General features: G+C 48.0%; 1 protein-coding gene and 1 pseudogene across 1 annotated transcript; one reads left to right on the top strand and one right to left on the bottom strand.

The window, feature by feature from the left end:
- The first annotated feature begins 48,177 nt into the window (after positions 1-48,177).
- Positions 48,178-48,938, top strand: LOC140596287 (proteasome subunit alpha type-2 pseudogene; annotated as a pseudogene).
- A 6,727-nt stretch (positions 48,939-55,665) lies between these two features.
- Positions 55,666-61,362, bottom strand: LOC140596068 (melanoma-associated antigen 1-like). The gene is made up of 3 exons (XM_072743377.1): positions 60,870-61,362; positions 57,380-57,473; positions 55,666-57,218 (listed from the first exon to the last, which is right to left on the bottom strand). The coding sequence occupies exon 3, from the start codon at positions 57,195-57,197 to the stop codon at positions 56,196-56,198; it is 1,002 nt and encodes a 333-aa protein (XP_072599478.1). The 5' UTR covers positions 57,198-57,218; positions 57,380-57,473; positions 60,870-61,362; the 3' UTR covers positions 55,666-56,195.
- Between the last annotated feature and the right edge of the window lie 10,727 nt (positions 61,363-72,089).

Below are 72,089 nucleotides of genomic sequence, written 5' to 3'. Positions count from 1 at the left end.
TCAGGCAACAAAAAGACATTAAAGGCATTCAAATTGGCAAAGAAGAAGTCAAACTCTCCCTCTTTGCCAATGACATAATACTCTATATAGAAAACCCAAAAGCCTCCACCCCAAGATTGCTAGAACTCATACAGCAATTTGGCAGTGTGGCAGGATCCAAAATCAATGCCCAGAAGTCAGTGGCATTTCTATACACTAACAATGAGACTGAAGAAAGAGAAATTAAGGAGTCAATCCCATTTAGAATTGCACCCAAAAGCATAAGATACCTAGGAATAAACCTAACCAAAGAGGTAAAGGACCTATACTCTAAAAACTATAGAATACTTCTGAAAGAAATTGAGGAAGACTCAAAGAGATGGAAAAATATTCCAGGAGGAGGGGCAAGATGGTGGAAGAGACGGGTCCCCAAGTCACCTGTCCCCACCAAATTAAGTAGATAACCTTCAAATCATCCTGAAAACCTTTGAATTCGGCTTGAGATTTGAAGAGAGAACAGCTGGAATGCTACAGTGAGAAGAGTTCAGGCTTCTATCAAGGTAGGAAGACGGGGGAAAAAGAAATAAAGAAACAAAAGGCCTCCAAGGGGGAGGGGACCCGCGAGGAGCGGGGCTGAGGCCTGGGCGAGTGTCCTCAGGACAGGAGAGCCCCGTCCCGGAGAAGCAGGAGCTGCACCAACCTTCCCAGGCGGAAAGGGGCTTGCAGGGAGTTGGAGCAGGACCCCAGGAGGGCGGGGATGTCCTCAGGCTCCTGGGGACACTCACAGGCACCTGCGCCCCAGGAGAGTGCACCGAGCTCCCTAAGGGCTGCAGTGCGCATGGCTGGACCTGGAGCAGCTGGGAGGGGCTCAGGTAGAGGAAGAAGCTTCGCGGAGGGGGCTGTGCCACCAGGAGTGCGAATCCAACAGTGCAGGCCTCGGAGCACAGGGTGCCGGGACACAGCCCAGGATCCGGCCTCCCCCAGGAAAGGCAGAGGCCGGGAGGGCCCAGGACAGCAAGGACACTCCTGCCCCGAGCTGAGCAGATCAGCGGCCTCGCCCCGGAGCCTCCAGGCCCTGCAGACAGAGGGCCCCGGAGTTACTGCGAGGGCTGACTCCAGGGCTGCTGAGCTGGCCCCGCCACTGCGGTTGTTCTTCCTGGGGCCCCATGGGGTAAAAAACCTGGCAGGGGGCAGAGCAGCTCCCCCAAGTGCTAATACTTGAAAATCAGCACAACAGGCCCCTCCCCCAGAAGACCAGCTAGAGGGACAAGTTCCAGGGGAAGTCAAGGGACTTAAAGTATACAGAATCAGAAGATACTCCTCCGTGTTTTTTTTTTTTTATTTTTGATTTCTGTTTGCTTCCCCCACCCTTTTTCTTTCCTTTCTTTCTTTTTCTTTCTTTTTTTCTTTTTCTTTCTTTTCTTTCTTTTTTTGGGGGGGCCTGCTTTGGAGATTGGGAACCAGGCAACTCTTGTCTTCTGATCCCTGGCCTGGGAACGGGGGGAGGTCCTGCTCTTCCACTGAGATGTGTTACCCAGGCCTGTTCCCCTCCCAGGGCACAAGTGAGCAACGTCTGCCCTGCCCAGGAATGCGGTCAGGGGGCGCTACTGCACCGTGTGCGGAGGGGCAAAGAGTCTGAGCGCTTGAGCTCCAAGGGGCCAGACAGGAGCCCCATTCAGGGCAGAAGCAGAGGCCACAGTCACCAGGTGCACAGCCTGTCCCACAGGCGCCCTGTGCCAACACACCCCAGGGTCTGACAGTGGAGGGAAGCAGAAGCAACGCGGGGAGACTTGCATGTATACAGGAGGTGCAGAAGACCCTGAAAGGGGAGCGGAATGTATACCCTGGTCACACAGGAACTTTTACGCAGGTGCTAGAAGCTTCTGTCAGAGTGGCCACAAGGCCCTTTAACAGGCACGGGCCCATGTAATTCCCTGTGGACTGCCACAAACCAAAGCTTTGTTTGAAATCTCCAATTTCTTGGGGGTGGTCGGAGGGGGGTGCGTCGGGAAAGCTGTAGCTCCCTGCTCTGAGCCTGCTCCATTCCCCTCAGCTCTGAACTGCAGGACCTTGGGCCCTATGAGGCTGGAGCCCTTCCAGCTCTGGGGAGAGTTTATTTGCTGGGTGGTTTTGCTAGGTGTGCACTTCCTTTCTCACTTTCTAGTGTCTTGTAACACACATGATGACCCTTTTCACTCCTCTCTTCACCACAGGAAAATATAAAAAAAAACCTATTGGCACTGGAGAAAAAAAAGAACCTCAGAAACTTAGCAAAGAACAGAGGAATAGGACGCTGAGGAGGCTCAGGGGTTAGGCGCCTGCTTTCAGCTCGGGGCGTGATCTCTGAGTCCTGGGATCCAGTCCCACATCAGGCTCCATCCAGGCAGCCTGCTTCCCCCTCTGCTGTGTCTCTGCCTCTCTCTGTGTGTGTCACTGATGAAAAAATAAATTTTTGAAAAAAAAATAACAGAGCAAACCTCGTATCTGCGACGCCTGCCATGCACAGTTTGCAGGGGCCTGTCGGGGACTCAGGCTCCCCAGCAGTGTCCTTCTGTGTTTTGAGGAGCCCCGGAATGTGTCTGAAATGGCATTCCTCAGAGTGACTTGGATTCTGTCGCCGTGACCTGGACCAGCCATATTGTAACCATAACTGTCATCATGCTTAGCTAGTGAATTGTTCGGTTGGATTTCATCCTTGGGAAGGGGAGACTGTCCTCCTCCCGGAGGCTCCTGTGCAAAATGAGGCCTCGGGAGCTTTGTGGTATCTAGTGGAAGCAGGAGGCGATCCATGGGGTGGGGGTGAGGAGCTGAGGCCTCCCAGCTGCTCGAGAAGAAACGTCCTAGAGGCTGGGAGCACCTGGCTTCAGCAGACAACGGCCCGGTCACTGTCCGGTTTATTGCCCCGCCCGAGGTGCTAGCCCACTACCTGCGGTAAGGAGTGCTGTAGGGGCAGTCTGGGTGCCAGCCATAGGTGGAAGGAATCCCAGGAAACAGTGGCAGGCCGGCCAGTAGGGGAACAGGCCCGCAGGAAGAGGAATGGCAGGCATGGGGTCGACGGACTCTGCAGCCATGACAGGCACTCACGAGTGGCACAGAGGCATCATCCTGGGGAACACAAGGGAGGAGGGTGCAGCAGCACAGGGCGTATGGCGGCCAGGTCCATGGGCAGCGGTGGATGAGGGTACATATGCAGGGGCTGCAGGGCGAGGCAAAGCACGGTCAAGGGCGGGGCACTGCCACGGGTACGGCCATGTCAGCCACGAGAGCCACGGGCGCACTGGTGTCCTAGGGCTGGTACTCGGCACCGCGATGGGTCGGGGGGCGCTCAGCTGCCTCCCTGAGGATGCCAGGAGGGGCGGACTCGCTCTCGACCGGGGCGGGAGGGGCAGACTTGCTCCTGTCCGGGGCAGCGGGACGGTGATACTCCTGGCCGCCCGCCAGCTCCTGTTGCTGCTCCTGCTGGTGCTCCGCAGGGGACAGGAGCTCCTCTGGTGGCCCGCTGGTGGACTCCGCCTCTGCGGGACTTCCCAGCCCTTCAGCCTTGTCCTCCTCCTGCCTTTGGGCCGCCTTCACGCCCACTCTCCTCTTCTTCAGCAGGTGGGGGCAGTCCTTCCTGAAGAGAGGGATGCTGTAGAACTGTAACTGAGGTTCCAAATGGAAAGGGGGACAGAAACTCCAGGTCACGACAGGGCCCGGGGCACTGGCAAGGCCACTCTGGGTGCCTCCGGGCTCTGAGCCAGGGGTCCAGGGCCTCCCTCTCTGGAGGTTGCAGCCCCAAAGGGAAGCTGTGCCCCTGCTCTGCCTGGGCCTCATTTGCTGACTTGAAAGCCCCAGCGCCCTTGGGGGATGACAAGAGCCACCTGCCCTGGGATGCGGACAAGCCCGCAGGGAGAGGGTCGGGGCTTCCTGAAAGAGCGTCAGGGCCACCCGACTATCCCCTGGCTGGGTGTCCCTGGCTCTCAGCCTCCGGGGGCCCCATCCTTCCACCCTCGGCTGGCTGCCCACAGTGCTCGGGGATGGCACTGCCCTGGCCAGGGGACCTGGCGCCCACAGAGCTCTGACTCGGATCAACAGGACTGGGAGGGGCGTGCACAGCCCCCAGGACTTTGCGTGGTGGACCCCTGCAGGAGGGCCGGAGGGCGGGGCTGCTGGGGGTGAGGGGTGGAAGAGCTGGGTGGCACTCGGGGTGGCCCTCCACCCCCAGGGGTTGCGAAGCTATGGGCATGGCCAGTTGATCCGGTGCCCCTCGTCTCACAGGGACACCCCACCTAATGAGAAACAAAGAAATGGGAAAGGTGGGGCAAGGGGGGACAGTGTCTCCTGGGGAAAACTCTGGGGGCCTCCTTCCTTGCCCACCCTCCTTCCCCCACATCCGCTCCAGGTCACATGTGTCTCTCATGGGGTATCTGAACACAGTGCCCCACCTGCTCGGCACTGTCCTGGGCCCTCACCAGGGCTCAATCCCCGGCACCACCTCTCGGTCCCTGGGGGACAAGGGGCCCTGATTCCCTGGTGGTGGTCCCAGGGTGTCCAGCCCCCCCGGCCCCAGCCCCAGCGCCCCAGTTCTAGTGGCTCTGCTCGGCAGGGCCCGAGGGGCGCCGTTACCTTGCTAAGGACACGGACCACGCCTGGTCCCACTCCCCCAGTGAAGCAGTTGGTGAGGCAGACGGACGTGTGCACGTCCTGGTGCAGTTTGCTGAATCCATAGAGGTTCAGCTGCCGGATGAAGCTCTTCGTGCAGTCGGTCTCAAACACCTTGTCGGGCCCGTCCCGCTCGAGAATCTTATTCTGAAACAGCTATTCGTTGAGGCCGATGCTCGTCCCGTCCTTCTCCCACCAGATGGACGTGAACTGGCTGCTGTTGACGAGCCTCCACAGCTTCTTAGGAAAGGGCAGACAGAGCAGGTTGCTGCCTCCCACTGATAGCGCATCCTCCACAGTGCGGGGCCTCTTGAGCAGAGGCTCTTGGGCCAAGGCTTGGAACGCGTTCTCCACCAGGAGCAGCCTGAAGCGGGGTCCTCGGCCATCAGATGCCTGGCTGGGGTGCCGGGTGGCTCTGCTGCAGGAGCACTGCTCTGCGAGGTGGTGGCGGGAACCTCGGCTTCCAGAGGAGGTGGCTCCCTGTGGTGACCCGGCCCCAGGCCCGTCGGATGGCCGTTCTCCTCGCGAGCCATCCTGAGCAGTGGCCCGTCCTTCCTTTCTATACACAGGAAAGTGTGGCATGGCCAGCAGTCCCCGCTGACCGCAGGGTCGCCTGGGACAGCACAAAGGGGCTCAGGACACTTGGGGGTGACATCACCAACAGCCAGCCAGTGACGTGATACAGGGGCGGCCACACGGGACTCCTGGTGGCTTGCCACCCTTTGAGGCCCACAGGGTGGTCAACTACTTTACAGAACGTGCCTGACAATTGAGCGGAACACACGCGGGCCCTCTGTCCCCAATCTGGGGGTGCGGCTGCCCCACGCCCACACATGCACGTGCTGACTGGGTGGCTCACAGCTCATTCGTTGTGCCCCTGGGCCCCTAGGCCTTCTGCGCCATCATCAAGTTTCAGGCTTTCCAGCAGGGAGCACATGCCCCGCCGGTTGACCGTGGTCAAGGCTGCAGCCACGTGCTCCTCTTAGCAGGGTCCCAACCAGGGCAGCGAGGTCCTCTACAGGGACCCTTCTGCACCACCCACTGTGGGTCCCCAGAAGGCAGGTGGCCAACTGCTCCTCAGGTGCGTGGCCTGGCTGGGTGCCCCACCAACACCCTGCAGACAAAGGAGGAGGATGCAGGCCGCCTTCTCCGTGACTCACTCCTCCTGCACAGGTCCTCCCTCCACTCCCCGCCACTGACTCCCAGGAAGGTCCTGGGCTCTCTGTGACAGGGGGGAGCCACTGGCCTCACACCGGGCTTACATCAATTGACTTACATAGCAGGGTCACCAGTCCTGGCTAGTGCCCGTGGCATGAGCTCCGAGATCATTCTCTGGGCTGTGCAGCTGGGAGGATCAGTAAGAGGTGGCCAGGCAGAGAAGCCTCTCTAGCACATTCTCTCCCTCGTGCACGGCCAACTCCTCCCCAACTCGATTCTCGCTTGGCACTCGATGACCTCTGGAGATTTCTGTGTCTCCAGACTTGAGAGCATTTTATCTTACAGCAAGTCCTAAATAGTTTGTGGCCATTGGCTTCCAGTAAGGCACATCCCGTAACCAGCGGGTGAAAACCCTGGGATGAAACGCCACCTGAGTTGGTGCAGAGCCAGCCAGGGGGAGCTAGCCAGAAATCACAGGGCATTTTATAACAACGTAAGCGGTCCTCAGCCCCTAGTGTCACCGGGCGATGCCTCGGGACCACCAAAGTGTCCATTTCAGGGTAGACTCTTTCAAGCCTCGAGAATCCTCTGAGCAGGCTCCTCAGCGGTAACAAATGGTTCTATGATCCCCAGCCAGAGGTCGAGTCTCCAGGGTGTCCGTGTTTCACTCTAAACTCTGTCCATTCAGGCTGTACCTGAGGATTCATTAGAGATGCTTGGTCGCTGTGGCTGCCCAAGGCAGTGTGCACGCTGGCTGGGAGTTCCCGTGTCTTGGACCACATCTAAAGTACCATAGATACAGTAGCATGTAAATGGAGGAATCGGTTTATTGAACAGCTGCAGGGAGCAAAAAGGGTGGACTGCCCCACCTTTGTCACACACCAAGCAGGGAAGGCTTTGCCACTCCAGATGATCCTCCTCTCTCCCGGAGACAGCAGGCTGCTGGGACCCAGGGCCCAGTGGTACTGGGGGTGCTGGACGTCAGTGGGGCCAGGCTGAGACACATCTGCCGCTCCCCGCATTAAACCCTCCCTCCTCTCCTGGGTGAGTCCGTCGGTGCCCCTGTCCCTCCTGTAACAAACGGCTGCTTGTTCTCAGGCAGGAGACTCCCAGCTTGGAGGATCTGCGTCCTTCTGTGCTCACTCGCAGCTCTCCCAGTAGCTCTCGGAGCCTGAGGTTTCTTTGGTGGGTCAGAAGAGACAGCTGCGGGAGGGAAGAGATGTTACAGCCTCCTGTGTCTATAGCATAAATGTAACTCCAAGCACATCCCCAAGTTCTGACTACATCCTGCAGTATAGGTAATGATGTTCCCTGCCCTAAAGCCATGAAAACTGTCCACCTGGATCCATAGTACCCTCCTGACCTTGACTCCATCTCACCAACGAGTCAGAGGCAGACCACGTTGAGGAACCTGCAGCTCCTTGCACAGGGCTTCAGTGAAAACAGAGCCTACCTAATTTCCCCTTTGCTGACTAGTGTCCTAGGGAGTAGACACCTTCCCAAGTCCCTTTGGTGGAGGGTCCTGCCACCCAGCTGTGATCCAAGTCCTTGGTGTCTCTTCAATCCTCCCATGTCACCATTTTCCCCCAACTTGATTTCATACCTTGAAACACTTGAGGTTGCCTACCAAATTCTAGAATCCAAACTGTCAATTTACTGTCGAACCTGTCACAAAATCTTTGTGAGCTAAGAATATATTTCTGCTTATGAAAATATAGGTAAAACCCCACCAGATCCTCAGAAGTACATTTATTGTCTGCTAAGAAAAGTTTGTTCCATGTCACAGAACAGTGTATGTCCATTCCTTGGAGTAATGAGCTTTCAAGGCTATGTTCAGTTCAATGCCTAAGATATAATACACATTTTGATATTGGTAAAAATTTGGTATTTCAAAGTCAAACAAATTCTATGGAATAACTTATGAAATGAATCAGATCATTCACTGGAAATCATTGCAATCAGTCTCCCAAGGAGAGTTACCTATGATGATTAGAGTGCTTTCCAAATGAATTTAACAGCCACATAAGGAACTACACAAGCAATGACATCAGCAAAATATTAAAGAAATAACCTCCTAGTATCCCTCTTCCATGAAAGTAATGAGAAAACAGCCAAAATGTTCACAATCAGGGATGAAAGAGAGACATTGCTAAAGACCTTACAAGAAATGAAGGATAAGAGAGACTACAAACAACATGCCAAGAAATTAGACAGGATGAAAAAATGGACGAAGTCCTAGAACAAATGTCCAAGATACAAAGTAGAAAAATTAGCTCAAAAAGAAGTAGAAAATCTGAATGGACCTACAACACAAGACATTGAATTAGTCACCAAACACTTCCACCAGAGAAGCTTCAAACCATACGGCTTCACTGGTGAATGCCACGAAGTGTTTACTGAAAGATGAAAAGAGAACACTTCCTAACTCATTCGATGATGCCAGAACGACTCTAATACCTAACACAGAAAAAGGTATCAGAGGAAAAGAAGGCATAGTTCAATATTTTTTATGAGTATAAATGCAAATATCCTCAACAAAATGCTGTCTAACTGAATCCGATAGCATATAAAAAGGATTCTACATTTAATGGAATTGGATTTATCCCTGTCTACCTGGAGCCTTGTTACCCTCCCTACCTTGGCTCTCTCAGGCCTGTGAGTCAGAGGCTGGACCACTTTAAGGAACCTGGAGCTTCTAGCTTGGGGCTTTAGTGAAAACTGAGCCCACCTAAATTTCCCCTTTGCTGACTACCAGCAGGATTGTTTCAACACATGAAAAGCAATCAAATAGGATATATCCATAGAATGAAGGAGGGAAGACACATGATCATCTTAAAAAAAAAAACTGAAGAAGTCCTTGAAAAAAATCCAACACCCTTCAGGATTGAAATATTCAACAATTGAGGAATAGAAATTAATTAACTGGAGGAGAAATCGACTGCATTTAATGTTGCAGCTTTGGTAGTTAGAAGGTTCTAATAGTTCATGGGCAGAAACCTGGACCGAAAGGTGGCCTATTATGAGTGGGTTGGAAATGGCAGGACTGCCTTGGTTTAATATAGAGGAAGGGACACAAAGCCTCAAGGGGATTCTCATCTAAGACCTATCCACACACTGTGAGGTCCAATAGACATGCCCTTCACCAAAGCTGTGAGAAATAAATTTATGGGGGGAACCACAGCAACTTTGAAGGGCTCTGTGATTGTTCTTTTCCACAGCCCAGACTTTAAGGTGGGAAGTGCAGTCACTGAATTGGGAAACCTAAATGCATAGGACTCCTCAGGTGGCAGGGGTCAAGGGGCAGCCCCCAAGTGCCGAAGGCCTGGTGAGTGTGGTTATGGTACTGGACAGAAGCGTCAAGGCAGCTATCAGAATAGTCTGACATGTGCAGATCTATGTGCTGGCTAGTTGATCATGCTGTTCTGACAAGTGAAATAGAAAGAAAGCCCAGTAAATTGTCACTTGATATACAAAACCAGAAAAGTTCTGGACTAAGTCAATGAAAGTGAATCGCGAAGTCATAGTCATTGTCCCTCAATTCCCAGACTTCAGCCATTAAGACTTTTAGAAAGAGTACAACTCCCGTACCACCCAGCAACTCCATTGTAGGGAATATATCCGAAGGAAATGAAAACGCTGTGTTGACAAGATATCTGCACACCCATCCCATGTTCGTAGAAGCATTTTTTCACAATAGCCAAGACACAGAAACAACCTAAGTGTCCATCAGTGGGTCAATGAATAAACAAAGTACAGGGGCACCTGGCTGGCTCAGTTGGTTAAGCATCTGCCTTCAGCTCAGATCATGATTCTAGGGTCCCGGGATTGAGCCCCACGTCAGGCTCCCTGCTCTCCCACCGCCCCTTCCATTCTTACTCATGAACTATCTCTCTCCCAAATAAAAATAAAATCTTTTTAAAAAAGAGTATAGAATGTGGTATATACAAATGAAATATTTTTTTAAACATTTTATTTCTGTATTCTTGAGAGGCACACACAGAGGGAGGCAGAGACACAGGCAGAGGGAGTAGCAGGCTTCTTGCAGGGAGCCCTGTGTGGGACTCGATCCCAGGACTCCAGGATCTGGCCCTGAGCTGAAGGCAGTTGCTCAACCACGGAGCCACCCAGGCATTCCTCCATCCACTCCTTCCCATCTGCCACCTGTTACCCACAAATGCCTCCTCTGCCAGGCACCGCATGGCCCCAGGATGTGGAGGGCAAGGAAAACCACAGGGAGTCCCATGTGGAGAATCATGGAAGGGGCATGCCAGTGTGGGAGATAAAGACTGGATGCCTTATCATTTCCACAATGATTACCAGCATTTAAAATTGGGAGATGCCACATCAAAGTCTGGAATGAGGGATCCCTGGGTGGCGCAGCAGTTTGGCGCCTGCCTTTGGCCCAGGGCGCGATCCTGGAGATCCGGGATCGAATCCCACATCAGGCTCCCAGTGCATGGAGCCTGCTTCTCCCTCTGCCTGTGTCTCTGCCTCTCTCTCTCTCTCTCACTGTGTTCCTATCATAAATAAATAAATAAATAAATAAATAAATAAATAAATAAATAAACAAAGTCTGGAATGACAGCTTGAGCTCTCTCAAACATTAGAAGCACTGACGACACTTGGCCCCCGCTGGCTCAATGTTTCTGCCAGAGTGGAACACCTTCCTTCATTTGCATAACCCACTCGGCCCCCTCCAGGACGGCACACTCGTGATCCTTTCGTCATGCACTGTCCCATGCACCCTAGTTCCTGGCCACCGAGGGCCCCATCACCACTTCCAAATAGGATGGCCCTTTGCACTTACATTTTCCTTGGACATTTTTTCCACCTGCGGCGACCTTCCCCCTCTGTCTCCGATGGCTACCTCTTCCATGGAGCCTTCCTCTGTTATGCCACAGAGATCCAATCTCACCCTTCCACCTCTCATCTGCACACCTCTTTGGGGTGCCTCTGCCCTAGGCATTCGCCTGCTTTTCTTTGGACTCCACTAGACTCGAATTCTACATTTTGTGTTAGCAATCGCCGCATTGCCTGCCATACCCTCTTGGTTCCCTGTACACAGTGGGCACTTAATACCTAACAATGTGGATTGTCCCTGGACTGGCCTGATGTGGAGGAAGGGCAGTGGATATCTAAATGGGAAAAGATCCAGTCCAGAAAATCAAGGTAAACTGACACAGGAAAGCAGCGAGGGATCCAGGAATATGACAGCAGAGACCAAGGAAAAATAACCCCTGCTTGAACTGAGCTCGCCCTGTTCAGAGACATCCACTCTCACAACAGCGAGATCGCATCCGACATCCTAAAAGCGACAATGGTCTTGGCCCTTCCGACGGCAATGCTCTCCCCACAGTCACTGCTACCTCTCAGGTTGGCAGCTATGGGAGGGACAGGGGATCTGGCTTGTGCAGCTCATATCCTCAAATCTGACGCTCCTGTTTCTGATGTTTCCATTTGTAAAATGCCACGTCCCCCACCTGCTACACTAGGCTAGATCGAGTGCACAGAGTACAGAAGTCACAGATTATTTATTTGCCTGTCTCCACCTGAGAAAGCACCTGGAGAGCAGGAAAAAAACAAGAACAGAGCTTTCAGGAAGGGGGTGGAAGGGGGAATAGAAAGGTTCATTCCCTTTTGGCTGTAAGCTGGTATTTGTTATTCAGCCCTGAAAAAGTTTCTCCTGAAGAGCAGAGGGAATCATGCTCAGAAGGGACGGAGAAACTCTGGCTTCTAGCATGGGCTCAGTAATGGGACTTTCTACAAAGTCTCCACGCCAGAAATCCTGCCTGATGACTCCTGACCATTGAAGATGAAGGCCCCTATATTCAGCCCGTCACAAGCTACAGAAGGCAGAGGACCAAAGCACCACCAAGCCACCGGAAGTGTGTGGTTAGGAACCCTGGAGTCCCCAGGGTCCCTTGCTGCTATGCAGAGTCTTGCTTCCAGGGGCTGAGCTGGGCCTGACATCCTGCTTCCAACTGGACCTCAAGTGAGGCACGTGCTACTTACTGGTCAGAACCACCAGAACCACGGGTGGACAACGGAGCAGAGGTAAGTGTTCAGACCTATGACATCTGACCCCAGAATATGCAACTTCATTTCATTCCAGAGAAGAGGGAGGTGTAGTCGAGATAAAGCAGCCTTATTCTTCCTCCAGGAGGATTCTGGATGCACCATGGTGGTCCCCCCACTCCCCAAGGCTTGGGATTTGACCAAGACCCCCCACCCCCTGCCCCCGCCACATTTGGCTCCTCCGTCCTGCTTAAGGATCCACCTGAGGGATGGTTACAAAGAGCAGGGAACAGCACAGGAATGCAGGAAGGATGTGTGTGCAAAGTGGGCAGGGTGTGGAGGTGGGGGTGGGGCTAGCTTGCGACCTCCCTGATAGGTTTGTTCCCAAAGTGCTGGAGAGGAGGGTGATCATCCTTTAGGGACACTCTGGGATAAACAGGGGACACCTACCCTTCTTCGCAGCCTCGGGTCCTCAAGGAGATGCCGAGCCCTCTCTGGAGGTGCCCCGCCAGTGCCTGCCAGTCCTCTTTCGGCCCTTATCTCTTTTAATTCGGACTGGCCCACCCCCAACAAAGGGTCATTGCCAGGGGCTCGGAGACTTCTGTGTGCGCTAGCCTGCACTGGCCAAGCCTTTGGCCCTGGGCCTTGGGGCGCTGTGCAGGCAATGTTGCTGCCAGGAACGCGGCTGGTCAAGTTTCCTCCCCGCCAGGGCTCCTTGCCTGTGCAGGTACAGGTGGTAGCTGGCGCGGCTGTGGTCCTGGTCCCCCCTTCAGGGCCACATGGCACCCCCTTGGCCGGACCATGCAAGACCTGGTCTCCTCCGTGACCAAGGCCATCATCCTGGCTCTGTTTCTCTTCGCTATCCTGCTCATCCTCTATGTGATCCTGTGGTACATTTGCCGGGAAGTGGACAAGGACTACATCTGAAGCAGGTGAAGTGCTGACTCAGTCCCCTAAGGTCCCACACCTGCGACTTTGTGCTTCTCAGGAATCTGAGTCCCTCCCCAGGACCCCGAGCTTCTACTCTGGACTCTGCTTCTTTCTTTCATGGGTCCTCAACCCCTGTCCCAATTCCACATCCCTCCCCTCGCTCTGTGTGTGCCCTGCTTGGATACGGTACTGCTTCCCTAGAGTCGAGTCCTTCCTTGGATCCGGTCAGTTTTCCCAATGCCAAACCCTATCTCACCCTGCGCTCCTGCCCCAAGCCCCAAGCCCCTCCCCAGGACCCCCTGCCCTTCTGCAGGCTGTTCCTGGATCACATCGCCCTCCCCACCTCCCTCCCAGGTCCTTTCCAAATCCCCAGGACCCTGTGCCCCTCCAAGACTCTCCTGCTCTCTCCTGGTCCTGTGCCCTTTACCCAGATCCCATTCCCCAACTTGGAACCCTCTCCCCTACCCCTCTCCCAGAAATCTGCTCAGTGCACTTTACCCTGCACCCCCCCACCCCACCTCCTCTTCTGACCTCAGACCCTGCAGCTTTCTCCAGACACAGGAGTGCCCCACTGCCCTACTCTATTCCCAGCCCCTCCTCAAACTGAGCACAATTCTCCCCAGACCCTGTGCCCCCTCAGGATCCTTGGCCTTCTCCCGAGCTCATATTCTTCTGCTGATCCTGTGCTCTTCCCCAAGACCCCAACCCAAGCCCTGTCCCTCAGTACCCCTCTCTAGCTCTTGGCAGGTGCCAATGGCCAGGCTCACTGCACTGCTCGTGTCCCCACTCGTGCATTGGGTTTTGTGTCTGAGCAATGGGTGACAGAAGGGCAGTGGAGGGATTTTCGATGGCCTCTGGTCTCCTGCAGCCCAGTGCCTGCTGAGTCCCTGCTGCCCTTACCTGTCCTGGCACAGGGGTGTTTTCCTCCCTCCCACAGGCAGGACACCTGGCTGGCTTGAGCCTACAAACCAGCAAGCAAATAATAATTTGACATGTCACTCCTGTTCCCTGAGTTTCCTGGAATGATGTTTGGGCCCACAAAAGGCAACTGGTGTTGGGGTGGGCACTGCCCTGGAGATGCGAGAGCACACCATAGCCCAGCTTATGGATGTGGAGGGAATACAGGCCAGGCCTTGCTAGGTGGACCCAACTGCTTCCGGTTTTCATTTAGATGGGGCTGGTCCATCTGGGGGCAAGTGGTTAGTCAGGACTTGACCAGGCAGACAACTGCAGCATTAGCCACCAAGGTTGCTTTGGGACAGGATGGTGGAAGTGTGGGCAGGGTGTGTAAGGTTACTGCCTTTGGACATGAAGATGACCCCTGAATACACAATTGTAATGAATTCACTGCAGATTCTCCCCAGAGGCCAAGGGCGTCAGCAGCAAACACAGCCCCGAGGGCTGGAGTGCACCATCTCACGTGGGCCATGTTGATGGGCATTTAGGGGGCGTTTCAGGGGCGGGATGTCACATGGTCGGGAACTCAAATCCCAGATCAGCTTCTTAGCAGTCACATGAGTGGGCAAATTCCATCTCTGAGCATCTGTTCTTTGATCTGTAAAATGGTATTGATGACACTATCAAGCTCACCATGAAATACTGTATGTAAGCTAATAAACAGGCTTATACTCCAGAAATCCTCAATTAGAAGTGGTAGTTGCTTGTGAACAATTAACCTTCTGGCGGTACTTATTGTTTTACTAATTTTTGGAGACGTAATTGAGAGACATAATTGACTATCACCATTTTTAATTGTACAGTTCTGACTTTTGACATTAAACCATGTAACTATCATCATAATCAGGATATAAGAACCTTTTATTGATAACATATCATTAAAAATATTTTCCTTTCAATATCTTTCAGTTTGAGATGCACATTATCTCAAACATGTTTTGGAGAAAGAAATATAATATTAATCTATATTATATTCGATGTAAATATTCAGCACTATCTCGGGGTTTTGAGTTTTTTTAAGGTTAAGAAATGCTGTTGACATGCAATGTTATATTATTTCAGGTGTACAATGTAGAGATTCAACATTTCTGTGAGTCACTCAGTGCTCTCACCATGATAAGTGTGGTCCCCGTCTGTGGCCATGCGTGGTTATTGGAGTATTATAGACTCTATTCCCTTTCTTGCACTTTTCATCTCTGTGACTCATTTGTTTCGTGACTAGAAAGCTGTACCTCTTCAACCCCTTCGCCCATTTCACCCGGCTCCCTCCCCCTTCCCCTTGGTGACCACCAGTTTGTCCTCTATTTTTGAGTCTATCTCGGATTTTTCTTGGTTTATTCATTGGTTTTGTTCTTTAGATTCCTCCAAAACGTGAAGCCATACAGTTCAGTGCTAGTATACTACCCGTCGAAATACTTCAGTACTCTTTTCACCAGTATTCATGATACTTGACGGTATTAAGAGATTGCTTTCTGATATTACCCAAGCCCTAAATAGCTATACCTTCTTGCAAAAAGATACACAACAAAAACCCGTGCAACCCGGAAGTGAATGGAGGGATCATTCTAGCCCCTGCCCACTCTCCCAGGGGAGGTAATAGCCATCGATCATTAGGTTCTTCTACGTTCTGCTTTTCTTTGCCACCCCACCCCCTTTCTCTCCCACATACAAGATGCTGTTTCCTTTCCTCTTATTAAATGGGGTTCTACCTGGGATTTCAGGGAGCCAGGTAGGAATTCAGAAGCAGCACCAAAACCTCCCAAGGAAGCTCCAGAACTGGGTCTCCTTCCTTCCTGTGCCCCTGGCTGCCCATTGCTCAGAGAGGGATGCAGCTCAAGAGTCTGTGAGGTGATGGTTTTGAGCTCCTTTTGTGAGATCCTCTGATGAAAGGTGCTATGTGAAGTGCAAAGACTATTTTTAAGAGTCGGAAAGCACTGAGCATTTGCATAGAGGACAGAGAAGGAAAGAGGCTCACATTTCTGGGTTTCCCACTTCGCTTCAGTGCACACATCTTGGCTTCCTACTCCCTCTCAGGATGGCAAACTGCAAGGTCCCTGTTGTCCTGACCCTTGGGGTCCTCCCGAGAGCAGCAGAGTCCCCGCACAGAAGCACGGTTCATGTGGGCTGGTGTTCAACTGTAGACATCTTCCCTTACTTATGGAATGTCGAAAGCCTATCTCAGTGGTCTTGTTACTACTTCTTGAGGTCCCCCAGCAGCAGTGTGGAGGAGGGATTACCAGAGCCTGACAGAGGAGACCAGTTAGAAGGCAAGAAATGATCAGGGCCTGAATGCAGACAGTGCCCAAGGGAGGAAGAGAGCTAGAGATGTTTCTGAGGTAGAATTGGTGGACCCTGATGACTGAGTGAGGTGGAGACACAGGGACTGAGGCAGGTAGGGAAGACGAGAGGGGACCAAAGCTAATACTGTACTGTCTAGCCTAGTAGTGTATGAGGCCTCTGGTGTCATTCAAACTCAGTGGGTGCCACTGGACAGACCTGGGCTCCCGGATGCCAGTGTTACCAGGCTGCTGGCATTGCCACCTTGGCTTCCCCTTCCTCCCATCCTGCACCTTGACATGGGCAGATCTATCCAACGGCTGGGCCCGTGGGCAAAGCTCATAAAGTGGTAGCCTCTTTGTATCTCCTGCACTTTCACCTGTAGGTTTGTTCTCCCTAGGGGCCACCTGGCTTCGTTCTCGTGTGTTGATGACGTCCGTGCTCGCCCGCCGACGGGGTCTGCATAACGTTTGTGGCATCCTGATTAGAACACGGGTGGAAGTCTGCTCACAGAGACAGAGCCCTGCCCAGCTCTCCAGGACATAGCTGCCTTCCCCCGCCCACCCCTCCTGCAGTTAACAGAGTGGCGCCCAAGCACAGCATGAGCCTGTGTCCCACCCTTGGGCTCTGAGGTGGACTATGAGCCTTCTCTTCCTTCCTACTCTGCCTCAAGGAAGAACTCATGCCTTGCAGTAGTCCACGGGGGGTCTGAGTCCCTGAAGCAGGTGGATCGAGGCAGAACCTCGGCTCACCCACCCTGGCACTCTTGGGCACAACGTGGTGATCCAAGACTGGCTCCATCCACTGTGCATCGGTGCACTTTCCAGGAAGGTCGCCAGCACGGTGGCTGATGGGTACCCCGCATGTTGGGGGGGTGTCAGCGCTCCAGACACCACACTGCCAAGCAATGGGCAGGTGTGCCGCAGAGACCTTTGGGAGACCCATGCTCTCCGTACCTGCCCTGAGCCGCGCGGCAGGCATTACCCGCATGGAGAAGCCGCGTGGCCGCCAATTCTGCTGCCCTGTCTCGGATCGGAATCCCAGGTGAGCTGCAACTGTCACACACAGAAGCAAACTCCTGAAGCAGAGGTGGGTGTAGGTTAAACATGAGGAGGTGTATTCTGAAAGGAGACTGTCACCTACGTGGTTGGAATCCTCCTGGTCTCTGTCAGTATCATGTTTCCCTTCCTCAGTAACTTGTGAGCCACTGGGGGAGGTAATGCTCAGAGTCAGGCACTGGGCCGCAGAAAAGAAGGAAGGCTGATCTCTCCTCCTGAGGACTCTAGGGGTTGGTTTAGTTTCCAAAAATATTATTCATTCCTGAAAGACAGGCAGATACACAGGCATAGGGAGATGGAGGCTTCTCGCAGAGGGCCTGATGCAGGACTCGACCCCAGGACACTGGGGTCACACTCTAAGACAAAGGCACACACTCCACCGCTGTGGCACCAGGTGCACCGGGACTTTATAGTGTTGTCAGTGTGGCAGGAGAGAAAGAAAGGGCAGGGGAGAAGAACGGAGGTCAGAGGCTTAGCACTCCCGTGGTCTGGCGGGTGTAACACGGTCTCTGGCAAGGGCAGCGGACACCCTGGTCTCCCTGGGACAGGACCCCCTTTGCGCTCCATTTGACCCAGCCTCACTGTTGACTCCATTCCCTTCACTCCCTCAAGTCTCTGCGAGGCTTTAGAAATGTGGTCAGTGTTCCTCTGCCTGGGCTGGAAACAGAAAGTTTGTTAGCCTGTCAGGCCCTGGGAGCCCTTAGGGGCCTTGATAGTTGTTTTCTGCATCTGTTATGATGCGGTGTAGCCGTGATTAGCGGGGGCTGCAGACAGCAGCTCACAGACCAGGAGAGGTCATTTCTCTCTCAGGTGGAAGCCACAGGTAGATAGCTCAGGGCTGGTTTGCTGGTTCTGTTCATCCTGCGAGTGCTTTGGAATCCTGAGTCCTTCTGGATTCTTGCCTTTTTTTATCTTGAAGATTTCATCCATCTATTCAAGAGAGAAACACACACAAACACAAACACACTCACAGAGGCGGAGGGAGAGAGAGAAGCAGAGACACAGGCAGAGGGAGAAGCAGGCTTCTTACAGGGAGCCCTGTGGGGAACTCGATCCCAAGACCCCAGGATCCGGCCCTGAGCCGAAGGCAGATGCTCAACCACCGAGCCACCCAGGTGTTCTTCCATCCACTCCTTCCCATCTACCACCTGTTACCCACAAATGCCACCTCTGCCGGGCACCGCATTGCCCCAGGATGCGGAGGGCAAGGAAAAGCAGAGGGAGTCCCATGTGGGGAAACAGGGAAGGGGCATGCCAGTGTGGGAGATAAAGACTGGATACCTTATCATTTCCACAATGATCACGAGCATTTAAAATTGGGAGATGCCACATCAAAGGCTGGAATGACAGCTTGAGCTCTCTCAAACTTTAGAAGCACTGACAACACTTGGCCCTCGCCTACTCAATGTTTCTGCCACAGTGGAACACCTTCCTTCATTTGCATAAACCACTAGGCCCCTTCCAGGACAGCACTGGAGTGATCCTTTCGCCATGCTCTGTCCCATGCACCCTGGGTCCTGGCCACAGAGGGCCCTATCACCACTCCAAATAGGATGCACTTTGTCTGCCGTAGCCTCTTGGTTCCCTGTACACAGTGGACACTTAATATCTAACAAAGTGGATTGTCCCAGGACTGGCCTGATGCAGAGGAAGGGCACTGGCCATCTAAGTCAGAAAAGATTCAGTCCAGAAAATCGAAGTAAACTGACTGAGGAATGCAGCAAGGAATCCAGGAATATGACAGCAGAGACCAAGGAAAAATAACCCCTGCTTGAACTGAGCTTCCCCTGTTTGGAGGTGAAGAGTCTCTCACAACAGCGAGATCACATCTGACATCCCAAAAGCGACAGTGGTCTTGGCCCTTCCGACGGCTCTCCCCACAGTCACTGCTACCTCTCAGGTTGGCAGCTACGGGAGCGACAGGGGATCTGGCCTGTGCAGCTCATATCCTCAAATCTGACGCTCCTGTTTCTGACGTTTCCATTTGTAAAATGCCACGTCCCCCACCTGCTACGCTAGGCTAGATCGAGTGTGCAGAGTACAGAAGTCAAAGATTATTTATTTGACTGTCTCCACCTGAGAAAGCACCTGGAGAGCAGGAGAAAACCAAAAACAGAGCTTTCAGGAAAGGGGTGGAAGGGGGAATAGAAAGGTTCATTCCCTTTTGGCTGTAAGCTGGTATTTGTTATTCAGCCCTGAAAAAGTTTCTCCTGAAGAGCGGAGGGAATCGTGCTCAGAAGGGACGGAGAATCTCTGGCTTGTAGCACGGGCTCAGTAATGGGACTTTCTACAAAGTCTCCACTCAAGAAATCCTGCCTGATGACTCCTGACCATTGAAGACGCAAGGCCCCTATATTCAGCACGTCACAAGCAACAGAAGGGAGAGTCCCAATGCACCATCAAGCTACCGGAAGTGTCTCGTAAGAAGCCCTGTAATCCCCAGGGTACCTTGCCACTATGCAGAGTCTTGCTTCCAGGGGATGAGCTGGGCCTGACATCCTGCTTCCAACTGGCCCCTAAGTGAGGCACGTGCTACTTACTGGTCAGAACCACGGGTGGACAACGTAGGGTGGAAAGAGTTCAGAACTATGACATCTGACCCCTGAATAAGCAACTTCATGCCCTTCCAGAGAAGGGGGAGGTGTAGTCTAGAAAAAGCAGCCTTGGGCTACCTCCAGTAGGATTCTGGATGTGCCATGGTGGTCCCCCAACGCCTCAAGGCTGGGGATTTGGTCAAGACCCTCACCCCCTACCCCAGCCACATTGGGCCACTACTTCCTGCTTATGGATCCACCTGAGGGATGGTTACAAAGAGCAGGAGTGCAAGAAAGGGTGCAGGAAAAGGAGTACAGGAAAGGGTGTGTGTGCAAAGTGGGCAGGGTGTGGAAGTGGGGTTGGGCTACCTTGCAACCTCCCTGATAGGTTTGTTCCCGAAGGGTTGGAGAGAGGAGGGGGATCATCCTTTCGGGCACTCTGGGGAAACAGGGGACACCCAACCCTTCTTCACAGCCTCGGGTCCTCAAGGAGATGCCAATCCCACTCTCGAGGTGCCCCGCCAGTGCCTGCCAGTTCTCTATTGGCCCTTAGCTCCCTTAATTCAGACAGGTCCACACCCAACAAAGTGTTGCTGCCAGGGGCACGGAGACTTCTATGTGTGCTAGCCTGCACTGGCCAAGCCTCTGGCCCAGGGCCTTGGGGCGCTGTGCAGGCGCTGTTGCTGCCAGGAACGCAGCTGGGCAAGTATACTCACCACGAGGGCTCCTTGCATGTACAGGTGCAGGTGGCACCTGGGATAGATATTTTCCGTGTCCGCTAAGAAGGGGTATAGCTGTGATTAGCGGGGGCCACAGACAGCGGCTCACAGACCAGAGGTCATTTCTCTTTCTTTTTTTTTAATTTTTTTAAATTTTTATTTATTTATGATAGTCACACACACACACAGAGAGAGAGAGAGAGAGACAGAGACAGAGAGAGGCAGAGACATAGGCAGAGGGAGAAGCAGGCTCCATGCACCAGGAGCCTGATGTGGGATTCGATCCGGATCTCCAGGATCGCATCCTGTGCCAAAGGCAGGCACCAAACCGCTGCACAACCCAGGGATCCCGTCATTTCTCTTTCAAGTGGAAGCCACAGGTAGATAGCTCAGGGCTGGTTTGCAGGTTTTGTTCGTCCACCGAGTGCTTCGGAATCCTGAGTGGCTTTGGCTTCGTCCTTTGTTTTTAAGATTTCATCCATCTATTCATGAGAGACAAATACACACACACACACACACACACACACGGAGAGAGAGAGAGAGAGAGAGAGAGAGAGAGAGGAGAGAGACAGAGGGAGAGGCAGAGACACAGGCAGAGGGAGAAGCAGGTTCAATGCAGGGAGCCTGATGTGGGACTTGATCCCCGCTCTCTGGGATCACAACCTGGCCTGAAGGTGGCCCTAAACTCCTGAGCCACCTGGACTGCCCGGCTTCTTTCCTCCACCATACATCGGCAGGGATCCCAAGGTTCCCTCAGGGTCCAAGCTGCTGTTCCAGCTCCAGCCGTTCTGTACGTGTCCCAGCCAAGAGGAGTGAGGAGCAAATGAAGAAGCAGGTTAAAGGTCACAGGCCACAGGCTCTTCCAGGAAGGCTGCTGCACGTTTTCCCGAGACACTTTCATGACACCAGTGTCTCCTTGGCCAGAGCTTAGTCCCATGGTGAAAATTAACTTACAGGAAGCTGAAAGGGAAGGCTTGTGATTATGAAGGAAGAGGAAAGTGGCTCTTAGGGGGCAGTGCAGAGTCTCTCCTTCATCTTAACACGCCCCCAAGCAATAATAATGTTCTCTATGATTCTGCTGCACTCCCTCTGTAAGACAAGGTTCTGGTGGCCATGTCCACAGGCAGAGGCCGGGAGGGGCCAGGACAGCAGGGATGGTCCTACCTGCTGGTGCCCTGAGCTGTGCTGGTCAGCGCCCGCAATCCCGGGAGCATCCAAGCCAGTGCGGACTGGGAGCTGTGATCGTTACTGCGGGAACTCTCACCAGGGCTGGAGAGCTGACCGCAGACAGTGTGGTTACTCCTCCTGGTGTCACTTGTTACTGGAAAGTTCGGGTAGGCCAGTGGACAGAGCCCTCATTGGGTCAACAGATCCCACTGAGCCATGCTACAGGCAGGGGGCACGGCAGCTCCCCCAGGTACACACACCTGATAATCAGCGCAGCAGGCTCCTCCTTAGAAGACCAGCTTGTTAAAAAAAAAAAAAAAAAAAAAAAAAAAGACCAGCTGGAGAGACAGGGGAAGAGCAGGTTTTTCACCCAGCAGCACTGGAAAGCTACATCGCAAGTTGAGGGATTTACAGTTTAAAGAACCACAGGATACCCTGCCTTGTTTTTTTGTATGTTTTGTTTCTTTGTTTTTTCTTTTTTTTCCTCTTTTTTTTCTTCCTTTTTCCAACACAACTCATTTTTACCCATTCTTCACTTAGCAAAATGACTAGAAGGAAGAACTCACCACAAAAGAAAGAATCAGAAACAGTACCCTCCCCCATAGAGCTACAGTATTTGGATTACAATTTGATGTCAGAAAGCCCATTCAGAATCACAATTATAAAGTTACTGGTGGCTCTGGAAAAAGCATGAAGAATTCAAGAGACTTCATGACTGCAGAATTTAGATCTAATGAGGCCGAAATTAAAAATCAATTGAATGGGATGTAATCAAACCTGGATGTCCTAATGACAAGGGTTAATGAGGTAGAAGAAAGAGTGAGTGACACAGAAGACAAGTTAATGACATGGAAAGAAACTGAGTAAAAAAGAGAAAAACAATTAAAATATCATGAAGATAGGTTAAGGGAAATAAAAGACAGCCTCAGAAGGAAAAATCTATGTTTAATTGGGGTTCCAGAGGACACTGAGAGGGACAGAGGACCAGAAAGCGTATTTGAACAAATCATAGCTGAGAACTTCCCTAACTTGGGGAGGGAAACAGGCATTCAAATCCAGGAGACAGAGACATCCCCCCTTAAAATCAATAAAACCTGTTCAACACCTCCATATTTAATAGTGAAACTTGCAAATTCCAAAGATAAAGCAAAAATCCTTAAAGCAACAAGAGACAAGATATTCCTAACATATATAGGGAGAAGTATGAGGTTAACATCAGAGCGCTCCACAGAGACCTGGCAGGCCAGAAGTGGTGGCAGGATATATTTAGGGTCCTAAATGAGAAGAACCAGCAGCCAAGAATACTTTATCCAGCAAGGCTCTCATTCAGAATAGAAGGAGAGATAAATAGCTTCCAAGATAGGCAGAAACTGAAATAATATGTGACCACCAAACGAGTTCTGCAAGAAATATTAAGGGGGACTATTTAAAAGAAAGAGGATGCCCAAAGAAACAGTCCACAAACCCTAGGACTGAATACATTTTATGATGACACTAAATTCAAATATTTCCATAGTGACTCTGAACGTGAATGGGCTTAATGATCCCATCAAATTTCTAAGGTTTCAGACGGGATAAAAAAGCAATATCCATCTCTTTGCTATCTACAGGAGACACATTTTAGACCTAAGTACACTTATAGCCTTAAAATGAAAGGTGGGAGGACCATTTACCATTCAAATCAAATGGTCCTCAAAAGAAATCAGGGGTAGCCATCCTCATATAGGATAAAGTTTATCTCAAAGACTGTAGTGAGAGATGAAGAGGGACACTATTTCATACTTAAAGGCTCTATCCAACAAGAGGACCTAACAATCCCAAATATTTATGCCCCTAATGTGGGAGCTGCCAAGAATACCAATCAATTAATAACCAAAGTTAAAACATAATTAGATATTAAGCAATTATCCTTGGAGACTTTAACCCGGTGCTTTCTGAAAATTCCAGGTCTTCCCAGCACAATATCTCCAAAGAAACAAGAGCTTTAAATGATACACTGGACCAGATAGACTTCACAGATATTTAGAAAACTTTACATCCAAATGCAACTGAATACACATTCTTCACAAGTGCACATGGAACTTTCTCCACAATAGACCACATGCGGGGTCACAAATCAGGTCTGAACCGATACCAAAAGATTGGGATCATCCCCTGAATATTTTCAGACCATAATGCTTTGAAACTAGAACTGAAACACAAGAAGAAGTTTGGAAGGATTTCAACACGTGGAGGTTAAAGACCATCTGGCTAAAATAAGAAAGGGTCAACCAGGAAATTAGAGAAGAATTAAAAAGTTTCATGGAAACTAATGAGAATGAAGATACAACCATTCAAAATCTTTGGAATACAGCAAAAGCAATCCTGAGAGGTAAATACATCACAATACAAGCATCCCTGAGAAAACTGGAAAGAACTCAAATACACAAGCTAACCTGGCACCTAAAGGAGTTGGAGAAGGAACAGCAAATGAAACCTTCATCCAGCAGAAGAGAGTTAATAAAGATTCTAGCAGAACTCAGTTAAATAGAGACCAGAAGAACTGTGGAACAGATCAACAAAATCAGCAGTTGGTTATGAAATAATTAATAAGACAGATAAACCATTAGCCAGCCTTATGAAAAAAAGACTCAAATTAGTAAAATCATGAATGAAAAATAAGAGACCGCAACCAATACCAAAGAAATAAAAATGAATTTAAAAACATATTATAAGCTCTATACACCAAAAATTTAGGCAATCTAGAAGAAAAGGAGGCATCTCTGGAAAACCACAAACTACCAAAACTCAAAAGGAGGAAATGGAAAACTGGATCAAGCCAATGACCAGGGAGGAATTTGAAGCATTCATCATAAGCCTCCAAAGACACAAAAGTCCACCGCCAGATGGCTTCTCAGGGGAATTCTATCAAATGTTTGAAGAAACAATGCCTATTCTACTAAAGCTGTTCTGAAAGATAAAAAGGGTTGGATTACTTCCAAACTCGTTCTATGAGGCCACCATCACCTTAACTACAAAACCAGACAAAGACCCCACCAAAAAGAAGAATTATACACCAATATCTTTGATGAACACAGAGGCAAAAATTGTCAACCAGATACTAGCCAATAGGATCCAGCAGTACTTTAAGATTATTCACCATGAGCAAGTGGATTTTTCCCGGGATGCAAGGCTGGTTCAACAGTCATAAAGCAATCATTGTGATAGATCATATCTACAAGAGAAAAAACAAGAACCATATGAACCTCTCAATAGATGCAGAGAAAACAGTTGACAAAATACAGCATCCATTCCTGATCAAAACTCTTCAGAGTGTAGGGATAGAGGGAACATTCCTCAGCATCTTAAAAGCCATCTACGAAAAGCCCACAGCAAATATTCTCAATGGGGAAACATGACATCCTTTCCCCTAAGATCAGAAACACGACAGGGATGTCCACTCTCACCAATGCCATTCAACATAGTACTAGAAGTCTTAGCCTCAACAATCAGGCAACAAAAAGAAATAAAAAGCAGTCAAATTGGCAAAGAAGAAACGAAACTCTCCGTCCTTGCAGATGACATGATATTGTACAGAGAGAACCCAAAGGTCCACCCGAAGTTTATTAGAATTCACGCAGCAATTCAGCAGTGTCCAGGATACAAAATCAATGCCCAGAAATCAGTGGCATTTCTCTACACTACAAATGAGACAAAGAAAGAGAAATAAGGAGTCAATCCCATTTACAGTTGCACCCAAAAGCATAAGATACCTAGGAATAAACCTAACCAAAGAAGTAAAGGATCTATACCCTAAAAATTACAGAACACTTCTGAAATAGATTGAGAAGGCACAAAGAGATGGAAAAATATTCTGTGCTCATGGATTGGAAGAATTAACATTGTGAAAATGTCAATGCTACCCAGGGCAATTTACATATTTAATGCAATCCCTATCAAAATACCATGGACTTTCTTCAGAGAGTTAGAACAAATCATTTAAAATTTGTGTGGAATAAGGAAAGACTCTGAATAGCCACGGGTATTAAACAGGAAAACGAGAGCTGGGGGCATCACAATGCCAGATATCAGGCCTTGACACAAAGGTCAATGGAACAGAATAGCGAACCCAGAAATGGGCCTTCAACTCTATGGTCAACTCATATTCAACAAAGCAGGAAAGGCTCTGCACTGGTCAAAGGACAGTCTCTTCGATAAATGGTGCTGGAAAAATTGGACAGCCACGTGCAGAAGAATGAAACGAGACCATTCTCTTACACCATACTCAAAGATAAAACTCAAAATGGATGAAAGATCTAAATGTGAGACAAGAATCCATCAAAATCCTAGAGGAGAACACAGGCAACTCCCTTTCTGTATTGGCTATAGAAACTTCTTGGACACTTGACGGGATGAGCACTGGGTGTTTTTCTGTATGTTGGTAAATTGAACACCAATAAAAATTAATAAAAAAAAAAAGAAACTTCTTGCAAGATACATCTATGAAGGCAAGGGAAAGAAAAGCAAAAATGAATTATTGGGACCTAATCGATAAAAGCTTCAGCACAGTGAAAGAAACAGTCGCCAAAACTTAAAGACAACCTACAGAATGGGAGAAGATATTTGCAAATGACCTATCAGATAAAGGGCTAGTTTCCAAGATCTATAAAGAACTTATTAAGCTCAACAGCAAAGAAGCCAACAATCCAATTATGAAATGGACAAAAGACATGAACAAAACTTTGACCAATGAAGATATAGACATGACCAAAAAACACATCCCTTCAATTCAGGGAAATACAAATAAAAACCCAATGAGATAACACCTCACCCCAGTGAGAATGGGGGAAATTAACAAGACAGGAAACAACACATGTTGGAGAGAATATGGAGAAAGTGGAACCCTCATGCCCTGTTGGTGGAATGTGAACTGGTACAGCCACTCTGGAAAACTGGGTGGAGGTTCCTCAAAGAGTAAAAATAACAATGCCCTACCACCCAGCAATTGCACTGCTGGGGATGTACCCCAAAGACACAGATTCAGTGAAACCCAATGTTTATAGCAGCAATGTCCAAAAGAGCCAAACTGTGGAAGGAGCCTCAGTTTCCATTAAAAGATGAATGGATAAAAAAGCTATGGCCTATGTATACAATGTATATTCCTCAGCCATCAGTAAGGACAAATACCCACCATTTGCTTCAATGTGGATGGAACCAGAGGGTATTATGCTGAGTGAAGTAAGTCAATTGGAGAAGGACAAACATTATATGCTCTCATTCATTTTGGGAATATATAAAATAGTGAAAGGGAATCAAGGGGAAAAGAGAAAATGAGTGATAAATATCAGTAAGGGTGACAGAGCATGAGAGACTCCTAACTCTGGGAAATGAACAAGGTGTCATGGAAAGGGAGGTGGCTGGGCGGTTGGGTTGACTGTGTGACAGGCACTGAAAGGGGCACTTGATGGGATGAGCACAGGGTGTTACACTTTATGTTGGCAAATTGAACTCCAATAACAAAAGATTGTTGTTGACCCTCAACTTTATGGTCAACTAATATTCGATAAAGGAGGGAAGACTATCCACTGGAAGAAAGACAGTCTCTTCAATAAATGGTGCTGGGAAAAATTGGACATCCACATGCAGAAGAATGAAACTAGACCACTTTTTGCACCATACACAAAGATAAACTCAAAATGGATGAATGATCTTAATGTGAGACAAGATTCCGTCAAAACCCTAGAGGGGAACACAGGCAACACCCTTTTTGAACTCGGCCACAGTAACTTCTTACAAAATACACCCACGAAGGCAAAAGAAACAAAAGCAAAAATGAACTATTTGTACTTCATCAAGATAAGAAGCTTTTGCACAGCAAAGGATACAGTCAACAAAACTAAAAGACAACCTACAGAATGGGAGAAGATATTTGCAAATGACCTATCAGATAAAGGGCTAGTTTCCAAAATCTATAAAGAACTTATTAAACTCAACACCAAAGAAACAAACAATCCAATCATGAAATGGGCAAAATACATGAACAGAAATCTCACAGAGGAAGACATAGGCATGGCCAACACACATATGAGAAAATGCTCTGCATCACCTGCCATCAGGGAAATACAAATCAAAACCACAATGAGATACCACCTCACACCAGTGAGAATGGGGAAAATTGACAAGGCAGGAAACCACAAATGTTGGAGAGGATGCGGAGAAAAGGGAACCCTCTTACACTGTTGGTGGGAGTGTGAACTGGTGCAGCCACTCTGGAAACCTGTGTGGAGGTTCCTCAAAGAGTTAAAAATAGACCTGCCCTACGACCCAGCAATTGCACTATTGGGAATTTACCCCAAACATACAGGTGCAATGAAACGCCGGGAAACTTCACCCCGATGTTTCTAACAGCAATGTCCACAATAGTCAAACTGTGGAAGGACCCTCTGTCTCCATCAAAAGATGAATGGATAAAGAAGCTGTGGTTTATGTATACAATGGAATATTACTCAGCCATTAGAAATGATGAATATCCACCTTTTGCTTCAACATGGTTGGGACTAGAGGATATTATGCTGAGTGAAATGAGCCAATCAGAGAAGGACAAACATTATGTTCTCATTCATTTGGGGAATATAAATAATAGTTAAAGGGAATAGAAGGGAAGGGAGAAGAAATGTGAGAGAAATATCAGAAAGGGAGACAGAATATAAAGACTCCTAACTCTGGGAAATGAACTAGGGGTGGTGGAAGGGGAGGAGGGTGGGGGGTGTGGGTGAATGTGTGACGGGCAGTGAGTGGGGCACTTGACGGGATGAGCACTGGCTGTTATTCTGTATGTTGGCAAATTGAACACCAATAAAAATAAATTTATTATGAGAAAAAAAAACACAGAGGCAAAAATTCTTAACAACATACTTACCAATAGGATCCAACAGTACTTGAAGATTATTCCCCATGAGCAAGTGAGATTTTTCCCCGGGATGCAAGGCTGGTTCAACAAAATCTGGATTACAATTAAATGTCAGAAAACCAAATCAGAAGCACTATTATAAAGCCACTGGTAGCTCCAGAAAAAACCATAAAGGACTCAAGAGACTTCATGACTGCAGAATTTAGATCCAATCAGACAGAAATTAAAATCAATTAAATTAAATGAGATGCAATCCAAGCTAGAAGTCCTAACGAAGAGGGTTAACGAGGTGGAAGAACGAGTGAGTGACATAGAAGACAAGTTGATGGCAAAGAGGGAAACTGAGGAAAAAAGAGACAGGCAATTAAAAGACCATGAGGATAGATTAAGGGAGATAAATGACAGCCTGAGGAAGAAAAATCTACATTTAATTGGGGTTCCCGAGGGCGCCGAAAAGGACAGAGGGCCAGAATATGTATTTGAACAAATCATAGCTGAAAACTTTCCTAATCTGGGAAGGGAAACAGGCATTCAGATCCAGGAAATAGAGAGATCCCCCCCTATATCAATAAAAACCGTTCAACACCTCGACATTTAATAGTAAAGCTTGCAAATTCCAAAGATAAAGAGAAGATCCTTAAAGCAGCAAGAGACAAGAAATCACTGACTTTTATGGGGAGGAGTATTAGGGTAACAGCAGAACTCTCCACAGAGACCTGGCAGGCCAGAAAGGGCTGGCAGGATATATTCAGGGTCCTAAATGAGAAGAACATGCAACCAAGAATACTTTATCCAACAAGGCTCTCATTCAAAATGGAAGGAGAGATAAAGAGCTTCCAGACAGGCAGGAACTGAAAGAATATGTGACCTCCAAACCAGCTCTGCAAGAAATTTTAAGGGGGACTTAAGAAGAAGAAGTTCAGTGGAACAATCCACAAAAACAAGGACTGAATAGATATGATGACACTAAACTCATATCTCTCAAAGGTAACTCTGAACGTGAACGGGCTTAATGACCCCAACAAAAGGCGCAGGGTTTCAGACTGGATAAAAAAGCAGGACCCATCTATTTGCTGTCTACAAGAGACTCATTTTAGACAGAAGGACACCTACAACCTGAAAATAAAAGGTTGGAGAACCATTTACCATTCAAATGGTCCTCAAAAGAAAGCAGGGGTAGCCATCCTTATATCAGATAAATTAAAATTTACCCCGAAGACTATAGTGAGAGATGAAGAGGGAAACTATCTCATACTCAAAGGATCTATCCAACAAGAGGACTTAACAATCCTCAATATATATGCCCCGAATGTGGAGCTGCCAAATATTAAAAACGAATTAATAACCAAACTCAAGAAATACCTTGATAATAATACACTTATACTTGGTGACTTCAATCTAGCTCTTTCTATACTAGATAGGTCTTCTAAGCACAACATCTCCAAAGAAACGAGCGCTTTAAATGATACACTGGACCAGATGGATTTCACAGATATCTACAGAACTTTACATCCAAACTCAACTGAATACACATTCTTCTCAAGTGCACATGGAACTTTCTCTAGAATAGACCACATACTGGGTCACAAATCGGGTCTGAACCGAAACCAAAAGATCGGGATAGTCCCCTGTATATTCTCAGAGCATAATGCCTTGAAATTAGAACTTAATCACAACAAGAAGTTTGGAAGGACCACAAACACGTGGAAGTTAAGGACCATCCTGCTAAAAGATGAAAAGGTCAACCAGGAAATTAAGGAAGAATTGAAAAGATTCATGGAAACTAATGAAGATACAAGCGTTCAAAATCTTTGGGATGCAGCAAAAGCAGTCCTGAGGGGAAAATACATCGCAATACAAGCATCCATTCAAAAACTGGAAAGAACTCAAATACAAAAGCTCACCTTACACATAAAGGAGCTAGAGAAAAAGCAGCAAATGGACCCCACCCCCAGCAGAAGAAGAGAGTTAATTAAAATTCGAGCAGAACTAAATGAAATCGAGACCAAAAGAACTGTGGAACAGATCAACAGAACCAGAAGTTGGTTCTTTGAAAGAATTAATAAGATAGATAAACCATTAGCCAACCTTATTAAAAAGAAAAGAGAGAACACTCAAATTAATAAAATCATAAATGAGAAAGGAGAGATCACTACCAACACCAAGGAAATACAAACGATCTTAAAAACATATTATGAACAGCTCTACGCCAATAAATTAGGCAATCTAGAAGAAATGGACGCATTCCTGGAAAGCCACAAACTACCAAAACTGGAGCAGGAAGCAATAGAAAACCTGAACAGGCCAATAACCAGGGAGGAAATTGAAGCAGTCATCAAAAACCTCCCAAGACACAAGAGTCCAGGGCCAGATGGCTTCCCAGGGGAATTCTATCAAACGTTTAAAGAAGAAATCATACCTATTCTACTAAAGCTGTTTGGAAAGATAGAAAGAGATGGAGTACTTCCAAATTCGTTCTATGAGGCCAGCATCACCTTAATTCCGAAATCAGACAAAGTCCCCACCAAAAAGGAGAATTACAGACCAATATCCCTGATGAACATGGATGCAAAAATTCTCAACAAGATACTAGCCAGTAGGATCCAACAACACATTAAGAAAATTATTCACCGTGACCAAGTAGGATTTATCCCCGGGACACAAGGCTGGTTCAACACTCGTAAAACAAACAATGTGATTCATCATATCAGCAAGAGAAAAACCAAGAACCATAGGATCCCCTCATTAGATGCAGAGAAAGCATTTGACAAAATACAGCATCCATTCCTGATCAAAACTCTTCAGAGTGTTGGGATAGAGGGAACTTTCCTCAACATCTTAAAAGCCATCTACGAAAAGCCCACAGCAAATATCATTCTCAATGGGGAAGCACTGGGAGCCTTTCCCCTAAGATGAGGAACAAGACAGGGATGTCCACTCTCACCACTGCTATTCAACATAGTACTGGAAGTCCTCTCCTCAGCAATCAGACAACAAAAAGACATTAAAGGCATTCAAATTGGCAAAGAAGAAGTCAAACTCTCCCTCTTCCCCAATGACATGATACTTTACATAGAAAACTCAAAAGCCTCCACCCCAAGATTGCTAGAACTCATACAGCAATTTGGTAGCGTGGCAGGATACAAAATCAATGCCCAGAAATCAATGGCATTTCTATACACTAACAATGAGACTGAAGAAAGAGAAATTAAGGCGTCAATCCCATTTAGAATTGCACCCAAAAGCATAAGATACCTAGGAATAAACCTAACCAAAGAGGTAAAGGATCTATACCCTAAAAACTATAGAATACTTCTGAAAGAAATTGAGGAAGACACAAAGAGATGGAAAAATATTCCATGCTCATGGATTGGCAGAATTAATATTGTGAAAATGTCAATGTTACCCAGGGCAATTTACACGTTTAATGCAATCCCTATCAAAATACCATGGACTTTCTTCAGAGAGTTAGAACAAATTATTTTAAGATTTGTGTGGAATCAGAAAAGACCCCGAATCGCCAGGGGAATTTTAAAAAAGAAAACCATAGCTGGGGGCATCACAATGCCCGATTTCAGGTTGTACTACAAAGCTGTGGTCATCAAGACAGTGTGGTACTGGCACAAAAACAGACACATAGATCAATGGAACAGAATAGAGAACCCAGGAGTGGACCCTGAACTGTATGGTCAACTAATATTCGATAAAGGAGGAAAGACTATTCATTGGAAGAAAGACGGTCTCTTCAATAAATAGTGTTGGGAAAATTGGACATCCACATGCAGAAGAATGAAACTGGACCACTCTCTTTCACCATACACAAAGATAAACTCAAAATGGATGAGAGATATAAATGTGAGACCAGATTCCATCAAAAACTTAGAGAGGAACACAGGCAACACCCTTTTTGAACTTGGCCACAGTAACTTCTTGCAAGATACATCCACAAAGGCAAAAGAAACAAAAGCAAAAATGAACTATTGGGACTTCACCAAGATAAGAAGCTTTTGCACAGCACAGGATACAGTCAACAAAACTAAAAGACAACCTACAGAATGGGAGAAGATATTTGCAAATGACATATCAGATAAAGGGCTAGTTTCCAAAATCTGTAAAGAACTTATTAAACTCAACACCAAAGAAACAAACAATCCAATCATGAAATGGGCAAAAGACATGAAGAGAAATCTCACAGAGGAAGACATGGACATGGCCAACATGCACATGAGAAAATGCTCTGCATCACTTGCCATCAGGGAAATACAAATCAAAACCACCATGAGATCCCACCTCACACCAGTGAGAATGGGAAAAATTAACAAGGCAGGAAACAACAAATGTTGGAGAGGATGCGGAGAAAAGGGAACCCTCTTACACTGTTGGTGGGAATGTGAACTGGTGCAGCCACTCTGGAAACCTGTGTGCAGGTTCCTCAAAGAGTTAAAAAGAGACCTGCCCTGCGACCCAGCAATTGCACTGTTGGGGATTTACCCCAAAGATTCAGATGCAATGAAATGCCGGGACACCTGCACCCCGATGTTTCTAGCAGCAATGTCCACAATAGCCAAACTGTGGAAGGAGCCTCGGTGTCCATCAAAAGATGGATGGATAAAGAAGATGTGGTTTATGTATACAATGGAATATTCCTCAGCCATTAGAAATGACAAATACCCACCATTTGCTTCAACGTGGATGGAACTGTAGGGTATTTTCCTGAGTGCAGTAAGTCAATCAGAGAAGGACAAACAGTGTATATTCTCATTCATTTGGGGAATATAAATAATAGTGAAAGGGAATATAAAGGAAGGGAGAAGAAATGTGTGGGAAATATCAGAAAGGGAGACAGAACATAAAGACTCCTAACTCTGGGAAACGAACTAGGGGTCGTGGAAGGGGAGGAGGGCGGGGCGTGGTGGGGAATGGGTGACGGGCACTGAGGGGGTCACTTGACGGGATGAGCACTGGGTGTTATTCTGTATGTTGGTAAATTGAACACAAATAAAAATTAGTTTATTAAAAAAAAAGAGATTGGAGGAAGGTTATAAAGGAGAATCTTTGGGAAAAACTATGTATGATCTGGACTCCCTAAGATTGGAATATATGAATTTTTAAAATATTCTGATATAAGATTGGAATTTGTTCTTTTCTCTGAAAATTAACTTAACTTTTTAAAAAGACAAAAGCTTCTTTTATATTTGGTCTGTTCTTGATAACAAATTATAAACAAGCTATTTTATCTTTGTCTGCCCAGAAAAACAAGATTTCTCTTGTTTGATTAGGTTTGATTACTAAATCTCTCAATATTTAAAGAAGCTGTTTTGCTAACAACCAAGTAACCCTCTGTTTTTGCCTTTGGGATCATTTATTGTCACCGTGGTTAAATACATGATAAAGTATTAAATTTTACAGTGACCTATGATCCTATTTAGGCATACCATTTAGAATCCTCTGAGGTTCTTAACAAACCTCCTAAAATTTCAAATTCTAAATAATCATTTTGACTAATTAGGTTTGTTTATTTGGTATGTTAAATTACATTGGAAGTATTGTCAAACAATGATTAATTTTATGAGGTTATATTATGTGGGTAAATGTTATGATGGGTCTAAAAGTTATGTAAAATTTTTAAAGTTTTTATGTGTCCTGACATAATGTCATTACATTTAATTATAATTAGTAAAACATTGTGTGCCACAGAAATAATTGGATTTCCTTCTCAACCATATTATAACAAAGTCTTATCAGAATTAAAAACAATTCAATATATATGACATGGTTGTCATCATTTTGTGTGTAGCGGGTAATTTTTGAATATATACATATTTACAAATAAATTATATAAAGATATATATATGGATTTTGACCTCCCATATTACCAGAAAGCCTCATAGTGTGAACTATTGTCCAAAGAAATCACGTAAGTAAAACTAAAAAAAATAAATAAATTAGAAATTTATCAAATGAAATACAAAGAGGAAAAACAGTAACTGAAAAATCGAATAGAGTGTCCAAAAGTGGTGAGATATATGAAATGATGTAGTTTGTATATTATTCTAGAGTTCCAGAATAAGAAAGAGGTAAGGAACAGGGTAGATGATATTTCTGAAGAGCAGAGCTGATAGGCAATGATTTTCTAACGTCAACAAAAGACAAAATACACACACAGATCCAATTAGCTCATGAAACACTAACCAGGATAAAAGGACACACAAAACCCAAACATATCATGAGGATATGTCAAAGGGCCACAGAAGTCAATGAAAAGAGCTCCCAATGGCCAAATCTGGAAAATTTTGAGCAAATAAATAAAACTGTACTGCATTATAACCCAAAGCATAAAATAAATATCTGTGAGGACAAATTTCTTATGCCAAAGAATTCCAAATCCTTATTAATGTAGATAGTCTCCCACTCAAGGAGATGAAACCTAATCCTTACTCTCTAACTGTGGCCTGCACATAGTCACTTCCTTCCAGATAATGGTGGAAAGAGAAAGAAAAAAAACATTTGGTGCAGAAGCCTAACCAACACCATCTCAGCCAGATGATCAAGATCACCATCCCCAGGGATGAGACATATTGATAGAATGTACCCTTGATAGGACGTGATGAGAAGAGCACTTGACCTTTCTAGGCTTCCTCCCCCAAACTCATAACAACAGCCTACTTATGATAAAGATACCAAACAAATTCAAATAGAGGGATATTCTACAGTATGCCTAACTAGTACTCAATTTGTTATCATCAGAAGGAATGGAAAGTCGGAGAAACTGTCACTGCAAAGAGGATCTTTTTTTTTTTTTTTTTTTTTACTGCAAAGAGGATCTTAAGGAAACATGACAGTTACATGTAATGTGGTTTACTGGACAGGATCTTGTAACTGGAAAAGGACATGGTAAAAACCAAATATAAAAATATAAAAAAGTTAATATAAATATTAAATAAATTAGCAATTAAATGATTGGATTAACTATAAATGTTAAATAGAAATACACCTGAAACATCAAATCGATATGAATATGCATATCATATGAAAATAAAATATAAAACCTATCTTAGAGAAGGTTTGGTCTACAATGCCAAAAAATGTTATAGTCTAGCCTTTTATGGGAAATATATGTCGACCACAATATAGCGCAAAGGAGCATGAAAGCACTAAGGGATTTATCACTTAGGTCGAAGGAAAGCTCCTGGGAAAAAAAGCTGAAACCCTGTGGTGGAGCCTCAGCAACAGCAGGGCAGATACCTTAAATGTAGAGGGAAGATAATCTGTGTGTCTCTGCAAAGAAAATCTTTGGTACCAAAAAGTGGGAGATAACTACTTTGCTACTTTTCTCTCAATTGTCCCACCGCTTGGCCACCAAGGCCAATCCATTCAGGAGAGTCCTGAACAGATTGGGGAGACTTTGGATCCCCTCCTAGTTAGATGACAAGGATAGGAATGTCCAGGTAGGCAGGAGAGGGGGGAATGATGAATGGGGCGAATACAAGCGAGGGATCAAGTTCCCTAGGATGCCCTGATTTTACCTGAGTTGCTCATGCTGGAATCTCACCACAAGGATGCCAAAAGCTTGGAGAACGGAACCATCAGCCAGAGCTTAGTTTGGCCCAGGGTTAGTTAGAAACACTATGGATCCAAATATCACTGCTCCATCAGAGAAAAATGCACGTTTTTTTCAAGCATATATGGAGCTTAACCCAGGATCAACTACATCCTGTGTCATTAAAATGTTTTTAAATTTAAAGCATCCAGGGGCACCTGGTGGCTGAGCGGTTGAGCGTCTGCCTTCGGCGCAGGTCATGATACCAGGGTCCTGGGTTCGAGTCCTGTATCGGACTCCCCACAGGGAGCCTGCTTCTCCCTCTGCCCATGTCTCTGCCTCTCTCTGCATATGTCTCTCATGAATAAATAAATAAAATCTTTAAAATATATATTGAATGATCTAGAGGATATCTCTGATAATAAAGGAATCAAACTAGAAATCAAACAGTAGTGGAAGAACAAGAAAAACCTCAAAACATTTGGAAATTAAACAGCATACTCTAAAATCATCCCTAGGGCAAAGAAAAGATTGATTTCACTTTTATTTCTTTGTCTTCCTTTGGTTTTTCTCTTTATTTCTTTCTTTCCTTCTTACTGCTTTGGGTTGTTTCTTCTTTTTTCTAAGTTATGGTGGAAACGGATTATTGATTTGAGATCTTTCTTAATCTAAGCATTAAATGCTATAATTTCCCCTCATAACAACGATGTGCTGCATCCCAAAAACTTTAAACCTCTAGCCAGACAGACAAAGTAAAAAGTTGAGAAGATGTACATTATCAATATCAGAAATTAAAGGGGATTTCACTGCAAGCCCACGAGCCCCACACTAAACGTTAGAGAATAAAAAGAAAAATACAAAGAACAAATCTATGTACATACGGTCAAGAAATTAAATGAAACTGTAGAATTCTACAAATACCAGAAAGTACCCAAATTTATCCTCAATGAAATTGCGTAAAGTGACTAGTACCACAGCTATTCAAGAACTGATTTCATAGTTTTACATTTTTCTGAGAAGGATATCTTCAGAACCACCAGAACGTCAAAAATAAAGCATAGGGGTGCCTGAATGGCTCAGTGGTTGAGCGTCTGCCTTCGGCTCAGGTCATGATCCCGGGGTCCTGGGACTGAATCCCACATCGGGCTTCCAGCAGGGAGCCAGCTTCTCCCTCTGCTGGTGTCTCTGCCTCTCTCTCTGCATCTCTCATAAATAAATAAATAAATAAATAAATAAATAAATAAATAAATAAATGTAAAAAAATGCTGTGAAAGAATAAAACGATGGCAAGAGGGGAGTCCTTGTAGAGTTAGCAAGCTGAGCCAATGTCCTCGGAGTGCTGGAGGGACAGCTCTACCGTTTAGGAAGAAATGACCAATTTAGTAAGAAATGGCACAATAGGAAGTCAAAGAAGGTTTGGAGGGGGAGGTTACATTTTTTCAATGGGCTCCAGAAGAAGAAAATCAAGCCTTTGCCTAAAGTATCCCCTGGTACATTCAAGAGACAGAGACTTCTTTTTTAAGATTTTATTTATTTATGAGAGACACAGAGAGAAAGAGAGAGAGGCAAAGATACAGGCAGAGGGAGAAGCAGGCTCCATACACGGAGCCCGATGTGGGACTCGATCCCAAGTCTCCAGGATATTGCCCTGGGCCAAAGGCAGCGCTAAACTGCTGAACCTCCCAGGCTGCCCTAGAGACAGAGACTTTTAACTCTATTTCTAATTGGGGTAACATTGTGGCCCCTCTCCTGCTGGTATATTCATGCAATGCCAGGACCAAGAAACAAGTGCCTGCACAGCCCGAATTCTGGGTTTCACTTTCCTATCACTGTTATTGGGAAGTGAGCATGTGAGGCAAGTACGCAGTAAGTTACTTCATTTTACTTAATTCAAAAGCTAAGAATTTGAGTTAGGTTAGCAACTCCACCATTCTCGTGATAGAGAAATCAAGCTAGTCAAGGTATACCCAAGCAAAATAAATAAATAAATAAATAAATAAATAAATAAATAAATAAGCCTACAAGTGAGATCCAGATGGAAACTGGAATTTTGTACATCACCGTAGGTAAGAGGATTCATGCCATCCAATAGGGAACTGCAGCTGGTGTTTTCAGTTCCTCATCAAGACTTCCTGCTCCCTTGGGTTTGAGGCCATGATGTAGAGCTGCCACTGGATGGAGCTTACCCTGAGACAGTCAAGACGGAACACACACATAAACAAAATGTGGTTCTTGTGAAATATTTTGGTCTCCAACTGAGCAAAGTATCATTCTCATATGGGAGTTTAAAAGGGGCCCTTCTGAGTACTGATAAGTACATGTCTTACTAAGCACTTTTAACCCTTCCTAACACCCAGTGAGGAAGGTGAGCAAACAGGCAGTACATGAGAAAATAGCTCTAAGCTCCACTACTAAGAATATAGAAGGATGGGGGGCCAGCTGTGATCGTGGCACTCTGCTGCTTCATTCCCTTCCACCAACAAAGTAAGGTTCGCATGCTGTATTCTGATATTCAGGCTCCATCAAAAGACGGACCCAAACCCCCTTATCTCTTCTATACACACCATGATCCTGTTCATTTTTGTCCACATTAGAAGACTTCTGTTACACTGCAGGAAGTAGAGGTTGAATTATTCTTGTTGGGTTCTAATCTGTGTGACAAGTTCGCTATGGAGAGCCCTGATGCCTGGGCTGGTAATTTAGGAAATTAGGCAAGTGCTGACCCTCCTTTCCCTCCTTTCCTTACTTTTTCACCTGAGCTTGAGAGGAGAAACCCGAGGCACGTTACCACAGCTGGGCGATAAAGGTCAACATCAATGGTAACATATCATGTTGATAGTATGCACCCTTGATGTGATGTGATGAGAATGGCATTTTATCTCTCTGGGCTTCCACCCCAAAACCCATAGTCCTAGTCTAATACTTTGGGTTGACATCTCTTTTTTTATGAATGGATTTTAAATTTGATTAGATACTTTTCTATATAAAATTAGATCTTATTTTTCTCATTCAACCTGTTAATGTAATGTAAGGCAATCCTTGTCCTCCTCACCCCCAAATTCGCCCCTCATTCCTCCCCATTCCGCTCTACATTGTACAAGGGCTTACCCCTGTAGGATACAATTCCTAAGTTCACCAACATTTACCTGCCATTCTCATTTAGCTTACTGAAACACCATTAAGAGATTAGAACCCAGAAGAATAGAAGCAGTCATAGATGTTTTCCTCCTTCCTCTACATCACCTGGCATTTCCTTCAATGGCTACATATTCTTCATTCCTCCAGCTACATCAGATTGACCCATCATGGCTCTAGATTCTGCTGAATCCTGGACCCAGGTTCTAGTAACACTCTTTCCACTCTTTGTTCTTCAGGCCCAGAGGTGGGAGTGATTTCTTTGTAACGCTAAATATTGGGTTTCCCAATTCTCCTCTGCTTGGCTTCTCTATCACTTGCATGACCAATTCCTTGCATTAAGTTTCCTCCATGTTAAATATTTGTAGTGGTTTTGATTTTCCTGAACCATCCTGACTATTACATGTGGCCAATTATATTGATTGATCTACTAGTGTTAAACTTCTTTGCATCCCTGAGTTAAACTCAACTCTGTCACTAGCAGTTAATTATGTTTAAGTTTCTTCTATAATTAGTAACAAAAATAAAATGAAATACTGCTGAACCCCGAAACTTCCTCCAAATACCATTCTAACTCTGTGACCACCTTTGCAGACTCTCAAAATAATTTTACACTTCCTAGTTTTGAGATATACATTGAAAATCCTCCAGTAGCATAAGTAATAGCATGATCTAGTCGACTTATTAAAAATTTGAGCAATACAGGTGCGGCTGGGTGGCTAAGTCAGTTGAGCATCCTATTCTTGTTTTCGACCCAGGTCATGATCTCGGGGTCGTGAAATTGAGCCCCATGTCAGGCCCTGAGATCAGTGGGGAGTATGCTTAAGATTTTCTCTCTCCGAACTGGAGCATATTATGCTGAGTGAAGGGGAAAGGAGAGAAAGTGAGTGGGAAATATCAGAGAAGGTGACAAACCATGAGAGGCCCCTAACTCTGAGAAATGAACAAAGGGTAGTAGAAGGGGAGGTGCACCGGGGGATGGGGTGACTGGGTTTTGGGCACTGAGGGGGGCACTTGACAGGATGAGCACTGAGTGTTATACTATGTGTTGGCAAGTGGAACTCCAATAAAAAAATAAATAAAGAAAAAGATTTTCTCTCTCCTTCTGCACCCCCTCCAAAAAAAAACCAAATAAATCCTTTTAAAAATTCAAATACACATGACGCTTATAGCATGACATGTGCGGTATAGCCCAAATGGATATCAAAAATAAATATATATTCTTAAATAGATGCATCAGAGAAAAGAAGTAGTTAAAGTACCCAAGAAGTTCAAGAAGCTAGGGCATGAACATAGTATTGAACCCAAAGGAGTAAAAAGTTGGAAATAATGAAGATAAGTTTAGAAATAACAAAATAGAAAGCAGTAAGACCAACGAAAAAAAGCAATTCTTTGAAAATACTCATAAAACAGACTTTTTTTTTTTTTTGCATATATGACCAGGTACTAAGGAGAACTATCACAAGTAAACAGTGTCAGTGAAAACTGTACAAAATATAGTTGAAGAAGATATTTAAATGATGTAAAGACACAAAATAAATACATGATCCTCTCCGCATAACCAAATGTTGGACATGGAAATTTTTCTATATATGGAAGTTTTTTAGCTAATACGCTAAGAAAGAATGAGAAAACCAGAAAATTCCCATTCTCCTACCCCCAACACACAAAAGTGATGATCATCAATGACTGCCAACTTCAGCACAGAGGACAATAGATATTATGTTCTTCATACTGGAAGGACGTAGCATTATCTATGTAGCAATCTTGTTTTTTTAAAGAAAGAAAATACAGCAGAATAACACACATGCAAACTTAATTTGATCAAGTGCCTACCTGGGACTCTCAGTTTAAAGAACTAGGAGGCTAAGTGCATGTTCAAGGACACCAAAATGTTTTTTTAACATAATTCAGATTATGGGAAATGTCACAAAATTTAACCTGCCTTTTTTCCCTCAAGAACAATAACTGCAAGGGGAGAAAAGGGGGTTGTGGGGGAAAATCTATTGATTAAAAAGGACTTAAGGGATATAACCAAAAATCACCAAATATAGGCCATATTTGTGATTCAAAGAAACATAAAAAAAATTCCAGATAAGTTAAATGTGAAAAGTAACTGGATATTTGATACTAGTAACTTCTTTAGATTTGTAGAAATGATAATTGTATTGCATCTATGTTTTACCAAAGCTTCTTTGTCTTTTGGAATTGCATGTAGAAATACTGATGAGATGAGATGAAAAAGCATAGTGTCTCAGATGATCCTCATCTGAGTATTCATCTTATCTGAGTGTCTGAGGATCCCCTCTTCCACTGGCAGAGATGTGGGGAAGGTGAGGGTATATTGGAACCAGACTGGCCATGTACTAAAGATGATTACTGCTGGCTTTCAGGTATACTGGGTTTGTTATACTATTCTCTACTATTGTGTGTTTTTTAGAATTTCTGTAATAAAGATTTCATTATAAATATCATGCAATTACATTAGAAATCCTGGGTGAAATGGACAATATTTTTAAAAAGATAAGGGACCAAATCAGTCCATAGAGAAATAGAAAATGAGTTATTTAACTCATTTTCCTGGGCAAGCTCTCTATACCTCTCAAACCAGATGAGCACCCCATTTCCACACTGAAAACACTTGAGCCAAGTTCACTCTTACAGTAGCAAATATCCTAAGTAAATTAATACCATTTTCAGCATAGTAGTGAATTGAGTGAACAAGCAGGCTTGGCTGAGAAGTGAAAATATGATTTAAAGTAGAAAATACTTTGAATTATGATTCTCCATGCTGAAAAATTAAAGGGAAACATTATATCATGCCAATGGACATGATAAAAGCCCTTGAAAAAAATTCACCATGAGTACAAGATAAAAACTTTTAACAAATTTCCTAATAGCTACACCACACACACTTAAATGTGAAATGCAAGGTGCATTTCTCACTGATGACACGTATAAAACACAGATGTATGCTTTTAGCTGTACCATTTAAAAGTACACTAGAACAGAGGCAGAACTATGCATATCAAAATAAATGACTATCAAAAAGGAAGATAATGGTGCATGACAATATGATCATCTTTATAGAGAATTCAGAGAAATAGGTACATGGGATATCTGAATTAGTAAGAGACTTCAGAAAAATTGTGTATGCTACATCACTATAGCAAGATCAAGAGCCTGCTACACACACAAAAGTAATAACTGTTTTGAAGATTTCATAGAACATATCCCATTCACAACAGAAGAGGTCTAAGATCTTTATGGAGGTTACTATACAAATTTACTTATAGATTGAGGTGGAAAAAAAGCCCCGAATAAAAGGAGCACTAAACCCTATTCATTGATGGGGAAAAAAATGTTATAGAGACGTCTATTCTGCTTAGGGGTGGTGGAAAGTGAGGAGGGCGGGGGGTGGGGGTGAATGGGTGATGGGCACTGATGGGGGCACTTGACAGGATGAGCACTGGGTGTTATTCTGTATGCTGGCAAATTGAACACCAATAAAAAATAAATTTATTATAAAAAAAGAAAATAAAGTGAAAAAAATTTCTTTATTTCTTTATTTTTTTTAATAAAAAATTAAATTCCACCACCCCTAGTTCATTTCCCAGAGTTACGAGTCTTTATGTTCTGTCTCCCTTTCTGATATTTCCCACACATTTCTTCTCCCTTCCCTTATATTCCCTTTCACTATTATTTATATTCCCCAAATGAATGAGAACATAAACTGTCCTTCTCCGATTGACTTACTTCACTCAGCATAATACCCTCCAGTTCCATCCACATTGAAGCAAATGGTGGGTATTTGTCGTTTCTAATGGCTGAGGAATATTCCATTGTATACATAAACCACATCTTCTTTATCCATTCATCTTTGATGGACACCGAGGCTCCTTCCACAGGTTGGCTCTTGTGGACATTGCTGCTATAAACATTGGGGTGCAGGTGTCCCCATGTTTCACTGCATCTGTATCTTTGGGGTACATCCCCAGCAGTGCAATTGCTGGGTCTTAGGGAAGTTTTATTTTTAACTCTTTGAGGAACCTCCACACAGTTTTCCAGAGTGGCTGTACCAGTTCACATTCCACCAACAGGGCACGAGGGTTCCCCTTTCTCCATATTCTCTCCAACATTTGTTGTTTCCTGTCTTGTTAATTTCCCCCATTCTCACTGGGGTGAGGTGATATCTCATTGTGGTGTTTATTTGTATTTCCCTGAATGCAAGGGATGTGGAGCGTTTTCTCATGTGTTTTTTGGCCAAGTCTATATCTTCATTGGTCAAAGTTTTGTTCATGTTTTTTGTCTATTTCATGATTGGATTGTTGGCTTCTTTGCTGTTGAGCTTAATAAGTTCTTTATAGATCATGGATACTAGCCCTTTATCTGATAGGTCATTTGCAAATATCTTCTCGCATTCTGTAGGTTGTCTTTAAATTTTGGGGACTGTTTCTTTAGCTGTGCTGAAGCTTTTTATCTTGATTAGGTCTCAATAATTCATTTTTGCTTTTGTTTCCCTTGCCTTCATAGATGTTTCTTGCAATAAGTTTCTGTAGCCAATACAAAAAGGGAGTTGCCTGTGTTCTCCTGTAGGATTTTGATGGTTCCAGTTTTCCATTTCCCCCTGTTCCAGTTTTGGTAGTTTGTGGTTTTCCAGAAATGCGTCCATTTCTTCTCGATTGCCTAATTTTTTGGCATATAGAGCTCATAATATGTTTTTAATTCATTTGTATTTCTTTGGTATTGGTTGTGGTCTCTACTTTTTCATTCGTGGTTTTACGGATTTGAGTCTTTTCTCTTTTGTTTTTTATAAGGCTGGCTAATGGTTTATCTAATTAATTATTTCAAAGAACCAACTGCTGGTTTTCTTGATCTGTTCCACAGTTCCTCTGGTCTCTGTTTCACTGAGTTCTGCTCGAATCTTTATTAACTCTCTTTTCTGAGTGAAGATTTCATTTGCTGTTCCTTCAACTCCGTTAGCTGCCAGGATAGCTTGTGTATTTGAGTTTTTTCCAGTTTTTTCAGGGATGCTTGTTTTGTGCTGTACTTCCCTCTCGGGATTGCTTTTGCTGTATTCCAAAGATTTTGAATGGTAGTATCTTCATTCTCATTAGTTTCCATGAAACTTTTTAATTGTTCTCTAATTTCCTGGTTGACCCTTTCTTATTTTAGCCAGATGGTCTTTAACTTCCACGTGTTGAAATCCTTCCAAACTTCTAGTGATTCAGTTCTAGTTTCAAAGCATTATGGTCTGAAAATATGCAGGGGATGATCCCAATCTTTTGGTATCGGTTCAGACCTGATTTGTGACCCTGCATGTGGTCTATTGTGGAGAAAGTTCCATGTGCACTTGTGAAGAATGTGTATTCAGTTGCATTTGGATGTAAAGTTCTCTAAATATCTGTGAAGTTCATCTGGTCCAGTGTATCATTTAAAGCTCTTGTTTCCTTGGAGATATTGTGCTGGGAAGACCTGGAATTTTCAGAAAGCACTGGGTTGAAGTCTCCAAGGATAAATGTTTTATTATCTAATTATGTTTTAACTTTGATAATTAATTGATTGATATACTTGGCAGCTCCCACATTAGGGGCATAAATATTTGGGATTGTTAGGTCCTCTTGTTGGATAGACCCTTTAAGTATGAAATAGTGTCCCTCTTCATCTTTTACTACAGTCTTTGAGATAAACTTTATCCCATATGAGGATGGCTACCCCTGCTTTCTTCTGAGCACCATTTGAATGGTAAATGGTTCTCCAAACTTTCATTTTAAGGTTATAGGTGTCCTTAGGTCTAAAATGTGTCTCCTGTAGATAGCAAAGAGATGGATATTGCTTTTTTAACCAGTCTGAAATCTTCCACCTTTGATGGCAATCATTAAGCCCATTCACTTTCAGAGTCATTATGAAATAAATGAATTTAGTGTCGTCATAATACGTATTCAGTCCTAGGGTTTGTGGACTGTTTCCTTGGGAATTCTCTTTCTTTTAAATAGTCCCCCTTAATATTTCTTGCAGAACTCATTTGGTGGTCACATATTCTTTCAGTTTCTGCCTATCTTGGAAGCTACTTATCTCTCCTTCTATTCCGAATGTGAGCCTTGCTGGATAAAGTATTCTTGGCTGCAGGTTCTTCTCATTTAGGACCCTGAATATATCCTGCCAGCCCTTTCTGGCCTGCCAGGTCTCTGTGGAGAGGTCTGCTGTTAACTTCATACTTCTCCTTATATATTTTAGGAATATCTTGTCTCTTGCTGCTTTAAGGACTTTTGCTTTATCTTTGGAATTTGCAAGTTTCACTATTAAATATGGAGGTCTTGAACAGTTTTTATTGATTTTTAGGGGGGATCTCTCTATCTCCTGGATTTGAAGGCCTGTTTCCCTCCCCAAGTTAGGGAAGTTCTCAGCTATGATTTGTTCAAATAAACTTTCTGGTCCTCTGTCCCTCTCAGTGCCCTCTGGAACCCCAATTAAACATAGATTTTTCCTTCTGAGACTGTCTTTTATTTCCCTTAACCTTTCCTCATGGTCTTTTAATTGTTTTTCTCTTTTTTACTCAGCTTTCATCCATGCCATCACCTTGTCTTCTTTGTCACTTGCTCGTTCTTCTACCTCATTTTAACCCTCATCGTTAGGACCTCCACTTTCGATTACATCCCATTTCACTGATTTTTAATTTTCAGCCTGATTAGATCTAAATTCTGCAGACATGAAGTCTCTTTAATCCCTCATGCTTTTTCCAGAGCCACCAGGAGCTTTATCATTGTGCTTCTGAATGGGCTTTCTGACATCAAATTTTAATCCAAATACTATAACTGTGGGGGAGGGTACTGTTTCTGATTCTTTTGTGGTGAGTTCTTCTTTCTAGTCATTTTGCTCAGTGCAGAGTGGCTTAAAATGAGTTGCGTTGGAAAAAGGAAGAAAAAAAGGAGAGAAAAAAATAAAAAACAAAGAAACAAAGCAAGCAAGCAAACAAACAAACAAACAAAAACAAGGCAGGGTATCCTGTGGTTCTCTATACTGTACATCCCTCGACTTGCCCTGGAGCTTTCCAGTGCTGCTGGATCAAGAACTTGCTGTTCCTTTGTTTCTCCTGCTGGTCTTCTGAGGAGGAGCCTGCTGTGCTGATTCTCAGGTGTGTGTACCTGGACGAGCTGCCGTGCCCCCTGCCAGAAGCATGGCTCAGTTGGAGCTGTTGACCTGATGAGGACTCTGTCCACTGACCGACCCGACACTTACAGTCACAGGTGACACCAGGAGGAACAAACACACTGGCTGTGGCCAGCTCTCCAGCCCTTGTGTCAGTTTCCGCAGTAACAGCCACAGCTCCCAGTCTGCATTGGTCTGGATGCTCCCGGGATTGGAGGCACTGACCAGCACAGCTCGGGGGCACCAGCAGGTAGGACCATCCCCACTATCTTGGCCCCTCCAGGTCTCCGCCTGTCCTGGGGGGAGTCAGGATCCTGGGCTGTGTCCCCCGTTGCCCTGGGCTCCGGGGCCTGCGCTGCTGCAATCCCACTCCCAGTGCCGCACAGCCCCCTCTGTGAGGAGCCACCTCCTGAGCTGCTCCCGATGCCCCGACAAGTGCACACTCCTGCCCTTTAACCTGCTCAGCCTGTGGGGTGTGGGGCGGTCTCCTCCTGGGGCGCACTTCCTCAGTTAGTGACCCCGGGAACCTGGTGGCTCCACTGCACCTCCTGGGATCCTCCACGTGTTCCCTGCAAGCGCCTTTCCATCAGGGAATATTGTTAAAGTTTCTGCTTCTCTGGAACTGGGCTTTCATGTCCCAGGGTCTTTCACCGCCTCCCTTTGCCCAGCTCCTCGGGAGGCCAGTCCCCCAATGGATTCTTTTTATTTATTCATTTTTTTTCCATTTTCTTACCCTGTTAGAATTGCAAACTCGTCTCTCTGTTGTGTTCCCGCTGTTCTCTCCTGAATTTCAGGCCTATGTCATAGGTTTTCAGTATGATTTGAAAGTTATCTATGTAAAATGGTGGGGACAGGTGACTTGGGGACACTACTCTTCCACCATCTTGCCCCGTCCTTCTAGACAACACCAATTTGTAATTACAAATGTGTTTACTTCTGAGAGAGAATAGTTTATTTAATCAGACTCAGATATAAAGGACACAGCCAGGTACATGGCTGAGAGCAGGGACTCTGGACCCAGGCAACAGGGGTTTGAATCCTAACTGCCACTTCCCAGCTTTGGGATCTTGAGGAAGCTGCTGTCCTCACTGTGCCTCGGGTCCCTTATCTATAAACCATGGAAAACAGCTTTACTTACCTAATGGAGCCGATATGAGGACAAAGACAAGTAATCCATGTAGAGCACATACAACAGACCTGGCACGTAGCAAATGCCAAGTGAGTACTTGTGAATGTTGCAAATCCTGGCCTCACTCCACACTCATGTATGGTCTCAGGATAAAGTCAGTCAAGTAACAGAGGGTTCGTAAAGTGGGGGTAATACTTGTACATCATAGAGCTCTGGTGAACCTGAAGCCCTTAGCCTCCTGCAGCACATGGTATTGTAGTTACTGTCATCCTTGGGGCTTGCACTGACATCCTCCCTTTGATCCCTCAACGCTCCAGAGGGCACTATTACATCTATCAAATATCGCCCTTTGCCACCATCCAGTGGCCAGTTGTAATAAAATCCCTTCATGTCTGGAGCGGCTTCTGTCATCGTCACACGGCACTGTTCATCAGTGTAGGGGTCACAGCCATTTTCTCACTGGAGCCCTAAAGCAGCCTGGGCATTTTGATTGTCCATGACCCTACCGACTTACTGCAGGATACGTATATTGCTGTCATCATGATAAAAATAGAAACCTCTTACTAGAACTTTTCAATCTATACAACAGGTCATGGAAATGATCTCATTTGCTAAAGCGAGCAACAAGGAACAATAGGCTTAGATTCTGGCTTTTGATTGAACCCAAACCCAACACCTAGGGGGCTGTAGGTCTGGAATTTCTGTCAGAAAACATGGATGGCCCCTTTACCTCTGACTTAAGCTTCCAGTAGCTAAATCTCAGAGTCTAACTTGAATTTCCTCCTGCCATTCGCTTCTGTCACCATTCCAGAATGCAGTGGTCACAAGGAATAATTTGAAACCGGATGTTGACCACTCAGTAGGCTCTTCTCATTTAGATAAATAAGTAGATCAGGCTGTGCTCTGGCACTCCAGGCAAAGATGGCGGAGTGCAGTTACAGCTTTTTGCTGACTACATTCAGCCCATCTGGTAAACTTGTCCAGATTGAATATGCATTGGCTGCTGTAGCTGGAGGAGCCCCTTCAGTTGGAATTAAAGCCGCAAATGGTGTGGTATTCGCAACTGAGAAGAAACAGAAATCCATTCTGTATGATGAGCGAAGTGTCCACAAAGTGGAACCAATTACCAAGCACATAGGCCTGGTGTATAGTGGCATGGGCCCAGATTACAGAGTGCTCGTGCACAGAGCTCAAAAACTTGCTCAGCAATACTATCTCGTTTACCAAGAACCCATTCTCACAGCTCAGCTGGTACTCTCTAGTAGCTTCGGTGACGCAAGAATACACTCAGTCAGGTGGTGTTTGTCCATTTGGAGTTTCCCTACTAATTTGTGGTTGGAATGAGGGGCGACCGTATTTATTTCAGTCAGATCCATCTGGAGTTTACCTTGCCTGGAAAGCCACAGCAATGGGAAAGAACTATGTGAATGGGAAGACTTTTCTTGAGAAAAGATATAATGAAGACCTGGAACTTGAAGATGCCATTCATACAGCCATATTAACCCTAAAGGAAAGCTTTGAAGGACAAATGACAGAAGACAACATAGAGGTTGCAATCTGCAATGAAGCTGGATTCAGAAGGCTCACTCCGACTGAAGTTAAGGATTACTTGGCTGCCATAGCATAATAAGCAAGTGACTGAGAAATCTGGAATTTCAGATAATCCCTCTATTAAACATGTTTAAAGTATGTTTTGTTTTGCAGACTTTTTGCATACTTATTTCTATACGGTTTAATGGACTGATGTTTTTAAAACGATACTTATAAATCATAATAAACTGTTAAATCCAACATCTAGCTTTTTAGGAGTTAGTAAAATCAAACACACCCTGTGGTTACTTGAGAAACCTTCAGGCCAGGTAGTGATCCGGCAGAGCCGTGATCGAGTCCCACGTCGGGCTCCCTGCATGGAGCCTGCTTCTCCCTCTCCCTCTCCCTCTCCCTCTCCCTCTCCCTCTCCCTCTCCCTCTCCCTATGGCTCTCTCTCTCTCTCTCTGTCTGTGTGTGTGTGTGTATTTGTCTCTCATGAATAGATGGATGCAATCTTAAAGAGAAAACAAAGGCAAGAAGCCAGAAGGACTCAGGATTCCAAAGCACTTGGTGGATGAACAGAACCAGCAAACCAGCCCTGAGCTACCTGTGGCTTCCACTTGAGAGAGAAATGACCTCTCCTGGTTTGTGAGCCGCTGTGTGCGGCCCCAACTAATCACGGCTACACTCCATCATAATGGACGCAGAAAACAACTATCCCAGGCCCCTAAGGGCTCCCAAGGGCCTGCGGGCTAACAGACTTTCTGTTTCCAGCCCAGACAGAGGAACACTGACCACATTTCTAAAGCCTCACAGTGACTTGAGGGAGTGAAAGGAATGGAGTCAACAGTGAGGTTGGGTCAAATGGGGTGCAAAGGGGGTCCAGTCCCAGAGAGACCAGGGTGTCCAGTCACCTTGCCAGAGACCGTGTTATACCCGCCAGACCACGGGAGTGCTAAGCCTCTGACCTCCGCTCTTCTCCCCTGCCCTCTCTTTCTCTCCTGCCACACTGACAACACTCTAAAGTCTAAAAGAACGTCACATTCCCCACACGTTCTTGTCTTCTATCCCAACACCTTGGCCACACCCCAAACACATCGAACACTTCTGTGGGCTTTCCCTCCCCCACCCCTCGCACCAAGCGATTCTCTGCAACACCAGCTGGGTGTCCCGATTCCGTTATTGGTTCGCTTCCCACACTCTCTACCCGGAGACAGCACCACACCCCATGGATCAGGGGCTCAGGCCCACAAGACCGCCACCCAACATCGATGCCAGTCCCAGGTAGCAGGTCCTTAGGTTCCGCACGGCTCTGCCTGAGAGGGCTACAAATTAGAGGTTCCCTCGGCCCTCCCACCATGGAGCTGACCATTTGCTAGAACACCTCAAGGAACTCAGAGGAACATGTTTACTCTTCTAGTAGAGGGCAGGAGCGGCCAGGTGAAGACAACACTGAGGGGAGGTCTGGGAGGATCCTGAGCACAGGCCCACCTGTGCCCGAGGACTTGGGTGGCACCACTCTCCCGGAATGTAGAGGAAGCCTGGAAGCCCCCAAACCCCATTAATATTGGGATTTCATGGAGGCTTCCTCGTGCTGTCATGACTGATTATTGATTGCTTGTCCAGGGCCTCTCATGCTCTGGAGAATGGGGGGATGGGGCTGAACATTCCAACCGTTTAATCATGGTTAGTCTCCCTGGCCAGCAATCCCCATCCAGGTTCACCCGGAGCCCCCCTCGGGGCCCCTGGTTAAGACAAAAGGTGCCCCTCGTGCTCCTATAGCTTGAGAGCTGACAAGGGCTTAGGAGCCCTGTGTCAAAGCACAGGTCAAGGACTACATGGTAGGGCAAAAGAGACTCCTAGCACCCCCGTGGACAAGGGCTTGAGGAGCCTGTGTCAGGAAGCGGGGGCAGACACCTGTGCAATGGAGAAAAAGACAGAGATGGAGAGAGTCAGACATAATATAGACACAGAGATCTAGAAATCTAGAAATCCATATATTCTAATTTCTCAAGGAGCCCGGAGCATCTGGAGCATCTTGTGGTGCCTCCAAGTAGGGACCTGGTTACAAAGAAACCAAAAAACAAAAAACAAAACAAAACTCCAATCCAACCACATTGTTCTTCAAAAGAAAACTGAGACACCTTCCAAAGAGCGACGCTGGGAGCAGCTGACCGACCAAATAAAGTCATTTAGGAATGTAACCTACAACTCAAAGAAACATCCTGAGTCCCTAGCGAGAGAAGTACGTGATGGATGGGAAAGGAACAAATGCATGGGAGAAGACAAATTTGCCCTGCGGGAACAGTCCAGAGAACCAGGGTAGATACCTGCCCTCAAAGAGGGGGAGCATCGTCCCTCACCCCAGAGGTGAGCTATGCAGTGACCTCCTGCCACACAGGACAATGTGGAACAGGCACGTCCAAGAGTCACTTTGCATTGGGGACACCTGACCGCCTCTGCCTCCCCCACAAGGTCAAGGTCTTCATGGACAGAGGCAAACCCTCCTCCTAATCTGTCCTCACCCTCCCGATGGCGTGCTACGAATGCACTTTTACTCTGTGCTCTTTCTCTCGGGAAGCTGCAGCCTCCCTCTAAGCCTGGAGAAATCTCTCCAAATCCAGGTGACAGACATCCTACTGCGCCTGCGACCAGACTTCTCAGAAATGGCAAGCTCATCAACACCAGCATCCAAGAGACTCCCGCAGCCAAGGGGAGGGCTAGGGAGACGCCGCGACCACCCACTGGGGTGGGGCACCCTGGATGGGATGCTGGAATGGAAACAGGCGCAGCAAGCAGAAAACGGAGGCAATCTGAGGACCTGGTGACCTTGAGCTCATACTATCCCAAGGAAGAGAGCTCTCCAGTCGTACCTCCTGACCCAAGATCTGCGATGCTAGTGCCAGGGGAACAGGGGCGGCAGGGTCCGGAGACTCTGTGCAAGGCGAGCACACTTTCTGTGCAAACGAGACTCTCCGACATCAAGTCCAGGGAAATGTACAGAACTCAATGGGTGATGAACACGTTTTAAAAAGCAAAAGCCGAAGCCAACACACACACGGACAGGGCAGCAGGACTCGTAAGGATCTGCAGGGTGACTCCAGCCTTCTGTCCCCCAGGCGGCTCATTGCTGGACCCTGCTGCCACTCTGGCCTCCTCTGCATCGTGCACAACTCAGGACACATTCCTTCCACACAGGCCCTGGCCAGGTGACAACCCACCTCGCTCCTGCTCAGCTGGACTGCCACAGGGGCACCCTCGGGGCCCAGGTCCATTGGCAGCCTCCACGTGGGGGTCCCAAGGGGCCTTCCCAGCACAGAGGTGTCCCTGTCGCCTGCGTCCACATAGAGCTCCTCGCCAGCCTCACCAGTAGAAGAAGCCCCCGCGGGCCCCGGCTGGCCTCTGAGGCCTCGTCCGAAGAGCCCACGGACAGCAAGGTCTCCCCCGGCCCTGCCCTGGCTGACGGGTGCTGGGCCGGTGCTGTCCTCAGCCAGGGCATCTTGAGGACCCAGTTCAGCACCCCATGAGCCACCTGCTGACTAGTTGCGTCCCTGCAACCTGGAATAAACCAGATGCTCAGGAGGGGCCCATTCAGGGAAGGGGGCATCAGGCCATCCCTGGGGGTGCATTGGAGCAGGCGTCGTCCCCACAGCCTCCAGGTGGGACCCCACCGTGCTCTGAGAACTCTGGGCTGAGCGTCCACAGCAGGACAGGGAGCCCAGGGACATTAGAGGCTGGCCCAGCCCGCAGGACTCTCCGTGTCCCATCCAGGGACCTGACAGTCACGCTAGCCGGCTCCAGGCAACAGGTACCAAATTTGCTCACTTGTGACCTGGGAGGGGAACAGGCCTGGGTAACACATCCTCAGCGGGAGAGCAGGACCTCCTTCCTCCCTAGACCCAGGGATCAGAAGACAACCATTGCCTGGTTCCCAATATCCACACCCGGGGAAAGCAGGCCTGAGACGCACGCTAACAACTGCGGGGTCTGTAGATGCCAATGTGGACCGGGCCCTGTACGTCCGGGTGTCACCCTGCCCAACGCACAGCAATGCTTGACCTTACAGGGAGACTATTCCCGTGTCACCCTTGTGACTGAGTGACCCGTGTGACCATGCACAGGGTCAGCCTCGCGAAGCATCCATCGGGGCAGGGGGAGCGGTACAACACCCCGTCCAGCTGAGCGCCCTCCAAGGGCGAAGCCTGGTGGCTTGGGCCTCAGGGTCTTCCCTGCTATCAGTAGGAGTCCAGCTGACCTCTGGAGAGGACACCGTGCCAACTCTCCACCTCCCATGATTGGGGGACCGTGGGAGTGCCGGGCACCAATGCCACCCACAGCCTAATACGGGCCGCCACCCACACGGTCTCTTAGCGCCTCGGGGTCACCATCATTCCTACTTGGATGGGAGGCCCCGGGGCCACGTGGAGGCAGGACCGAGTATGTGAGGAGGGAGAGGATCGCACACATACGGGGCTGGAGGAGCTGTGACTCCTCGAAGGTTGCCCTGGCGTTCAGACTTGACCCTGGCCCATTCTGGCCCCTTCTCTACCAGCTGACTGGGGCCCCACGTCGTCCCGCAGGCTCACTGCACTGGGAAAGCAGTACACAGCCACCCAGCAGGCCAGCAGGTCAATACCCCACCCTTGGGCTTCAGGACCCACACTGCATCCACACAGGGGATGGTCCCGGAGATTCTTGGCACACCCCCTCTCTCTAGGGGTGGGGCCAGTGGTATTTGTCACACAGGACAGGCAGGTAGAGGCCAGCAAACAGTTCAGAACCCCGCCACGGGAGTGCATTCAGAGCAGGCTTGGCCATTGCTGGGCACGGGGGTCCTGAGGAGCAGGACTGCGGCCAAGGCGCCCCTGCCAGGCTGTCAGGGCACCGATCGGGGCATTAGGAGAACGTTAGTTCTTCCTGCAGAGGACAGGGGACCTCGTGCATAATCTGCTGTGGCCTGGTGACAACTGCCAGACACCTGGCTGCTGTGTGTAAGGCAGACATTGTAGGACAGGACTTGACACCTCGGAGATTCTCCTCCCCAAGGACCCTCGTGCTAGTGCTCGGGCATCCTGAGTACTGTGCTCCAGCAGTCCATGGTGGCCTGGATCAAACCCCGGGTCCCAGCTGTCAATTCCCTCTCAGGACAGCATGCAGGGTCCCGCATCTAGCCGCGACTGTCCCACAGGGCCTGCTCCTGGGACTTCTGCCAAGGCCACCAGCCTCAGGATGACGGGTACTCCTCCTTCCCCCTCTCGTAGGGCAGCCAATCTTCTGCACAGCCTACATCCTGGGGACCCAAGGCCCTCCTGCTCGGCTGCCTGCAAAATCCTCATGTGAGCCTGTGGCCTGTGCAGTGTGGGGGAGCATCCCGGTGACCACCGCCGTCACCCACTACACTTTCTTCTGCTCAAACAGCCCATTTCAGGACCCTAGGGTCCCAGGCGGCTCAGGGGAAGCCAGAGAGGTCCACACTCCCTCCCTGGCTCAGCCTCAGAAAGCCAACCTGGCAGGGGCCTTCATGAGGACATCAGCTTCACAGAGCAGTGGCTATGACCCAGAATTTCTCTGACAAAAACCACAAGGCACAGTCACCATGGTCACCAGGCTAGGAGTGTCATTTACTGGCCCTTAGGATGTGCACCGCAGGCGCGGCCAGGTCAGCATCCCCGGGAGCACAAGTAGGCAGAATGGGGATCCCCATCTGGGGACCCTCACAGCAAGATGAGTGCCCGTGAGCAGCAGCACTGGGGAGGGAGCGGTTGGCAGTGGGGAGACAGGACCAAGCCCGAAGGTCTGCAGGCTGAGGCCACGGTCAGGAGAAACAGGGCAGGGTGGGAAGCAGGGGCCGTGGGGGCTGCCAGCTGGGCCCGAGGAGCAAGAAGCCCCAGTCCCAACCTGGCCATCAGGCTGCAGGCTGCCAGCCTCCTGAATGAGCCTTGTGCGGGAACTGATGGGATTAATGGCCGGGTTTCAGGGACCCGAGAGTCATGTGGCAGGAAGGACTGCCCAGTGGCCCTCTCTGTGGGGCACAGAGGCTCGTCTACAGAATGATCCCAAGTGCCCACTGGCTGTGGGGCGGGTGCTACCAAGGCAGGATCACAACTGATTGTCACTACTTTGCACACTTACGTGGCTAGTGGTTCAGGGGCAGTGATCCCTCCTCAATCCGAGCACCTTGCTGCACTTCCCATGGCAGGAACCTTGAAAATCTCCACGGGCTGACAATGTGCTCTTTCCCGATGCACTGCCACCTGCCAGTCTCTGCTACTGTCCTATTTCAGGAGAGACCGGCCCACAGGACCACTGGTGACTGAGGACCGATAGTGGTTGGGAGAAGGTCCAGCATTACTGTAACGTCCACCACCACACCCCCTGCCCTAAGAATTTCCTGTTCCCGTGACATATCCCAGGATGGGAGAGCAAGGGGAACTGAAAAGAAACACAACAGAATGAGCTGTCTGCACACGACCCTCCCAGACCACATAGGATTCAATGGCTGTGACACTGGGGCAGGCTTCTTGCCCCGCTGGGGGCAACTAAGAGCTCCCACAATTCCAGGAAAGCTCAGGGCTGGAAGGCTAGCACAGGTCTCAGGGCACCCTCCCCTCATTCCTTCGGGACATTGGTCGCTTGACACAGTCCCCGAAGGCGGCGTGAACAAAGGCCCCTCGTGACCTCTCTGCTCACACACAGGGCCTTGCAGGGAGCAGAGCTCAGCCACTGTGTGGCCATGAGGGAGCTGCCGGCAGGGATCCTTGGCCTCAGACAGGACCCTTCTCTCCCGTTCCTTAAAATCCAAGTGAATGCAGGAGCGCACATCAACTTTACTATGGAAAAATTGGCACACGGCAAGGGTAAGAAGCGAAAGTGAACAAGGTTTATTTTCCTATTTCCACACTCCAGCACTTGCCTGCTGCACTCTAGGCCTTTCCAATAGATTCCAACGCCATTGCCCTGTGATTTCATCCAGAACCCAAACAAGGAGGGAGGGTCTCCTAACTTGTATCCAGGACATGACAGAACACTTAAATCTCGAACAGGGGAAGTACGAACACGACAGGGTGTGTGTCACTCACACTGGGCTACGGGAACACTTCTATCCCAAGGAGCAAACATGGGGAGCTTCCTCAAAGAAACCAAACTCTGGATATCGGGGTCATTGCAGAGTCCAGGCCCCCAGAGAGGCTCATGGACCTGCTTTCCCCCTACCTGCCCTGGCCCTTAAATCCTGAGATCGCCCAGGTCTTCCTCTTTACACATGCAACCAGACAACACGAGGAGGAAGCACCATAAGGCCTCCCTTCATATCAGCCCCAAAAAAGCTTGGAAAGGGCCTGGCTGCCCCTGGAGCTGCGGTCCCCTCTTCCTTATCTCAGAATCTTTTCTCAAAGGACCAGGGAGGACCCCAGGTTGTTGCTACCGACTTGGAGCATGTAGATCATGACCTGCAACTTGCTGGTTTCCTCGGAGGCCCTGGGCCCCCACAGGAACTCGTTGCGGGCAGGGTCGCTTCCTGCCACCTGCCGGCATTCCAGGTAGCCTTCCTGCACCCAGACATTGCTGAGGAGGTCCCTGGGCTCCCCATAGACGATGTGTTCTTGGCCATCGTACACCCCTATAACCCCCAGAGCCTCCCACACCTCCTCCTCGGGGACACACCCATCCTGCAGGAGGATCAACCCCAGGACCAGCCCCAGGAGGCCGGTCTTCGGCAGACCCCACTGATCGCTCAGCATTCCATCCCAGGTGAGGCCCAGGATGGGGTTGAGGATGTAGGAATGCTCGCTGGGATCCACTTCAATCACGTCTAGGCCAAAGACCAGCCGCAACCACATGGATGCTTGGCTCAAGATGGCGGGGAAGTCGTCCTGGTGTTCTGCGGTAAAGACCTCCAGCATCTCTGACTTGCTGGTGGGCTGCTTGGTGCGATACTTGAGGAGTAGGAACATCACCAATGCAGCCGTCTTCATGCGAAAACTTCCCTCCAACAAGGGCTCCTCGTCTCCCTCCTCCCCTGGGCCACTGAGGCCAGGAGGCTCGGGCTGGCCAAGAATATCAGCTGCCCCAACACTCGGGGAGGTTTCGGCACTTTGAGAGCCCTGGGGAGCACTCAGGGCCCCTGGAGCAGCAGACCCCTCCTCTGGGGGGTCAAAGACCATGCCAGAGGACAAGGAAGGGGAAGACGAGGAGGACCAGGAGGAGGAGGAGGAGGATAGAGAGAGATGAGATAGGTGGTATGGGGGAGATGGGGTAGAGGGGGGAGGTGGAGCCTCCTCCTCCCCTTCCTCCTCCTCCTCAGCCCCAGACAGCTGGGCATCCACCAGGCCCTGGGCCTCCTCTAGGTCTTCTCCCTGCTTCCAAAGCTCGCTGCTATTCCTCAGGGGCATGGTGTCAGATTCGGGCTGAACCTGAAGAGAGAGGAGGGAGAGCTTGTCAGGGGGCAGCCCGGCCAAGACACCCCGAGCTGCCAGGGCTAACAGGGGGCCGTGCCCGTCTCCCCTGCAGAGGGCTCCTCAGTGTTGGGCTGGAGAGCCAGTGACATCAGGCTCAGAGAGAGCATGCACCTCACCTGGACAAGTGGCTCTGGCCTGTGCCTCCTCTGCTCTGTGTCCTGAGGGACCACCGCCTCAGACCGAGGCCTCCACTGCCAGTTCTTAAGGTCCCTGCAGGAGGGAAGGAGGAGGGTCCTCAGGGTGCAGACTACCAGCCCAGCCCTGGGGCCCAGTGTGGACAGGAGGGCTGGCTTACAGTCTGGGAGGTCCCCGGCAGTCCAGGTGGGACAGTCCCCCTCTGGGCCTCTCAAGGGTCTGTTCTGGCCCTGTCCTTCTCAGGCCAAATATCTCTGCAAGAACACAGGGCCCCGACCCTGCACAGGAGGAAGCCAGGGGCCCTGCCCTGGCCACACCTGCCAAAGTCTCCAGGACTCCTCTTGGATCAGGCACAAGGGATGGCCCAGCTCCTGCTTCCATCTGGGCTGGGATGGGGCATCTCTCGCTCTTCACCGGGACCCCACATAACCCTAGGAAGACTCCCCTGCTAGCCCTGATGCCTCCCTCCTTGCCCTTCCTTGCAAGGGCACTGACACGACCCCTCACCAGCCAAAGTCCAGAGAAATCAGTCGGCCCACCTGTCCCGCCACTCCCCATGGCCCACACAAGTGGTCGGGGTGGACTGGTCCCCAGGGATCCTGCTGTGGGTGGCATCCCCACATTTCTCACCTTGACCCCCGCCAGGTTCTGGACCAGGGCCAGGGCGGGGCACCCACCTCCTCTGCTGACCTGAGTCTAGACAGACCCTCAGGCCTTGGCCCTCCCTTCCCTGAGCCCAGGGATCTGAAGAGGAGGAGGGGCTCCTTGGGACAGGCCCCATCCCTGTTTCCCATCCCAGGGCTACCAGGGAGGGGAACGCAGATTTCTGAACCATCCGCTTCTGTGACTGAGGGCTGGCTTAGGAGCCACTCACCACTTCAATGTGGGGTGGGCGGGGGTACCCTCACTGACTTTTGGCAAGCTCTGAGACTCTTAGGCGTCTACACCCCAGGTTGGCTTGCTCACAAGCTCTTACTGGGACCTCTCCCAGTGGGGTCCTCACCTCCTTGAGAATTGGGAGAGGAGCAGGAGGAGGTACCCTGTCATGTCCTGTGTCCCCATCCAGGCAGATCACAGACAGAAACCCCCCCAGACTCCCAGCAAGATCAAGAAGCACTGGCCTGTTGCCCGGCCCCTATGTCCCGGGGGTTCATGCCCTCAGGCTCCCGAGAGTGTCCTCAGCATTTTCCTGCCAGGGCCTGCTCTTCCTCTGGGTCCTCAGCCTCCCACAGAGGACTTGTGCCCCTCACACCAAGACCATAACAACTCCAGGTCAGCCCACCGTCCTGCCGCCCACCTGCCCCAGGGACAAGTGAACATGCCACTGAGGGCCAGCTCTGTCCCATCCTCCGTGGGCTGCCCACAGGGCAAGGCCCCACTCCACTGCACCGGCTTCTTTGCTCATGGGCTGGGTGAGGCCAGCCAGGCCAACCTCAAGGTCCTCACCCTGACTCCCCGCAGGCTGTGTGCCCTCAAAACACACGTTCTCCAACCACCCCGAGGCCCTGCTCCACTGAAGCACAAGCCTTCAGGCCCTAACACCCACATGTGGACATCAGGACTGTAGCATGGGCTCATCTTGCACGGGGGCCTCCTTCCTCCCTGGACTGCACGTGCTGGGGCCCAGGGTCCGTCAGTCCCCCCTCTGGTAGTCACCTTCAATCCCCTCAGGCCCAAGGTCAGCCCTGGGCGGGCCCCAACCCCACTCCTTCCACCAAGCCCCCAAGCTCTAGGAGACTTGGCTGCCAAGCCAGAGCACATCCCAAGTGGTCATCGGGCCCCAGGGGCTCCCAGGACCCATTCTAGGCTGCGTCCCTAGGGCTGCAGTGCCCCTGCAGCCCTGGACTTGGCTGCCAGCCACACGTGGTCCATTGCCCCCTATCCCACCCGACCCCACCGCCTCCCACACCCTGGAGGCAGTGCTCCAGCCCAATGGCCACAGGTGTGGGAGGCCCCGTCACACAAGCGTCTATGCAGTTCGGGACTTGTCTACCCCCGGCAGCCTCCCGAGGCTGAAGCAGGGGCAGGGCCGTGGTGTTGGGGGCTCCCTGGGGACTGACACCTTCAGGGGGACTGAGTGCCCCAGGGGTCCTCGCCTCCACCCCTAGCAGACCCTGGGCCCCTTGGGCAGCCATCCAGAGGCCGGGCCGCTCACACCAAGGCCCTCCCCTCCGCCCGGATCCCAACGGAGGCAGGGAGTGACCGTCTTTCCATCAGGACCGTGACCCAGCACGGGGGGCTTCCCAGGGCTCACAGAGGGGGCTGAGCTGGGGGGCGGGGGACAGGCTCCCTGGGCCCTTCTTCCCCACCCCTGCTGGCGGGGCTCCCTGGGCACCTGGGCCTCTTCCTGGCTCCACTGCCTGCCTCCCGGGACTGACTGTGGACTGGGGTGCAGGGTCCCTCTGTCCTCCATGAACATCCTTGCCAGGAACCCAGCAGGACCTGAGCCCACCCTCAGCCCCCTCAGGGAGGCCCTGCTCTGAACACCAGCCCCCTGGTCTCTCAGAGCCCAGAAGCGGAGGGGAGGGGGGCCTCACCACGTGTTCCCATCCCCCCACCACGACCTTCCCGGGACGACTCTGGGCTGGGGTGGGGGTCCCCCGGGCCTCTTCCGCATCCTCCCCGGGATTCCCAGCAGCACCCGGGGCCCTCCCCTTTGCCCACGTGTCCTAGGCCCTGCTCCTGACCCCAGGGGCGCGCAGTGTCTCAGGAGGCCCGGATGTGGAAGTCTGAGCACCCATACTCCCAAGTGAGGGCAAGTCCCCATCCCCCGGGGGGCCTCACAGCCCTTGTGACCCTCCGACAGGTTCCCCTCTGTCCCGCTCAGGGTCCATCGCTCAGTCCCCATAGCCCCGGGACCCTCCCTCCGCCCCCCTCAGCGTCTGCTCCCGCCACACCAGGCCTCAGGCTCTCGGGTACCCGGATGTGCCAGGCCTGCCGCACCCGCCGCCACCATCCGGCCCCATCCCACTCCTCCGCGGCCTTCCCGGGCTCACCGTGGGCCCTGCCCTCCGCCGGGTCCCCTCTGTCCCCCTCAGGGTCCATCCCTCGCCTCCCCTTAGCCCCTGGGCCCTCCCTCCGCCCCCCTCAGCGCCTGCTCCCGCCACACCAGGCCTCAGGCTCTCGGGTACCCGGATGTGCCAGGCCTGCAGCACCCGCCGCCACCATCGGGCTCCATCCTGCTCCTGCGGGGCCTTCCCAGGTTCACCGTGGGCCCTGCCCTCCGCCGGGTCCCCTCTATCATGGGCTCTTGGGTCCCCTCTGTCCTGGGCTCCCGCCCCCACCGTCACTCCCTGTGTCCCTGCCCTTCTCAGGCCACTGCCCCAGGCCTCATCATCCAGGCCTCAGCTCCACGCCGAGGCCCTGCCTTCCCCCAGTGGTCTCTCAGGGTTCCTGACAGGCCCCAACCCTGCACCCCCCGCTTCCCTCCGGGGCCCCTCCCCCGCCCTCCGAGCCCCCTCCCGGGGCTACCTGCTGCCTGGCTGCCGCCGCCCGGGCCTGGCCTCCTTCCAGGGGACCCCACTGCGACCCCCCACACGAGGCCCTCCGCTGTCTCAGACCTCCGCGGCGGAAGTCGGCCCACGTCACATCCGGACCCCGTGCCAGGGTCCCTAAGGGCTGATTGCACGTCCGCTGGAGATGGGCTCCGCGGGGCGGTGGTAGGAGGACCCGTGTGGGAGGCTCCCTGGGTCCTCTTGCGGGGCCTCCCTCCCTGCACTCGGGCGGGCTGGGGCCTCGGCTCTCTGCAGACCTCAGCCTGTGCCCCTGACCCCGAGCCTCTCAGGCCCCGACGTCCCTGAGCGCCTGAGGGATGGTGGCTGCGGCTCGGGCCCCACCCCACCGGCTCTGCAGGTCCCGGGGTGGCCCAGGGCTGCTGGCAGGGGCACAGCAGGGTTCGGTGGCCCCCAGCGTCCTGGGACAGCTCGGCTGTCAGTCCTCACCCAGGAGGCCCTCATCAGGACACAGGCCTGCCTGCAGCCTGTGCAGCTGCCTGCTGCCTGCAGCCTCTGCTGTGCAGCCGCAGCGCCCATAGCCCCGGGGCAGGGGCAGGGGCAGGGTAGGGGCAGGGGCCGTGAGGAAGCGCCCCTTCCCATGGGGTCCCTTGGCCAGCAGCCAGAATTTAGGAACATCGTGCTAAAGGTTTACGTTCCTGGGGGCGGCCGAGCAGCTGCAAGGGTGTCTAGGAGCGTCCGGTATTGCGGGGCCCACTGCAGGGGGTTTTCCCCTGACTTGCTACATCATCGGGAGAAACACACCGTCCCTCTCTACCGAGTGTGTGTCCTGTGCACGCATATGTATAAGGTGTGCAGATTATATGTGCTGGTACATATGCAAATATACGTACATATCACGTAATACCGACGTTGACACATGTGTGTGCGTCTGTGTTCACGTGATACAGGCATTTGTATATGTATTTATACCAAATGTGGAAGAAGGCGGTCATGTGAGAAACTCAACTGCCCATTACTGACTTTGAAGATAGAGGAAGGGTCTATGAGCCAAAGATGGTGGTCACACTCTGGGTGCTGGAAAAGTCATGAAAACACATTTCTCCTTGGAGACTTCCCAATGCATCACAGCCCTGCTGATGGCTTGATGTTAGCCCAGTGAGACTCTCCTGGGACTTCTGACTTCCAACATGTGTGTTGTTCCATTAATGAATTCGTGTTGTACCACTAAGGTTGTGGTGATCTGTTACCACAGCAATAGGAAAGTAATACAGTTTCAAACAAACAGGAAATAGGAAGGGAGCTATCACATATTGGAGGACATGGAGGGGACATAATGGCTGCATGTAATGGTGCCATCCTGGGTTGCAAAGAAAAAGGGCACATTCCTGCCCCTTTGCCCCCAGGGCTCTTGGCCCCATGGCCACTGTATGGTCCCTCCGACGGTACCACCACTCTGGACAATTGCAGGTGCCCAACTGGGGAATACACAGAAGTCTGTGGCTGAGGTGCAGAGACAATACCACCCATGAGGACGGTGCATGCCTCCCCTCACATTCCTCCTTGCAGGATCAAGAATCCGATCCCCCCAGTGAGAGAAAATGAGGGACATTGTTGAGGGATTGGGTCCTGACAGTTGGAGAATGGCCAGCAGGAAGCTGGGAGTGTAAGAAACTGCATGAGGCTGTTTCTACAGAAGCCTCGGGAGCCAAGGGATTCGTTACCACACTGTGAGCTCACAGAGCACAGTCCACTCTCTTCTCTTACCACGGGACTTAAGTCAGGCACACACGTTTCCTTAGGTGCAAGACTCCAGATTCTGCACCTTTAAGGTGCAAGGCCGGACTGGAGGTGTTCAAAAGAGGTGCTGCCCTACAGCAAGCTGCCTATCCTGGGTGGTTCTTGTCAGAGAATCATGGATAATAGCCACCGCTCTGTGAAGGTGATGTTCTCGTGAAGGCCACTGCGAGATTGGATTTCTTAGGCTGAGCCAGGGAGGGGGCGTGGACCTCTCTGCCATCCCCAGAGCCGCCTGGGCCCCAGAGGTCCCGAAAGGAGCGCTTTGATCAAAGGAAAGTGTAGTGGGTGAGGGCGGTGGTCACCGGGATACTCCCCCACACCCCACAGGCCCCTGGGCTCACATGAGGATTTTGTAAGCAGCTCGGCAGGAGGGCCCTCGGGTCCCCAGGCGGCAGGCTGTGCAGAAGGTAGGCCGCCCCACGAGAGGGGTGAGGAGGAGCACCCGCCATCCTGAGGCTGGTGGCCTTAGCACAAGTCCCAGGAGCAGACCCTGTGAGGCAGTCGCCGCTGGATGCGGTGACACCTCTGCTAATGTTGCTTGCTGTGGGGAACTGGTGGGTCCAGAGTTGAGAAGGACTGGTGAGCTATAGGAGCTCAGACACCGCTGGGCCTCCTACCCCCTTTGTTGGAGTCATTCTGGGGTACATCTCCTTAGCCACAGCCTCCTGTGTGACACATGACACCCAGGCCCTGAGCTGTTGTAAGCAGGACAACCCAAGTCTGACAGGAGCTCACCGGCCTTGAGGACTCACTCTCGGTCCTTGTATTCCCGATCTGAGAAGCCTCTGGTTTTTCCCAGCCTGAGCGAAAGGCCTGCTCTACACTCTGGTCTCCTTTGCAAGGAGTTGAGCTGCTGCCTGGCTCTTGCCAGACCTGCCCTGTGGTAGATACCCCTGCAGGTGTCCTAAGGCCCTTCGTGGGCAAATAAGTACAGGTCTCCATCTGGCATCATTGAGAGCCTCCTGCTAAAATCCGGGGAAGACAGCTGGGAGGCTGGGTAGGGCAGGGGTTGCAAGGCTCGAGGAAGGAATGGATTCCAGAAATGTGTATGCGATGGAAGAATACAGACTAGTCTATGATGCTGGCTTGGAAGTTAAAGGAGGGGAAAGAAGTGAAGAAGATTCAGGAAGGTTGTGTTTCACACTGCTTGGTTTTGTGTGCTTGTGTTAGCTTTTCCTTTGAATCTTTCTTTTTCTGAAACTAATCCATTACCTTTTGTTCAGTTGCTCTTTGCCCTTTGTATTTTAAAAACTTCAATAAACTATTAATTTTAAACTATTTTGTTTTCGACTTGTAAAAAATTTGCAAAGATAGTACAGTTTTTATATGCCCCTCACTCAGTTTCACATTATGACAGAAAGCAGAAGAGGTTGCTTCTGTCAATGTGGTACATTTGTTACAACTAACGGGGTAATTTTGACAATTCATTTATTAGTAACTGAAGCCATACTTTACTCAGACTTAGGCAGTGTTTACCCAGAGTCTGTTTTCTGTTCCAGGATCCCTGCCTACATACCGCCTTACATTATTCCTAGTGTTTCTTTGGCTGTGGCAGTTTCTTTGTTTCTGAGGAGCTTGACTCTTTTGGGGAGGAGTGATTAGATATTTTGTACATTGGCCCTCTGTCTCGATGTTTCTGATGTTTTACTCATGATTAGTCTGGAGTTCTGTGTTTTGGGAAGGAAGACCACAGTGGTGCAGTGCTACTGTCATCACATCCTACCAACACTACATACCAGTAGCTTGATTTATCACTGATGAGGTTTACCTTCATCACCTGACCGAGTTAATGCCTCGTAGGTGTCTCCACTGTAAACTTACTGGTGTCATCCCCCTTTGCATACTGTCCCCTTTGGAAGAAAGTCACTGTATGTGGCCCACACTTCAGTTTCTAGGGAGTTATGCTCTACTATTTTGAAGTGAGTGTATCTGTGTAATCCAGAATTGTTCTCCATTGGAGATCTGCCTATTTTCCCATATTTATGTGTTTAATAGGTCAAATTCTTTTCTCAGTACAGACACTTGGGGACTTGTATTACACTTTGGGTTAAAATCCAACACCATTCTATACATTTGTGTTGTTTAACTTGTTCCAGGTTTGGCCACTAGGCGCTCTTCCTGTTACCTCCCTCTGTGTATACCTTCGTCACGCCCCTGGAAATGTTTTCATTGGTTTCTTTTTATGTATTTGGTTTTTTTAAGCATTTCTTTATTTTCAGGCACTACAAGGTGCTTCCGGCTCATCTTGCATATTTCCCTGTCCCATTTCTAGAATCAGCAATTTTTCCATGGAGCCCTTGTTCCATTTACTGTAGAATAGTATACGAAACCTAGGTCTGTGCACTACGTACGCGCATTGCATATGCGGTCATTGCTCCTACGGCTCCTTGGCTGACAGAGGAAGAAATTACATGTGTGTTCACTACCCTGTGTGTATTCACATATGTATACAAATTTTAGATGTTATCATCTATATGTGCATTAAGCTACATAAGAGTTTTTACTGACGTTTTTGGCTCTAATCAACCACCACCTAGATCACTATAGCCTCCTCCTCTACAGTGAAAAACCTTGAGATTTGGACGTTGTTTATATGTCAGTGTCCTGTTGTCTCTGCTGGGTTATCATGGTTATCTCTGAAGGAGCTGCTGAAATAGAATTTGTGGATGGGCTAAGCATCAGTTCAGCTCCAGAATACCCTGGAACCTCATCAACGTTATGCCTGCCCTCTAGCCTCTGGACTCTGATAAGGCTACCTGGCCCCTGTCTATGGAGCTCTTGAAAGGTCAAGAGTACCCATTATTTGAGTGTGTGAACTGGTGAACAATTCGACTTTTGATGTTTTTGGGGGTTGAGATCACCTGTAACTGAGTTTGGTCTTCCTTATCTGTCTGGAAAGTATTTCTTTCTACCAGAGCATGAGCTACAGGGTAAGCTGGACCCCAAGATGAGTCTTTGTTTCCTCACCTTTATTTAGCTTTATGACTCAGGGCATATGATGTGAGCTTTTGGTGCCTCAGTGCTTTTTCTCTATTCTGTATTTGAATAGTCACTGGGAAGCTCCTCGAGGCTGGCAATTAGACTCTACCCAGAGGGAGGGCAGGATAGCTGGAGGAAAAACAGACACCCCTCAGATTCGACAGCTGACAACCCTGCTATATGTTACTCATCCTTAAAACCAACTTATATAATGATATACATTCTCCAGTGAGTGTTAGAAACCTAATTAGAAATTGAGAAATGTGCCCAAGTTCTCAGATTAAAGATGATACATCATGGGAAATCATGAGTTGATACTTTGATTGATTATGTTCAATCAAGTAATAATGATTCTCTCAAGCTGTTCCTTAAATAAATACCATAACATTGCCTATTTGAAACTCTGCTATGGTGTAAAGTGTGACTGTTCTCCATAACAATACTAGATGAATGTTGAAGATATTGCTGTAATCACAAAAACTCTCAAAATGTCTGGAAATGAAGACAGTATACTAGGTCACCTTCTGTGATGTGGTGTAGTGTGGTATGGCCTAACACAAACTAAAAGAACACCTGCAAAGATTGGGATTTCAATTTTGATTCAATACATTGAAGGAAATTTCCATCAAATCAGTATGTGACAGCTAAGAAAAGCTGGTTCGTTGAAAAGACCAAAAATATTGACAAACATTTAGTAAGAGAGAGAGAAAATGAAGACTCAACTACTAATATAAAAAATAAAAGTTGGGGTAGTATTACAGATCTTTTTTTTTTAAAGAAGGTTTTATTTATTTACTTATGAGAGAGGCAGAGACATAGGCAGAGGGAGAAGCAGGCCACCTGCAGGGAGGCTGATGTGGGACAGGAAGCCAGGACTCTGGGATCATGCCCTGAGCCAAAGACAGATGCTCAACCCCTGAGCCACCCAGGCATCCCAGTATTATAGGTCTTAAAGAAACAAACAGGATTGTAAGAGAGTACTCTCAACAATTATACTCCAAGAAATTATATAACCTAAATGAACTGGGTATATTTTTAAAAACATAAACAACCAAAGTAACTCAAGAGGAAAAGAAAATGTAAACAGATCTAACAGGTAAGGAGAATGAATCCGTGATCAAAAATGTCAAAGAAATAACATCCCAAGCCCAGGTGACTTCACTCGTGAATTCTACCAATACTTGATAGAAGAAAGAAATCCTCAATTTCTTCCCAAAATATGGAAGAGGAGGGAATACTTCCTATCTTGTTCTGTGTGGTCAGCAGTACTGAGGTAGTAAAGTCTGACAAAGACATCAAAAAACAAACAAACAAAAAACCCTGACACACTTTCATGATAAAAAAAAAAATAACTTTCGAAGGGGGTCAAGATGGCGGAAGATTAGGGTCCCCAAGTCACCTGTCCCCACCAAGTTACCTATATAACCTTCAAATCATCCTGAAAATCTACGAATTCGGCCTGAGATTTAAAGAGAGACCAGCTGGAATGCTACAGTGAGAAGAGTTCACGCTTCTATCAAGGTAGGAAGACGGAAAAAGGAAAGAAACAAAAGGCATCCAAGGGGGAGGGGTCCTTGAGGAGCTGGGCTAAGGCTGGGGCGAGTGCCCCCAGGACAGGAAATGCCCGTCCTGTAGAAGCTGGAGCTTCACCAATCTTCCCGGGCAGGAAGCGCTCACAGGGAGTTAGAGCAGGACCCAGGAGGGCGGGGATGCCCTCGGGCTCCCTGGGACACTAAGGGGGCACCTGCGCCCAGGGGAGAGCGCACCCCACCCCACGGCCTAGCCCCCTAAAGGGCTGCAGCACGCACACGGCAGGACCTGGGAGCAGCTCAGAGGCAGCTCCAGCAGAGGCTCCATGGGAAGGGGGCTGCACGGCCCCCGGGAGCAGCTCGGCGGGGCTCAGGGTGCAGCTCCGCGCAGAGGGGGCTGCTTCGCTGGGAGCATGAATCCAACAGCGCAGGCCCCGGAGCACAGGGCGCCGGGACACAGCCCAGGATCTGGCCTCCCCCCGGGACAGGCAGAGGCCAGGAGGGTCCAGGATAGCAAGGACGCTCCCGCCCCAGAGCTGAGCAGATCAGCGGCCCCGCCCGCCCCCAGAGCATCCCTGCCCCTGTAGACGGAGAGCTCTGCAGTTACCACGGGAGCTGAATCCAGGGCTCCAGACCTGGCCGTCCCCACTGTAGTTGTTCCTCCTGGGGCCTCACAGGGTAAACAACCCCCACTGAGCCTCATGGTGGCCTCACCAGACACACAGCTTAAACATTACTCACAGAGCCCTGCATCAGGCAGGGGGCTGAGCACCTCCCCTAAGTGCTAACAACTGAAAATCAGCACAGCAGGACTCTCTCCCAGAAGACCAGCTAGAGGGACAGGGGAAAAACAAATTATTGACCAAGTAGCACTGGAAAGTTCCAGGGGAAGTCAAAGGACTTAAAGTATATAGAATCAGAGAATACTCCCTACTCCCCCTTGGTATTTTTGTTGTTGTTGTTGTTGTTGTTGTTTGCTTTTTGATTTCTGTTTGTTTCTCTCCCCCACCTTTTTTTCTTTTTCTATTGTTTCTCTTTTTCTTCTCCTTTTATTTCTTTTTTTCTCTTTTTTCTTCCTTTGTTCTTTTTCTTTCCTTCTTTCTCTTCTCTCTTTTTCTCCGTTTCCCAATACAACTTGGTTTTGGCCACTCTGCACTGAGCAAAATGACTAGAAGGAAAACCTCACCTCAAAAGAAAGAATGATAAACAGTCCTCTCTCCCACAGAGTTACAAAATTTGGTTTACAATTCAATGTCAGAGAGCCAATTCAGAAGCACTATTATAAAGCTACTGGTGGCTCTAGAAAAAAGCATAAAGGATTCAAGAGACTTCATGACTGCAGAATTTAGATCTAAGCAGGCAGAAATTCAAAATCAATTGAATGAGATGCAATCTAAACCAGGAGTCCTAAGGATGAGGGTTAACGAGGAGGAAGAACGAGTGAGTGACATAGAAGACAAGTTGATAGCAAAGAGGGAAACTGAGGAAAAAAGAGACAATTAAAAGATCATGAGGATAGATTAATGGAAAAAAGTGACAGCCTGAGGAAGAAAAACCTACGTTTAATTGGGGTTCCCGGGGGCGCCGAAAGGGACAGAGGACCAGAATATGTATTTGAACAAAACATAGCTGAAAACTTTCCTAATCTGGGAAGGGAAACAGGCATTCAGGTCCAGGAAATAGAGAGATCCCCCCCTAAAATCAATAAAAACCGTTCAACACCTCAACATTTAATAGTTAACCTTGCAAATTCCAAAGATAAAAAGAAGATCCTTAAAGCAGCAAGAGACAATAAATCCCTGACTTTTATGGGGAGGAATATTATAACAGCAGACCTCTCCACAGAGACCTGGCAGGCCAGAAAGGGCTGGCAGGATATATTCAGGGTCCTAAATGAGAAGAACATGAAGCCAAGAATACTTTATCCAGCAAGGCTCTCATTCAAAATGGAAGGAGAGATAAAGAGCTTCCAAGACAGGCAGGAACTGAAAGAATATGTGACCTCCAAGCCAGCTCTGTAAGAAATTTTAAGGGGGACTCTTAAAATTCCCCTTTAAGAAGTCCAATGGAAGAATCCACAAAACCAGGGACTGAATAGATATCATGATGACGCTAAACTCCTATCTCTCAATAGTAACTCTGAACGTGAATGGGTTTAATGACCCCATCAAAGGCGCAGGGTGTCAGACTGGATAAAAAAGCAGGACCCATCTTTTTGTTGTCTACAAGAGACTCATCTCAGACAGAAGGACACCTACAGCCTGAAAATAAGGTTGGAGAACCATTTACCATTCAAATGGTCCTCAAAAGAAAGCAGAGGTAACCAAACTTATATCAGATAAACGAAAATTTACCCGACGACTGTAGTGAGACATGAAGAGGGACACTATATCATACTTAAAGGATCTATCCAACAAGAGGACTTAATAATCATCAATATATATGCCCCGAATGTGGGAGCTGCCAAATATATCAATCAATTAATAACCAAAATTAAGACATACTTTGATAATAATATACTTATACTTGGTGACTTCAATCTAGCGCTTTCTACACTCAATAGGTCTTCTAAACACAACATCTCCAAAGAAACAAGAGCTTTAAATGATACACTGGACCAGATGGTTTTCACAGATATCTACAGAACTTTACATCCAAACTCAACTGAATATACATTATTCTCAAGTACACATGGAACTTTCTCCAGAATAGACCACATACTGGGTCAAAAATCAGATCTGAACCGATACCAAGAGATTGGGATCGTCCCCTGCGTATTCTGAGACCACAATGCCTTGAAATTAGAACTAAATCACAACAAGAAGTTTGGATGGACTTCAAAAACGTGGAGGTTAAGGACCATCCTGCTAAAAGATGAAAGAGTCAACCAGGAAATTAAGGAAGAATTAAAAAGTTTCATGGAAACTAATGAGAATGAAGATACAACCGTTCAAAATCTTTGGGATACAGCAAAAGCAGTCCTGTGGGAGAAATACATAGCAATACAATCATCCATTCAAAAACTGGAAAGAACTCAAATACAAAAGCTAATCTTACACCTAAAGGAGCTAGAGAAAAAACAGCAAATAGATCCTACACCCAGCAGAACAAGAGAGATAATAAAGATTCGAGCAGAACTCAACGAAATCAAGACCAGAACTGTGGAACAGATCAACAAACCAGGAGTTGGTTCTTTAAAAGAATTAATAAGATAGATAAACCATTAACCAGCCTTATTAAAAAGAAGAGAGAGAAGACTCAAGTTAATAAAATCATGAATGAGAAAGGAGAGATCGATATCAACAGCAAGGAAATACAAACAATTTTAAAAACATATTATGAACAGCTATACGCCAATAAATTAGGCAATCTACAAGAAATGGACACTTTTCTGGAAAGCCACAAACTACCAAAACTGGAACAGGAAGAAATAGAAAACCTGAACAGGCCAATAACCAGGGAGGAAATTGAAGCTGTCATCAAAAACCTCCCAAGACACAAATGTCCAGGGCCAGATGGCTTCCCTGGGGAATTCTATCAAACGTTTAAGGAAGAAACCATACCTATTCTACTAAAGCTGTTTGGAAGACAAAGACCCCACCAAAAAGGAGAATTATAGACCAATATCCCTGATGAACATGGATGCAAAAACTCTCAACAAGATACTAGCCAATAGGATCCAAAAGTACATTAAGAAAATTATTCACCATGACCAAGTAGGATTTATTCCCGGGACACAAGGCTGGTTCAACACTCGTAAAACAATCAATGTGATTCATCATATCAGCAAGAGAAAAAAACAAGAACGATTCGATCCTTTCAATAGATGCAGAGAAAGCATTTGAGAAAATACACCATCCATTCCTGATCAAAATTCTTCAGAGTGTAGGGATAGAGGGAACATTCATCAACATCTTAAAAGCCATCTATGAAAAGCCCACAGCAAATATCATTCTCAATGGCGAAGCACTGGGAGCCTCTCCCCTAAGATCAAGAACAAGACAGGGATGTCCACTCTCACCACTGCTATTCAAAATAGTACTAGAAGGCCTAGCCTCAGCAATCAGACAACAAAAAGACGTTAAAAGCATTCAAATTGGCAAAGAAGAAGTCAAACTCTCCCTCTTCGCCGATGACATGATAGTCTAAATAGAAAACCCAAAAGCCTCCATCCCAAGATTGCTGGAACTCATACAGCAATTTGGCAGCGTGGCAGGATTCAAAATCAATGCTCCCCCAAAAAAAAAATAAATGCCCAGAATCAGTGGCATTTCTATACACTAACAATGAGACTGAAGAAAGAGAAATTAAGGAGTCAATCCCATTTACAATTGCACCCAAAAGCATAAGATACCTAGGAATAAACCTAACCAAAGAGGTAAAGTATAGATACCCTAAAAACTATAGAACACTTCGGAAAGAAATTGAGGAAGACACAAAGAGATGGAAAAATATTCCATGCTCATGGATTGGCAGAATTACTATTGTGAAAATGTCAATGTTACCCAGGGCAATTTACACGTTTAATGCAATCCCTATCAAAATACCATGGACTTTCTTCAGAGAGTTAGAACAAATTATTTTAAGATTTGTGTGGAATCAGAAAAGACCCCGAATAGCCAGGGGAATTTTGAAAAAAAAAAAAAACATAGCTGGGGGCATCACAATGCCAGATTTCAGGTTGTACTACAAAGATGTGGTCATCAATACAGTGTGGTACTGGCACAAAAACAGACATAGATCAATGGAACACAATAGAGAATCCATAAGTGGACCCTCAACTTTATGGCCAACTAATACTCGACAAAGGAGGAAAGACTATCCCCTGGAAGAATGACAGTCTCTTCAATAAATGGTGCTGGGAAAATTGGACATCCACATGCAGAAGAATGAAACTAGACCACTCTCTTTCACCATACACGAAGATAAAC

Source organism: Vulpes vulpes, chromosome X (assembly GCF_048418805.1).
Source record: "Vulpes vulpes isolate BD-2025 chromosome X, VulVul3, whole genome shotgun sequence".
Classification (NCBI taxonomy): Eukaryota; Metazoa; Chordata; class Mammalia; order Carnivora; family Canidae; genus Vulpes; species Vulpes vulpes.
Note: the sequence above shows the minus strand (reverse complement) of the source record. Positions and strands in the feature narration are given on the sequence as shown.

Bases quoted from the DNA above. Each gene is read 5' to 3' on its own strand.
- LOC140596068 (XM_072743377.1), bottom strand. From the start codon at position 57,197: ATGCCCCTGAGGAATAGCAGCGAGCTTTGGAAGCAGGGAGAAGACCTA.